The following is a 72,089-nucleotide window of genomic DNA, read 5'->3' as shown; positions in this document are numbered from 1 at the left end:
ATTAACTATGCCAATGTTTATTATACTCTGGCTAGTGACTCAACTGAAAATTCGCAATGGGCAGGTATCATCTCAGAGGCTCAGCCATTGACCCAGCCCTGGAGTTATGAAAGTTTCCATTAAAAGTGTCCAAAAAGTTATTTGGACCTTCTTAGTTTTGTGCTTTGTATCACTGTTATTGAAGAAGAAAGTTAATGGGGAGAGCCTGGACTAGCATTGCATTATATTCCAAACTTGTATTTTTATTTATTTGTTGGCTCAAAAAGAAAATCGATCTGTGTTAAGAGATTCAGGGATTTGAGCTGGGTAGCAATTTTAGCATGACTCATAACGCTTCACAAGATTAGCTGGCCCAGAAGTTGTGCTTCTGTGGAACCATGAAGTACTTGGGCTTGAGGTATATCTGGAAGAGAAATCATTTTGACAGAAGAGCTCATAACAGTCCAGCTCATGCCTTTTGGTAATGGCAGTGGAAAGAATCATCAGTATTGATCATCTCAAAGCCTTGTAGCCTGAGCTCTTACACAATGCCATGTCACCTTCAGCTCTTCTTTGCTGTGGAAATTCTGGATAAGCACAGAAGTACGGGCGAATACAGAAGTGAAGATGAAAGCAGGGGAATATCCAGCTGTCCACAGAGCATCAGGATGTGATTGTCCTGTATGTAAATTTGGGAACCACAGTTTAGCATTTGATACTCTGGAAGTGGAGTGCTTAGAATGGGCACATCTTAGCATTTTCCAGAAAGTTATATATCTTGAGAAATATTCATGATGTTTCTCACCAATTTTGTGATGTTTAAGGGAAATTAATTTTACTGTAAGCAGTTTTGCACATTTGTGCAGTCACGTTATAACTTTCATGCATAGAGATACATAATATGAAACTGGATAAAAATATCATGTGATGTTTGCAGCTGAAGTTTCCAGAATTTATCTGCATTTTAATGGACTAATCTGGTTTCCTTAATTCAAAAGAACAGCCTCCCTAGATACAAGCTCACCTTATAATTTATCTGAAGGAAAGATGATTAGCCTTTATTTGCAGTTGTTTCTCTTGACTTGTGAAGTCTACTGCAGTGAAACTTGTTTTTTTATTGTGCCAGGAAGGAGTAAGTACCAAACGAGATGCTACTTTTACTACTTTGCTGCTGGCAGGTGCCCTGCTCTACTTCTGGACCAACTGCCCTGCCATTTTCCTTATACCTGCATGAGTGACTTGTCTTCCTTCATCCTCCCTGTCTTACCCCTCTCCTCCTGGAGAGAATTCTGCCTTTGCAGTTCAAGTGCTGTGGCGCTGAGCACAGGAGCTGAGAGCAGGAAGGTTTTTCTTGCTGCACTTCATCTGTGGCCTGACAAGCACCTGGATGATGGAGGCAAAGTAGCAAAGGTAGCAGCTGCAGGAAGAAAATACAGGAGCTGGAACACAGGGAGAAGAAAGGAGAGGTAGTGAAAAAGAGACAGTGGTAGAGGCTTAACCTTTTTCATACTGGAACAGAAGATGAAGAATAAAAGTCTAATCAGTGAGGGAGACTCCTGCTATAACCACGGAGTTTGACACAGAATTCCACAATTTCACTACTGCTCCACAGCCCAAATAATAGCTCTGAGCCCCAGTTGTTTCTTGAGTATTGTCTGGGATTGATCACTGCTGAGCACGAAAGTCTGCTACTGCTGGGAAATGCTTTGCTAGCTCAAGTGGCAATATCTGTGATGTGGCTCTATGTTGCCTAATCCTATTGTAATCCTATTGATGAACACTGTAGGGATCAACATGATGCCACATGTTGGAATGGCTATATTTTTTCCGGTGATTATTCCTTCCCTCCCCAGATATACAATTATACAAAACACACAATGTCAAATAAATGGATAAAGTCTGTACTTATTTCAAGGGGAAAAGAGTATGTGATGATAATTCAAGCAAAGTGTAATGCTTAAGTGCAGAGAGGCTGAATTAAAGTTGCACAAGTTTTCTGCCTTTTCCTTAAATTAATCTGATGCAGTATAATTGCCTGAAAATAACTAAAAGCTCAGCTGTGAGCTTCTGTACATCCTGGAAGAAATGCCTATACATCAGTCTTCACAGAAAAACACTGACGGCAAAATGCCAGCAATAATTGCATGAAGTACAAAGTAAACTTATTTCATCATCAAGAGAAAATTATAGATTATCATCTATACTTGTTTCTCCCTCTGTTTTCCTGCACCCCCTGCACTCCAATGTATCTGTACATCTTATCTGTGGGTGTGGTACATTTCCTACCGCAGGAAAATTTCTTGAGGGTTTGGTGTCATGTGGCACAATAGTACCTTCTCCTCCTGCTGGGCTGGTGTGAATCATACCTGTAGGTTTGGAGTACAGAACTGCAGAATTCCCAGCCCCTCTAACACACAAGCCCAGCTTAAAGAGTCAAAATTTACTATTGGCAGAATGAGCTGAGCACCATCATCACTAAGCACTCAGATTTGAAATTACATTGATACTTTACTTGTGAGTTTTGATTTTTTTTTTTTCTCCCTTCCCCTCCAACATGAAGAAATCACTTTTATTTTAAATGCCATTTTTTTTACACGTGGAGATAAGCAGAGGCCAGCAGTTCTTCAGACATCATCTGCCGGTAGGGCAGCTGCTACACAAACTGATATCCTAAAACAGGTTAAATGGCAATTGGGAGGCTTTTTATGAGTGTCGCATCTAATGCCTTGTCTCTTTCAGTTTTGTCTTGTCAGGACTCTGATGTGAGTTATAATTAAAAGCTGCACAGATATCTAAATAAGAAAGTAGGGTTTGCATTGGCTGGAAGCTGACAAGGTTTAAGTAATCACCTGCAGTTGAACTGAGACTCGGATGGGAAGTAGGAAGTGCTGTGCTCAAGCTTCCTGTATAAATAAATGCAGCTTTCCCACAGCTACTGCATACAAGCTGTGACGTGCTTGTGCTTTTAAGATATAAAGGCAGCGTGCGCTTAATAGCAGGGAGGGGGTGATTTATCAGAGTGGCAAAAGGGGCTGGGAGGCAAGTCCTGCTGCAGTCCTAAAAAGCGTGCAGTTGTCAGACACCTGCAGAAGGGGAAGGGCGTGTGAGAGCAATCTGACTCGGCTCCTGGTTGCCAGCTTCAGGGGTTTGTGACATCGGGGTTCTCTGGAACGCTGGAGTCTGAGTGCAGCTACAGGGAAGTCACACAGCTGGCAGGGAATGCTACTCTCCTTTCAAGGTATGTTGGAATACAGCTTTCCGTCTGTTTTTGTTTTATTTTTTTTCCTTAAAAGCAAATGATACTCTGAAAACAACAGAAAGCCAGCATTTACTTCTAATGGAAGAAAGTAGAAATGGCTTAGTTAAAAAAGAAGGTAAGAACTAGAATGATTAAAGAGCTAAAATAAATGCTATTTGTGGTTTGGCTAAAACTGAACTGTGTGGTGCTTAGAGCTGAGGCAAAAGGAAATCTTGGAGCCCCGACTGTTAAGGGCACAGAAAATTAAATAGACACCAAGTGCTTCCCAAAAGGGTGAAATTACTTTTGCCAGTGTAACTTTTAAAGAAATGTCTTTGTGAAGTGTTTGAAAATGCTGCAATATTAGGACATATCTGTGTGGAAAACACTTGTTAAGATGGCATACTTTCAGTCATATATCTCTTTTAGTTTAAATACATGAACTCTGTTTGTACTGCAAACACATCTGATTAAGCTGGAGGGAGCCTGAGTTTAAAATGCAGAGATTTCCTCCTGGTTTAAAGACATTTCTTCTGCCACGGTCTTCTACAGCTGGTATCAGGAAGGAAAAATATTCTGATCTGTATTGTAAGTGTTAATGTACACCTCTAATCTGTTCAGGGTTTAGGGTTATGTGGTTTATGTAAGCACACACTAAATATACAATGCATTTGTTTTCTAGTTTGGAATTTTAATTCTTTTACACTATAAATAGAAAATTGCATTTACTGATATGTTTGCTCTGCTTTCTCAGTACAAAGCTGCTTTGGTAATGAAGATGTTTCAGTCTGGTTTATTATAAAGTTCTGTATTTTCTGTAATACAAAGGCACTCTTCTTTCTAACTGTTTATGGCAGTATCAAATGTCTTCCTTCAGAGAGCACTGTAAGAACTAAAACATTTAGGATGACTGTAGTTAATGAAGCCTTGCAAGGTGACTTCCCATCCTCTTGGTAAATAGACACTGAATGCTTTTAAGAAGTAAATTTTAGCTGAGATACAGGCTGTGACTGAAATACCCCAATGCAACTTTCCAACTGACCGTGAGCAGGGACAGCAACATGATATGTTTGGCTACCCTCAGCCTGAAGGGCAAGTGGTGTCAGTTAAGGGCAAGCCCTGGGTTTAAGATACCAGTATTTTTGGAAACAGAAGGTTCAAAATCCTGTCCTTAAATATTTTTTGAAACAAATATACTGGCCTGATTCTTGTCCTGTTTAGACCTTGTTGGTGCTTGAATGTGAGTGGGTGTGTGGGTTGTTGTCATAGCATGAAAGTGGCTGAAACTCTTTGCTCAGTGAACATAAGCTATGTTGGAAAAAATACAGCACATTGATAAGGGAATGGCTGGAATTATGCTGCTGAAAGTAATGATTTAGATTATGGATTGAGAAGCCTGTCTGCAGCGTCTCTAAAGCTGTGGTAAAGTGGGACTTATTCCTTCAGAATAAACTAGAGCTATTCCAGAGCCAAGCCAGACTCCTTTTCTCCCATGCATCTTACTGTCTGATGGGGGTATTTAATGCAAAGTGCTATCTGCTCATACAAGGATGCAGAAACCTTCCTATACTTCATGTAAGCATAGCATTTGGCAACCTGGTAGTTTCTGTTCCCCATGCTGAACTAAATCTTGCATGCTCCTCACTGATAGTCATGTTCTTCTTTCCCACAGATGGTGACATTTTGGTGATTTTGTTTGTGTGGTGGTATACCCTGGAGAAAAGTTAATTATATAAATAGCAAATAATATGGAGTTGTTTCTCTCTAGCTAGGTTCTTGGATTACAGTGTATTCTCTAAATGCTTCATAAACTTTGTAGAAATAAACAGCATGGAAGTGGTTATCTGGCCTTTCACTTCTGGTGGAAGAGGAAAGTATGTACTTGTCCTTATTATCATCTTGCATTTAAAATGCAACTGTGAGAAAGACCAAGTCACTTTACAGCAAAACAAGCAACGCTAATACTTAACCTCGTTCCCAGTTCATTAGTGTGCCTCTGATAATATCTGTGATATGAGTCTGAGCCTTGTGCCTGCAATCCACCCTGTCCAGACCCTTCAGTGACTTTTAGTGTGGACACCCAGTGGAGTGTATTGCTTTGATGTGTAGCTTAAAAAATCTGCTATAAATTTGCTGTCCCTCTTCTTGAGTGGGGAGTTTTCTTGAATGTGTCTGAAACTACACAGTGCCTATAGATTGTATGTATTAGATCCATAAATCTCTCCTGGGCTAGTAGAACTGTGACATCTGAGACCATAGTTACAGCTCTGGGCCCATGGATGTGAGAAGCACATGTGAACAAAATCCTGTGGCAGGCTGCCAGTGCCACTGTGAACTGAGGACATCGGACCTCCTTGCACATACCAAAGCAGATATTGCTCTCAGCTTCATGAGGCTGAATATGGTTCTGGATCTGTCCTCTTCCTCTCCGTGCTCACTGGGAGGTGGGTACAGTCACCACCTCTGGCTTCCCTGTGCCAAAGCCCAGCCCCATGTAATGCACTTCACAAATTCTCTTCATTACCCAACAGCTAGGAATAACCTTGCATTCATTCCATCTCAGAATTAATCTTCTTTTTGTTTGTGAAGGGGAACATTGGACAAAACAAAAAAGAACAGATCCAGAGGGAAAGATGACAGTGATACTAAGTTCAGCCTCCAGCATTTTGTATTTCTGCTGAAGCACAGCTGAGCTCCAGTGCTATACTCTGAGCCTTCTTGCTTGACAGAGAGAAGTACAGGTCTGAGGGCCATTGTACACTGCAAATTTACCCAGTCTTGGACAAATATTTACAGAGATACTTGTGCCAAATAACTTTGTGCTGATCAGTAAGAAAATAGTGTTCAGTAATCTCTCTGTGTCCCTTGTAAATGGTTTCGGCTCAGTGGGAACTGAGTGGGAATTAGATTCATAAAGTAGATCATTGCTAGCAGAGACTTAAACACTCATAAAAAAGTAGATAGTATCTCAAATTGCAAGGGATCTCATCCTTCACTTCCTACTGAAGTGGGACTTTTCCAACTCCTTGTCTTCTAGGGAGGAGCAGAGGTGCTGAATGGAAATTTCTAGGCTTGAGAGCATGACTAGGTTAACTGCATTGTAAACACACTTTTTGTAATAAAAGATGTAGCTATATAAAACACATCTTGTTGATGCAGTTTCCTAGATCTCTTTGTATGTGTTGACACTTGAGGAACACGTATGTCGCTGTGTCCATTTCTGGTTCCTCTTATTCTATTTTAGTAAAGAAAAAATACTGTGGGTTGCCCAAGAGCTGGGTGTTTTTTACTGTATTTCTAGGGGAATCTGCTCAGCCTCCAGGGGAAAATCCATAATCTGTAATGAGAAATGCCACCTGATGCTTTGAACGTCCTTGGTGCCTGCAAGTACGTTTTTGACTTCAGTAGAATTTGAGGTACTTGGCTATGGGATCTACAAACATCCATGTGCTGTGTGTTTCCAAGTGAGTCAGTATCTCTGGAGTCCTAAAGCTGGCCAGCCCCAGGCACGGCGCTTTGGGACACATGAATCTGTCTTCTGTGACAGAATGGTTAACCTCCCTCAAGTAAGGCAGTCTCAGACAAGGGACTGTTTGTAAAAATAATGTTTATATAAAATCTAATGAGAAATTCTTTACCTATCTGACAGACTTCAAGACTGTAAATAAGGGCAACTGCATGAGTCAGAGTGGGACTATTGTGTGGCTCCAGAACTGGGACTTGATAAGGTATATTTTTTGGTCTTGGTTTGGAGCTGTTACCAGTGAAGATGGTGAAGTCAAGACGTGCTGTTCATGAAAACTATAGCCAGTGTATTATTGTGGAATATTGTCCAGCTTGCATGTGGGGGTTCCTACATGCTAGAACACATCCCCTGCATGGGGTTTCTTCCTATGCATTGGAGCTTGTTGTAGACACGACCATCATGGGGAGTTGTTCTACATGCTTCTTCTCTGAAAGAGAGATGAGAGATGCCAGTTAGGAGGCCGAGTACAGAATTACTTTTTACTAGAAGGAAAAAATACCATTTTACTGCCATGGTCATGTTTCTCTCTTTTAGATGATGATGTCAGTATTTGTGTCTCTTGCAAGCTTTTCTGCCTTTTGCATTGCTGTAATAATGAGGAGAGGAGGGAAGATATAAGATGTGAGTCATTACTCAAAGACTGTATGCTGTCTGCTTGGAAGCTTTGATATTCATGTTTGGTTATACAGACTATTGTATCTTCAGACTGCAAAGGAGTAAATGTGCAGAATTGAAAACTTGTATGTGCTCTGTATATTTGCAAAGGAAAACCATTGCAACAGAAGAGCTGTATCTCTGTGTTCAGGGACTGATATGGGTCCTTCACATTCCAGGATTAAGTAGAAGCTGTTACGTACAGGCTGACACCGGGTATGTCTGAGAAGTATTGATAGATAGGAAAGCTCATGTGTTCTGCCTGTGCTTAATTTTGGAAGCTTTCTGATGGGTGAAGGTGGGGACATGGTGAAGGAAAACAAACTGGTCTTCCCCCCGCTTTAAAAAGTAAGGTTACATGGATATAGTCATTGAGGAGAACTAGTTGGTCCTATGGGCTATTTACCATTGCACTCGCTTGAAGCTTTTTCACAGCAGTGGGCACTCAGCTAACCACTGACCTTGGAACCCTTCCCAATAGGGATTGCCCATTATATGGCTAAGATAACACCCAAGGGGCCAGCAATAACTTGCTTGCTGAAGTTTTGCACAATGGAGAGAATGCAGATTTGCACTCTCCTGACATTCTCACAGTTGTACTGATGGGTTCAGTGGTGGGGAATATCCATCACAGTCTCCAGAGAGGATTTGTGGGAAAGGCAATCATGCCCTTTGCCTGGTGTGGCATGAAACAGACACGCACGCACATGTGTGTATATATATATATGTATGTATAAAATTTAGCTGATACTACTTTAACGGCATGTGTTTTTTGGATTGGTCAATGTTTTTATTGCAAATACCCAAGCAGTGTACATGACTTGACCGGTTTCAACCCTCTTGTTGACTTTTAGCTTCCCACATTTTGGGAGGATGGGCCAACAAATGAAGGAAGCATGCAATTGTGGGGAGAGGAGTAGAGAAGGAGTTGAAAATTCTTGCCATAGCTCCTTTTCCTAATTCCCTAACAATTAGGACAAAATGCCCATTTGAGGGGCATTAGTTTCCATAGTCATAATTGAAAGACCAGCTAGCAGAAAGATATCTTTAGAGAGGTTTCTGTAAGATTGTCACCATATAGTGTAATAAGTCTATGAGTTCCTTGAGTACTGTGTTCTACATACTAATTTCTGAGTGTTTGAGAGGTGGGGCAGCTTCTTTCAACTTAGTTGCTTCTCTTTGTACACATAAGCAAGTCCATTTGAGCCATTGAAGACGATCCCATTGGCAGGGCTTCGACTTCATAGCTAAGATTGTGTAGAGGCTAGACAGTTCTCAACAGATACTAAGGCTCTTGAGGCTGCAATCTTGTATGTTTACAGGTTGCTGTTCTCCTTTGAAATTATTTTTGTAATGAAGGTTGAAATTTGGAATTGAAGTGAGGGAATGATGAATGCAAACTTCTAACTGCATTTGATGTACACTTCTGGTTTATTTTATGTCTTGTGGTAGCATCTGAATTTCTAAGTTGCACTGAGCTCCTGAGAAACTATGTTCTCTGTGCTTGACACTGTACAGGCAAAAATCTTCCTGTGAGTACTTAGAGCCTGGAACACAGAGACAGAAAGTGGATGTGCAGAGTCAGGTGGGAGAGGGCAGGGTAGCAATGAGACTACATTGTGTTGCATGATAGACAGTGTCATCAACTGAGCTGCTGCAAAGCTTTTTGTCTCAAGTTTAAGGGAATGTTGTATTTGTCTTCCATAGTTAATAAGATGCAGAGCAAAATAGATTATGCTCTGTTAAAATATTATTTATAAAAGTGGGAATATATAGGTGACTTTAAAATACATAGTTGTAAAAGTTAGTCAAGAGCATAAGACTAATTTTAGTTGAAGATGTTATTGTTATTCCAGCATAGTTTGCAAGTCCTGTTCAGCATAATGTATGTGAAGTCTATCAGAGGTTAGAGATGCCCTATATTCACACCCTGATTGATGGAGCAGGCACCACGGGGCTCCTCCGTGCTGGGGCAACAGGCAATGTGGAAGGAATCGCCTGCAGCAGAATTCCCCACAGGAGATGACTTCCAGCATGCTGGGCTTATTGTTCTTCCCAGGCACGGGCTGGAAAAGAGGGAGAGCAAAAACAGATTTTAAGACGATAAGCAGAGAGAAGCTCAGTCAGAAGATTGTTGCTGGAGTTTGCTTCACTTCTTCACCTCTGTAGATGTGGCCAGAGCTGGAACTCGTTCAGTGCTCTGTCTTCTCTTCATCTCTGCAGCTGACCTTGGTAGGGCTTATTGAGGAACTGGCAGAGGAGTGGTTTAGGGACATACTCCAACTAGTTTAATAACCAGTCATGGGAAGCAGTACTGGTTACTTCAGTAAATGCACGTGTTTGGTTTCAAAACAACCTGCTTGTGTCCAGGTCCAAACCTCTGCTATTGCTTCTTAGTGACTGTATTGTTTCTTCTCAAACCCCAGTATAGTCAGTAGCTATTCATGTTGTTTTCTTAATGGAAAAAGCCTATATGAGTGATAGTACTTTCCCCAAGGTCTAATCTTCAGATTGGACCTTCAGTCTTCGATTTATTGAATGCCATTGTATTAATATCTAAGACTTGAAAGTTACCACAGGGTAGTGTTTGTCCTCCAACTGTCTTAAGTCCTTGAGAGGCATTTGCATCAAGGGCAGTTTTCAATGGTTTACCTGTTTTATCTTTGTTATCTTGAACAGCATGTTTCTTCTATAATAATGGGCGGCATATTTAACTGTAGGATTTGATAGGGATAGATTAAAACATTATGCTTATTAGTTTTATCCACCGAGCAGTTATACAAAAATTGTTATAAAAGGAAAATGAGCTTTTTATTAATGTAAATCCAAAGTTGTGCAAGAGTGCTGTTCAATACTTGAAGTGAACAAAGATTGTAGGACCATAATCTTGAAAGTTTGCAGTTTTCTTGACCTGACAAGGTGAATTGACAGAGATGTTAAAGGTATCATCTTATTGCAAGCACTGAAAGAAACATTTCTTTGATCATCCGTTCTAAAAATAAATACCTAAATAGGTGTTATTGTTGGTGTGTTTTGTTTTGTTTTGTTTCCAAGACATGGTGTTCAGTTATTTTTTTTAGTATATGGTGTTTTTGCAGAATTCAGCGGAGGATCAGTTTCTTTGTTTTCAGTCAGCTGAGTTGTTCTTTGGCTTCTGGCAAACTCTGCACCCTTCCCTTGGCCCTAAAAGTTTCTTGCTGTCATTGTCAAGGCCTGGCTTTGTGTCACGTCTCCACTTGCCTTGACCTGCTTGCCTTGCACTCAGGACACTGCTAGCTCCAGACACAGCTTTGGCTGCTCTGAAAAAAAGAGCCATCTCCAGGCAGAGGTGCCTGACAGCCCAGTTAGTTTCTTCTTAGAAGAAGCGTACGTAATAGGAACAAAAAGTTGGTCCCTCTATCAAAATAAAGTTCCATTGCTTTCACTTTAACAATGCATGTTTACAAGTATATTTTAAAAATCCTTGATGTTAGAACAGGCCAATGTCACAAATATCTTCTGAGAAGGCCCTATCTAAACTGTAAACATTCCAGCTCAAGGAGTTAACGTATCCCAAGGTTTTGTTATCCATTTAACAAAAATAAACATTTTTTCTGTGTCAAAGGCAAATCGTTACATCTGACTTCCTATTCCTGTTTCAGCTGAGACAGCTTGCCAAGTTGTCAACCCATTTGACCTCCCAAAAGCTCAATTCCTTTTTACTTACCATGCTACAGTTACCAAAAGCCTTCATGTGGTCAGAAAGGAAGACCTATCATTTGCTTTTGTCATTAATGTCATGAAGAGTGTGTTTTTATTTAATAATGGTATATTAGCTGTTGTGAACAGGAAGTTAAAAGTAAAGTGCACCAAGCTAGTTTGGGTGGAAATTCCGTGTAGCTTAAGATTGACAGATATTGCAGAGTGTCATTAGGAATAGGGGTTGTTATTTAGATAAGCTTTAGAGTCTAACCCTACTCGGGTAGCCAATACTTAGAATTCCACATTGTATAATTTTGGTGTTTCAATGTGTTTTGGAAATTTCTGGAAATGTTTGATGCCAAAATACACAAATTCTTTCGTCCAGCTTCCATTTGCCTGTTTCATTGTGTTTTGTGCTGATCAAATTTCTTTAGCTCTGTGACTGCCAGGGTGAACATAAAACTTGAGGGGAATCCTGCTACTGATGACCTGCAGGACCAGATGTGTGACCATAGCCTGCTGCCTGTGGCTGGCACCAACACACTGCCCAGGAGTAGTAAGTTTGATATAAGTTGGGTACACCTGGGTTGTCTGAAACTTGATGCCCACAGGCCTGCCCAGGACTCATATCCAGTAGGTCTGGTGCAGGGAGCTATAGTTTTCCAGCCTGACAGTATAGACAGAGCTGTATCCTGAACTTTGATATGTACTGGTTCAACCGCAGTTCCAGCAGAACTGTGATGGGTGAAGGTGGTGGCTTCTGTGATATGATGGTCTGACCTCATTCCACGCAGAAGGGCTGGCTCCTGTCCTCATGGATTCGATAAATATTGCCATTGTGGCTCCTGTCAGTATTTAAAAGAGGCAAAGACCATGTTTTGAGTGTGCATTTCAGTTTAGTAACAGGCTGCATTACTTATTTTTCAGTTTTTATATTTTTATCTTTAAATGATCGGAAAGTGCCTTTCCTAGCAGCCTGTCAGCTGGAAGTAGCAGCATTTATTTCACCATTAGCTGTTAGATTCCCATTTCTTTGGCTCCCCAGGGTTTTAGGAATGGAAGGGGGAAAAGCCCATTTTCCGCCCCTTGCTTATTCTAAAGCAGTATTGCAAGGAAAAGTAAAGGATTCCCACAACTGCAAAGAGTCAGATCTGTTTTGGACAAAAAAAAGTGATTTGTTATATTCAGTTAATATCCGTCATCTTCTTGCAAAAAACCTGTCTGAGGACATATTAATAAGGGCAGTTAGAAGTTCCTGCGAAGAACTGTTCTAAAATTTCAGTTGTTCATACCTCACAGTATTACAGTAGAGATGCAGTGTTACCCAACAAGTGTGCCTTCAAAGACTTGTGGAATATGGTGATTTACATGTGCTCCAGTGACATTTTGATTTATTAGAATGATTTGAAATTATCGGGTGCATGTGAGAGTTGGGAAGCTGTTCAATGTGTGTTTTAGGCATTCTGAAGTGCTGGTACAAAAATGCCTAGGAGGAAGCTGGATTATATTCTTAATTAATGTAGTCTGTCCCTTATGATTTTTTTTTTTTTTTAAGAGGCTTCCCACATCATACATTCCTTTCAAACTATTTGATGTATTTATTTTTTGGTTGCTACCATGAAATGAAAATACTACATACAGCCACTGCTGCTTGAACAGCAGCTCAAGGGCTCTTTTGCTCTTTTATTTATTTTTTTTTTCCCATTCCAATGAAAACAAGTGAGAGAAATTGCCTTTGGTGTGTTCTCATGTACCAGACAGCACGTTTACTTAGGCTGCTTGTTCTTTAAACAAGTTTTCTTAAAATAAAAATTTTATAGTGCAGAAAGCTGTCATGAAATATTATGCATCTGACTTTTCTTAAGCCCTGCTTAAGGAGAACGGATACTCAAATACTTTTATTCTCTCTAATGCTTGGGCTTGGTATCATAGTATGGTAATCCAGAAATGGGGTTTCCTTGTACATGCGTGTGATCAAGTAATTGACTTGCCGTATTAAAGCACATATGTAATGTAATTCCAAATGAATTAAAAATTATTTAAAATTAGACCTATTCATTAATCTAGTTCCTTTGTGGTTTTTTTTGACACTACAGTTTCAGAAAACCTAAGTACTTGTTTAACTTGTTAATAATGTCATTGCAATAAAGCAAAATGTCCAGGCTTTGATACACAGGAACACTTAAACATATGATTAAATGTCCTTCTTGAAGATGAAGGCTTTCCTGAATTGGAGCTTCAATCATATGTTTTACATCCTTACTAAATCACTGCTTGATAAGTAGTGCTGTGTGGACTAGATAGGTAGCTCTGTGTAGGCAGTGCATATCAAAAGGAGAAATTAACGCATTGTGGTTTAGTGGTCAGTCCATTAGAGCACAGAAGTACTAGTATGCTTGATTCAGACTAATTCTTTGTGCAGAGCTGTTAGGATGAAAAAAGCTGCCTTAGAAATGACTTTTGCATAACGTTGTCTGGAGAGAGCTGGTACAGTTAAGGACTTGTAACCAAAACTGGTAATGATGGGGTTTTGCTGAAGTTGATAGAAATGTGATTTTTCTGACAGCTGTCTTCACATATCCTATTTTTATAGCTCAGTTTAGATCTTCTGTGATCTGACCCCATTGTCTTAGTACCACTCTGTTATATTTTTAAATATTTTTATAATTATTCTTTTCCTCCAAGGGTCTCCTTTTAGCATTGGTTTTGAACACTTGCATTTTTCAGGTAGTCTTCTTTTTCTATTTTATGTTTAGGGGGGGAACCTTAGTTACAGGAAACAACAGAATCCTGAGCTGAACAATGCCAAAAGTTTTTTTTTATGGCACTGAAGTCATTTCATAATGGGTGCAGTACTTAAAAAATCTCTAGGGCATGAGAGACAAGCTGACAGTGCTTGCAAATATTTCTTCAGGAAAATTCAGTGAATAGCTGGTACACTAAATAGGAGCTTAGCAGAGGTGTTGTGAATTCATTTTGATGATAAAATGGCTTTTGTAAAATGGGGAAGTGCTATGTTATGTGTTAGACCCACACGTGACCTTAAATCTAAGCCCACCCTCTTTATGGTCCCATCATGCCTGGGTGCTGGTTTGTGGCCACTTAGGGGGTGCGGGGCTGGAGGGAACTGCCAGGGCTGACCCTGCCCCATGGGATGGGGCTCAGGCACACGTCAGCCAGAGGGGAAAAATACATAAAAGCCCCCTTTTTTTTTTTCAATTAATATTTCCTGGAGCAATGTGTCTCATGGTTGTACATTTTTTTTTTTACTTCCTTTAAACGCCAAATTCAGCTAAAAGCATACAGCTCTACTAACTTCAGCAGAATTGCCTGTAAACAGAAGGCGTGAAGTAGCTTCTCCAAGAACTCCATTGTTGCTGTTGGATGCAGCATGTGAAGAATGAAAGGATGACTTATGGTGCTGAATATAATCCATTCATTCTCCTCCAGCTTCAGTGTATAAGACTTTCATGATTTTAGGTGATGTTTCTAAGTAGTGAAAGTCACATTCAGACACATTTTTTCAGCTAAGTACAGTGACTTGCTTGCAGGCACACAGACAATGTCCTTCTGATGTTGCAGCTTGGGAGACTGCCTGGTTTGTTTGCTCCATCACATATACAGAGTAACTTTTGTTCTTTGAGCCTGGTAATCTTGGTTTGAGGCACCTGGGCAGACTCAAGTGAGCCTTTGTGTGATGGTGACAAGGATGTTACCTTACAGTTCATGCTCACAGGGCAAGTTTCAGCCCTGGGTCGCATCAGTTTTTATCACCTCAGTGGAGCTGTGGTGGCTTGACCTTGGCTGGCTGCCAGTCACTCACCCAGCTGCACTTGCACTCCCACTTCAGGGAGTTAATAACTTTTACTTCAGGACACTAATATAAAGGTTTGCAACAAAGCCAGACACCAATGGCTGTGGTGTCAGGAGGCCCTGGGGGCAGACAAGTACTGTACTCCTTCCTCCAGTGCTTTTGTTGTGTTTTTCCTATTTTACTCAAAATCTCCACTGCTTTCGTGTTAGTGTTTCTGCTTGTACTTATCCCTCCCACCCCCCTGAGCCCTTTCCCTTTCTGCTGTGAGCATGCTCTTATGTTTACTTGCTTATGGATAGCGTTGAGGTATTGCAGTTCTATGCAGAAGCACGAAACCTTGTCACCTCCCAGAGGCAAAGCAAAATTGTCCAGAGGCAGATGATGAAGAAAATGGAGACATTGACAGGTCTGAGTGCTCAGCAAACTGTGATCCTGGTGACCGTGCAGTTGGAGCCCTCCTAGGACAGACCCACCCCATATAGCTCACTCACATTCATTGAGACTTTCTGGCCATGCCTTATCTTATGGCATCAACACTGTTCATGTCAGAGCCAGAAAAGGATGAGTCTTCCCAACGGTTCTTCTTCCTTATAAGCAGAGCAGCATACAATTTAAGGAAATACATCCCCTTTCCTGGAAATTCTGTACAATGTAAAAAGACTATGATCTGTGCATGTGCATGTATGTGGCTGATAAAAGTATGTAAAAAACTTGGATCTTTACAGTTGACTGCTTATGCTAACTGGGGCCAGTTTGACCTTTCCTTGCCACCAGTTTACACTGGTGCAGATATTATTATGTTTCTCCAACTTAGTGTCCCTGAGATATGTTTACCTTTTTTCCACAATGTCCCATGGAGCTTGTGTTGCTGTTGGGTCAAGGTTTTTGTGATACGTTTCTTGCATCATTTGGGATTCTATCCTAAATGGGTGATTTGTGTTTGTGAGCATGACAGCGAAGATCTTAGTGATTAGATATGTTATATATTTATATGAGGGTCCATTTATTTCAGGGACTTTCGATTTACTTTTACTTCAGGTCATTTTTATTAATATAACCAAATATGGAATGTTTTTTTCCTCTTTGTCCCTAACTCATTCTTCAGTGACTGGCTCTTCCCCTGCACAACACATCCATCCAAGGTGTTTTGTTTTCAACTTAAACTGTTGGCAACTAAATGGTAATTATAGTAGGAATTTTAATCCACTGTACAGAGAGCTAATGGATGTATAATTAACTAATGACAGTCTGTGGGACTGAGCTTAGCAAAGTGAAAGCCATAAAAATTTGAAGCAACTGAGGTGGAACTTCATGGATTCTCTGCAGCACATGGAAAAGTCAGTTATTAAAGTGGCGGAGATGGTTTGAGAGTTTGGGAGAGGACAGTGAGTCTTAAAGTAGTGGGAAAGAATAGAAGAAGGAGCAGGTGATAGAGCAGGAGGAAGACACATGTCTCTCTCTCCCCATTGTTTTCACCATCCCATCTGATTGGGAGTGAACCTCCTCTGCAAGCCTGATTTCTCTTCAGAGCCCAGTTGCCACTGGATGGGGCTACACTTTCCCATAGCCATTAACTCGCTCCTCTGCGTGCTTCCCTTGGCAGCAGTAGCAGAAGTTACAATTCCAGTGGGCAGTAACAGAGATCAGCTGGTTAGGTTGCTCTGGGAAAAGGAGCAGGCCAAGTAGGCCATGCACCCACTCTCTCTTTGACAGGCAGATTTTCAGGTACCAACAGGATGGCTTTGCCTGTGCCAGGCTGACCTGGAGGACCACTTATGAACAAGCTGGCCCCTTGGGGAACATGGAGGGAGTGCTGCTGCTGATAGCCATGGTGCCTTCTTCAGGGACTGTGCCAGAAATCTGCACAGCTTCCCCCGCAGCTCTGATCCTGTTCACTTCGTTTGCTGAACCCCACTGGGGTTAATGAGGCTGCAGTGAGCCGAACCAGCCTGGGCTGTCTGGGGGCTGGATCCTCTGGTCTGCCAGGTTTGCTTGGTGTTGCCTGCTGGAGATTTCCACAGGTTACTCTGCTGGTTTTAGGGAGAACTTCAGCCACACTCTGGCATCCTGGTGCGAGGGAAGGAGAAGAGCAGAGGGAACAAGGGGCAAAACTGAATTTAACCTACAAAGTCTTCAAGGACAAGGGAATATCATAATAAATCCCCACAGCCATCTCGCTGTGGTATCTGGTTGCTACTAGGGCAGACCGGTGTCTCAGGAGCCTACTATTCACTGTGGCAAACTCTCTTGTTGGCCCACCAAGTGCCAGATTTAGGCCATCTAAAATTAGCCCCTAGCCTTAAACCTCAGTCATACATCTGAATCTTTCTACTGCTGCCTTAATAAAAGCATCCAGGGTCACAGCCCTTTTGGTTATAAAAATAACACTGACTCTGGAAACAGCGGTATCCGTTTTATGTTCATTCCCACATCCTGAAATATTCCTACCTGTTCTTCTGTACATCTCTCCTCTTACTGTTGCTACCTTTCACTGTGTAAATGAAGAAATGGCAGATCTTTGCAGTGTGGGGGTAAGCAGCTTACCTGTACAGATGCAGCTGCTGTTGAACAGCATACCTGACCAGATGTGTTACAGTTCTCCTAAATACTGAGATAATGTCTAGTATGTAGTTTTAAATTACAGGTAGTTCTTGATCTGCTGTAGCATTTACAGTGACTCACTGTTTTTCCCCCACCTGTTGCAGTAATTACAGAAGAGCATTGCAGTCCCTGACTCAGAGGGAAGCTTTCTTCCAAGGCTTCTGGCTGTGCTGGGACTCCAGCTCTGCAGCTCTATGGAGCAAATTGTGGGGGGCATCATGGTAGCACGTGCGGACTATGCCAAGAATAATGCGGGCACAGCATATGTTTTGAACTAGCGATAGCAAGCCATTAAAGACAGAGTTTGCTTTGGATTCGTGGCCAGGAATTTGGTTGCCAGAATCTTGGCTGTGACTCTTGTGTCTCTAAAATGGAGTGTTTACAGGAAAGACACCCCAAGGGACACATCTGATGGCTTCTCTGTCAGGCTTGGCTAGGAAACTGTGATGTGTAAAAATTCAAAAGGGGTAAGTGTGCCCCCACCCCGATCTGTTGTGGTTTCATGGCTTTTGAAGAGAAAGAGTCTTCTTGCAGAGAACACGGGGCATGAGGCTCACGTGGGTCGGCTATGGGTCGGGTTGTGTGGTGGGATCTGTGGGGTGAAGTTTCACGTGGGCTGACCCCTTGAGCCCTATGACCACCATTGTTTCTTCCTCTGGGGAGGAATTCAGCAGGTACTACAAGCCAGCATGTGGTGTAGGCGCTGACTGGTTGCAGCTGGCCTGGCCGCTCTGGGAGCTGCAGAAGGGCAGCTGTGACGTGCTGCCAAATGTGACCTGACAGGCCTGCCATGAAGATGCTCAGGACTGTGGAGGAGGCAAGCAGGAGGAGACCAGTGGGCTGGAGTCTCATGTTTGCCTTGTGAGATGTCAGATCTGACAGGCACACAGAGAGATCTTGATCCTCTGTTGTTTTCGTGTTCATGCAGCCTCTGTTCGTGGTACAGCTTTTTAGATTTAGTAGAGCTGTGGTCTGACTTGGCGCCAGTGCAAGCAGCTGCGTGCAGTCAGCCACCAGGTCTCTGCTTGTAAGAAATGTGTTTGAAGGTCTTCTTGTCATCAGCTAAATGTATTCAGAAGCAGATCTGTGGAAGTTCAGTCAAGTTTCTTGGAAATAGGAATAGATTTTCCTGGGCCTTAGATGCTGCACCAAACCTCACTGTATATTTTGAAGTGAAGAAAATCTGCAAATTTGCTTTCTGTTGTTTTAGCTTAAGCATGAGGTTTGTTTTTCCCTTTTATTGTGCAAGAATAAGGGTCTTGAATTTTTTTTATGGTTATGGTGCAGTGTTTTCAAATGCTTAGGTCAGAAAACATTATATGTGAGCATGATCTTTCCATTTATTGCTTCTCAAAGGATAGAAATTTCTTCCCCAAGTGCTGCTGTGACAGAACATGTGGTGGAAACATGGCTGTTCTGCACATCTCCTTGTCAAAGTGCTAGTGCACTTAGTTCATTAACTACAAATGTCAGTTAGATGCCTAAGAGACCAATGAAATAAATAGAAGAGCTGGATGCCTGTGAGTGGGATGCACAAAAGCTACAGACCTGAGCAGGCAGCTCTCTGACGTAGTCAAGGGAATGCAAAAGGGATGACTGCATGTGGAATACTCTTACTTGCTTGGGTTTAAGCTCCAGCCCCATATGAAGTAGGGCATGCAATCTGAGGCCCTTTCCTGGGTTTAGATGCCTTTGCTACCTCTCTTGCAGTGGACTGCTAGCTCCCTATCTCATTGACAACTCACGAAGAAGGTGGAGTTCGTGGTACCCAACACTTATATTACAGGCTAATAGTTTGAAGTGCTTGCCTAGGAAGTGTGAATCTGTGCCTGCTGTCACCATGCACTGCCCAGGAGAGCTTCCTCGCCACCAGCCAGAGTGGAAAGTGGGAGTGGAGACACCCATTGAAACAGGGCAAGTACAATGAAGACCAAAAGATTCATAGAGATGGGAGAGGTATGACTCTGAAACTCATTCAAGAAGGCACAGTGATATATGTACATATGAACACAGTTTACTGTTTTAATTAAGAATTCATTGTCCCCAGTCAGATCCCTGTTTCTAGGACTTCGGTGAGGGCTCTGACCTCTACTGTTGCATATAACATAAGTAACGTGAAGTTTTTTGTTTGTTAGTTTCTTTTTAATATGTTGATAAGTGGCCCGACTGGGGTGCTTTGTGCCAGCAAGGTGAATAGTCTCTGAGAACCCTGCTCATTTCAGGCCATTTGGGGAGGTGGGCTCTCATGCACCTTCTTCGTGAATTTTGAATGGCCTGAAGTGTGAGACTGGCACCACAATGCCAAAGCGGTACTTTTGGGTGTGTAGGTGCTTTTAATGGATCTGAGATGTAAATTCTCAGATCAATGAGAAGTAACTTCCTGGCTTGTGGGATGTTTCAGCTGTTGATTTCTCTTTTCAGGCTGACTGAACCATTAATGAGCAAATGGGCTCTGCTGGGAAGGCTTGTCCTTACACCATGACTGCTGACGAGTCAGAAACTGGAGAGTTAGCTCTGGAGCCCCTGCTCACTTGCAAGCTATGTCTCTGTGACTATTCCATGGATCAGATGACCACTCTTCAGGAATGCAGCTGCATCTTTTGTGCATCGGTAAGATCTAGCAGTGCATTTACATTACAGGAGTGCGATCATGGGAGACAGACAGATCTGCAAGATGGGGTTGCTTTTCCTGTACAAGAAGCTTATGTTATCCCTGCTGATAGAGGATGCTTTCCTGAAAGAACATTTGGTGTTAGTCTATCTTGCCTTATTTAAGACTTCTCTGTCATTCTGTTTTTGATAATTCCTGACTCTAACAGACGTTCCCACAGCAAATAATAACAAATCCCAGTAGTAAAAGGAAAAAAGATGCATTTTAAGACTGTCAGACAACATACACAGTCTATGTGCAATCTCAGTATTTATTTTTTTCCTGAAGCAAAATCAGGAAACGTCATAGGATAGCGCTGAGGTTTTGTTTCCATGTTATCATTGTCTGAGTACTCTAGAGACCTTTTAAGTCTTTTATGTAATTTTTAAGGGCAGTCAGAAAACCTAAACAAAAATTAACCTTGACCTATTGAACCTTTTGCATCTGCAGTCTGTGCTGCAGAGATGTTGCCCAGGTCATACATTACCTATATCTGTCAAGTGAGGACTTTCTGTCCTGCAAGTTCAGATCAAATAAAGCTGGTGGAAGTGATAAAGGTGGAGGTTGAGTGAGGTGATAAAAGCTCTACAGATATTAGTAGTCTTCTGGTCTCTTTGTCAGCATGGGAAAATAGACCCAGTTTCTCTGGCGATAGTGACTTTGATATATCTCACTAATGGATTTTTGGAAACAGGTCAGAAGCCACTGGAGGGATGTTATTTTTTTTTTTTTTTAACTCCAGATTAAATGTACTTTTTTTTTTTTTTTTAAACAACAAATTGTGGTTAAGCATCAAGCAAGTACATGTAAGTTTTGCCCTTAATTGTTTGAACTTGTGGAAGAAATCTGATTTGTGAAGCCAGCTTGAGTGAGAGTATATTCACTTACTCTGAATTCAGGGTAGCTTAAATGGGATAAGAATCTAGCTGTGTGTTTAAAGAAACTAGGGTAAGATTGATTAATATGTATTTTCAGTCCAGATTCATGAAGTTTGTTTTCCATACCAACTTCCACAAAACATTTCTGTATTGGAGTTTGTAACAAAAGTTTTAAGAGAACATACATAACAGGTAGGTATGAAGGTATTGCTTTAAGTTACAAACATTTGGAGAAGTCAGTATCTTTACAGTGTTCCCACTTTTCTACAAGAATTCAGTGACTATGATTTATTATCATTAATGACACATTAACTTCAGTGTTAGCTGGGCAGAGTAACCCTTTCACCCTTGGGGAAGGGAGGACTGCTGAGGACTCTGCCAGGCAGAGCTGGGCTCTCCACTCCTCCAGGGCACTGGCCAAAGGGAGAGCTTGGTGATGGCCGGGGATGTTGCTGTCCCTGCCTATCCCCTGTTGGTGCTGCAGCTGCAACACCATAGATACACCCCTTACCTGGCTGGTGGTGGGAAGAGCATCTGCTCTGAGCTTTGCTATCCAGTGCTGTGGAGAGCACAGTCAGTGTTGTTTGGCATCTTTTCAAACTTTGCTGACTTTGTCTAAACCAAGTGCCAGCCATGGGTAAGTGCTGAATGCAGCTGGGAGAAGCCTTCAGACATGCTCTATTTATTTCAGTGGGTGTAATATGTCTTGATTGTGCTAATTCTCCATGTCTACCCTATGTCTTGCTCTTATTGCCTGTGTCTGAACACCCTCCCGATGGAGGTATCTGGGCTGATGCAACAGAGACACGTACATCTTCCAACCTATATTGAAAGGCACTCTGTAAACTTCTAACCTGCCTATATGTCTTGAATCCAGAGAAGTATTTGGGGGGCCATATGAGTTGGGTAGCCTCTGACAAGCAGCATCAGAAGCACCTTGCCTCAGGGTGCCTTGTTGCTGGGGTTTGCATGGGGGTTTGCTTGGGGCACGGCCTGCAGCAGCTGCACTGCTGTGCAGTGTTCTAAATTTCCTCCCACCAGTGCCAGGCCTTAAGTCAGATACTGGGGTAAGAATGTCAATTGTGAGCTATGGGATTTAGCCCGTATCAGTTTTTCAGCTAGCAGTGCTTTCAGCTTATACCTTATTCTTATTTTCTTTCACTAAAGTTAACTATATAGATCCAAGAGTAGTAGTAAATTTGAAATAGAGCAGGGGTAGACATGGACACAATAGGATCTGCTCTACTTTATTTTTTTGTTCTATTTACATGTGTGAGGTCTTTTTTTCTTTTCTAATTGTAATGATGATTCTGCATCTATATTTTTTTATATCTCCTTTTCACTTGTAGCCTGTAAATTCAAGGAATTTATGAGTTAGAGTTGTGTACAGCTATTTTTTCAGCTTAGAAACTCTTATTAAACATTATACCTCATAAAAACTGTATTCTAGCCAAAGTAAGTAAACCTTTAAGAAGGTATATGTTTGCGTTTTGGTGGAATGTTGCTGGTAAGACAGGAGTATTTCAAATAGCTATGAACATTTTTGCTCTCTCTGTTCAGAGAAATAAAAAAAGCAGATGGCTTGCAGAACACACTTGCCATCTTACTTGGTAGCCCAGTCAGGTCTGAAGTGGCATCAGCTTTGTATTTCTCAACACTTGTTGCACTTGGTGTAAGACTCCACTGAAATGTGAGATAAAGCACACATTTACACATCCCAAGAATTTGGAAATGGTTATAGTGTACCTGATGGCTTGGTTTCATTGTCTTTGGACTAGATTAATTTTGAATGAAAGACTAGTCTCTGAAAGGGGTTGGGCAGGGATGTGATGTATATTTTATCAGCAAAAGTTTTAGAGGATCATTTCCTATACCTATAAAAACTTTGCAGAGTGTCATGCTGTGGTGCACACTCTTAAATATATATATTCAGCAATATATGTATTGCTTAAGCTGCATGGTTTTATGCTAGATGCTCCATTCCCAAAAGGAGAGGGGGTCTCAGCTTTTCCTGTTATTGCTTATCTTGTTTTTTGTCTTGCCAGTCACCATTCTTGGATATTTGGTGGGATGTCCTTCCTACCTGCAGTCCCTTGTACTTACCTTATGTTGAAATTTGTTTTTCCTTGGATACACTCATGTGCAACTATACAGATTTTTGCTTCTGTGGTGGTCACATGGCTCATGTATGTATGTAAAATAATTATACACTGTGTCTCGCTACACCATCACAGTGATACAAAATACAGTATTTTAGTACGCTTATTTCTGGGTCCAAAGCAAACTAATAAACATCCTGACTGATACGCTTACAAAATTATATTTTGAATAGTACACTTAGTTCTAGTCAGTTTTCCTACATGTTTGTATCCTTTGATCTTCTCCTTCCTCCCCCTGATAGCTCCAGGGGTGCCTCACTTGGGCAGGACTCAGGAGCACTTGGCTGGGGTAGTGCCAGCAAGGGACGGGCTGACGCCCCTGCTTTGCCTTTGGAGGGGGCACTGGGTGTTGCTCAGGCTTTGGTGCTCATTAGGCTGGCTGGAAAGTATACATCTTGGAGATTCCTACCTTTTCCAAACCTGGCTGAAGCTGGGAAAACAGCTGGGAGAGATGATGAGCAATGCAATTGCAGGCACCTCGCTTCCTCATGCTGGAAGTACCCCCGTAGCTGGCACAGCATAAATTCCCCTTTGAAAGCAGCAGTGAGGAGTTTGGGATGAGCAGTAACACTGGAAGTACCAAGGGCCCTATGGAAGCCTGGGTGTGAGTCTGTAGCCTGTAAGCAGATGTGGAGGTGAGGTTTGACCTGTTGTGGTGGGATTGTCTTGGTGGCAGTGATGACAGAAGGGAACCAGTGCAGTGCTGTTAATGGAAAATGTGGGTTTGGGGTGTCAGTAAAAAAGAGCCAGTGTCAGCTTCTTCCCTACATGCCAACTCTGTTTGGTTTTGTCTTTCCTCTTTCCCCCCCGACTCCTAAGCATCTCAGCGTCCTGATGAGAGCCAGGTGAGCAATAAATGACATTACTGCTATTTGTGTCAAGCAGCAGCTTATATCCATCTTCTGTGATGTTTACTGGAACAGGGTTCAAGATGCCTGAGACAACACGTAGCAAACTCAGAAAACAGAAGATACTTTCATGTATTTGCGTCTGTGTTGTCAGCACATGTTTATGCAGAACTAGCATGATTCACCCATCTTTTTTTCCAAGCAAATTCGTTGTTTGGTCTTCTACTTCTGAGGAGTGTGTGTGGTAACTGAGTTACAAAACGTGCAAAACAAATATGATCCACCTGTTTGTTGTTTTGGTGCACACAGTGCAGTGCAAATGAGATTAAACTTCATGCAACCTTAAAAGGAGACATCAGTGTGCAGTGTTAAATAGAAGTACAGGTAGCTTCTGTGCAGTCTTTGCTATTCTACAAGTAGAAGGTGACCCAAAGGTGTTTGAGAGAACAGGATTTTCTGTGCTAGCTGTGTGTGGCAGCAAGGCCAGTGCTAGACATGGGTGAAAAAGGCTCTTTTGCTGCTGGTGACAGCCTGGCACCCTGGCTAGGCAGGGCCCTGGGAGGCTGCAGCCTCTGAGAGAGGGGCTTACATGCTGCTGCCAACTACTTTTGCTAAAAGGGAAAGGGAAACCCTTCTAGAAATAGGAATTTCTCTGTTGCACTTAATCAGCAGGACACTCTAAGGCTCCTCTGCTTTCCTTAATCTTTTTAAGAGCAGCTGTGCATTACCCTGCCTCCTCCAGGTAGCTAAATATTGACATTTTGTCCTTAGTGGTATAAAGCCTCAGATCGTTTGTGCAGGAGACCACTGGAGAACCAGAGATAAACTGATGTGAAGGATCAGCATCAGCAAAAAGCATGGGCAGAAAAACTTGACAGCAGAGGAGACCAAGTAGATCAAAGGCAAGGAGGAGGCAGATGACAAAGAGTGTGGGATGCCCGCTAAATAGAGCAAATGTACACGAATACTCCAGTAAAAGGCTACTTAGTCAAACTTGCGAGTAAGGGAAAATTTGGATTTGCCTTCACCTAGCGAACACTGGGTTTTAGTATTCCTTCTGTTTCTTTGTGCTAACTTTCAAGAAGGGGTTTGGTCCCCTTTTCTTCCTCATCTTTCCCCCATCCTAGGAGACAACTGCATGTACTCACTGCTGCACAAGAACGGTACCTTCTTCTCTTCCTAAATAGACCTTGTGCTGCAATGCCCCACTTACTTTATATAAAGCTCACCTCAGGTTGTTTTGTGCTTCCACCCACAGGTAGCAAGCTGTCAAGTTTTGACATTATGGATTCTTTTTTTTTCCCAGCTTGGCATTTGAAACATTTAAGAATAGCTTTGTTTTAAGGTTCTAAAAAATAAAATTCCCACGCGTGCTAATACTGGCACTGAACACATAGCACTTTTATAGTAATTTAAATGGTTTAAGAACTTCTTGCTTTCATTTCTGTGCAGACTCTCACCAAAGGCAGAGTTAGTAGGGGTACCAAAATAGCAAAAATGTACCCATTGCCTTTTGATGAATGCTACTACTCAAGAAGAGGGGCTAGATGCTTCTGAAGTCAACAGAGGTGGCAGCATCTGGGTGGTGGCCAAGGGAAGACAGGTGAGGAAGAAGGAACTGTCATGTTCAATGACAGCATTGCATCAGTGAAGTTGGTGTTATCTCCATTTAACAAATGAAGAAACAGATCTAAGTTGTCAGCACCTTGGAGAACCACAGTGATTTATCCAGCGTGTGACATAAGCCTCAGGGTCATGTCTGTTTTGTAGCTGTTCGTAAGGCCAGGTTTCGCCTGACAGATTTATTTGCAAGACAAAAATATTTGCAGCTCATTTGGTTTTGGGAAGGATGAGTTTCTCTGGTCCCGTTCTTGGATCCTTTTCTGTTTAGTGGTGCCACTTCATGGCATCAATTAACAGGAACCTATGCTGACTTTTATTAATAGGAAAGGCTGCCAAGATGTGGCAAATTGTGTGTAAATTGGTTTTAGACTGTGTATCTGAGCAGAGTCTAGCACTATTGGTGGTAGATCTTTTGAGACAAAGCTGATGACGATATATTGCTCAGATATATTTGAAAGATCCCCTAAAAATGTCTTTTGGAGCTGTGGGTGGTTGTTATATTGTGGTCCACTGTCATGTTTGCTTGGTGTTTTCACTTGTTCATGATGAAATAAAATGCTTGTCAGTGATGTTATTCCTCACCTCTGCTGACCCACAAGATGACCATATGCCATTTGAGGTTAAAGGGGCATTTTTTTCACTTTCTTTCAAGCATCTTTCTCAATAAGGCTCTAATGTGGCCTGATCTTCTATCCATTTGAAAGCAATTTCATTTACCACTGCATCTGGTCCCTAGCAGTCAAAGTATAGATTGAGCAATGCAAATGCGTGTTTCATTGGACTTTTGTTTTTCACTTTAAGCCATGCCTATCATAAATTTATCTCTAACGAATTTATAAATGTCTGTTTCTGTGGTCTACTTTTTAAAAAATGTCTCTAATTGGAAAAGCCTCACATCTTTTGTCCAAGTGAAGAGCCGATGCCTCCAAGCTAATTGCCGATAGACTTCATTCATCTAGTTCCAAGACCTGTTGAGAGATACATGAGAGATTCCAGGAGTTTAGTTACTACACATTGAAAGCAACTGGCCCATTTTAGAAACTGAACATGCAGAAGTACAGATGTCATGATAATTATGAACATATTACTGAAAGTTATGTAGAACTGTCATAAACACTATGTGTATTGCTTTGTATTTTGTTTTGGGGGTTTGTGTATATTTAATTGAGTTCACAACTGATTAAACGCAGAGTAGATCAAGTGGTTAAATTTAGAGTTCTGACAAGCTGTCTCACCGCAGTCAATAATGCAACATATTCCACATATTCCATGTAGAACTACGTCACTACAAGGCTACTTTGTCTTGTATATGCACTGAATAACAGAAAACACTTAAACTGTAAGAAACAAATGAAAGCTATGTCTTTTTGAATAAAAAGTACATAAACACTGCCTAGAACTGAAACAAAAACTAAATGCCTATCTATGATCTCTTTTCAATCATAAGATGCTCTGGAATGCCAAATGAAAAGTTTTTTCTTTCCATTTACAGTCTTTTTTTTTTTTCTTTCATCTCCCCTGAAATCTTGAGTTTGAAAAAAAAGGCTAAAAAAATCCCAAACTATTACCGTTTTGAGGACAAATCTGGAAGAGAGATTTAACATTTTAAATCAGTTTTGTGGATTTGAAGATGGAAACCTGAGGTTTTCTTAATTTTTCTGGAATTGAAATGATCTTCAGGTTATACATTAGTAGGAAAGACCTTCCTCGTTTGGCAGGATACCTTCAATCGTTTCTTACGTTTTCATATTTAATGTAGATCATGCGCTAGTAGTGGTTAAGAAATACTGTAAATCTGTTTTTTCCCCTTTCTGCAATACAATTAAACACAAATACCCTTAATTATTCTGTATCAACTGCTGCACAGTGTTTAGCGGCATTATCTGTCCAGCCCTTTCTGTTTCTTTCTTCTTCCTAGCCATCCTTCCACCTTTCTTAATAAAACTATCTGTTCAATTTTGTCATGTCGCACATGTGGTTTGTTTTTATGCTTTCGTATCCAAACTAATGAGGCTGCATTTTGGGAGCTGCAGAGCTGCATGCAGATGGGAGATGAGCAAGGTAATGAAACATGTCAAGGTACTTGGAAAAAGCAATGTGTAGGAATCATCGAGATTCAATTTTTTGTCTTTGTTACAGAGGTTATCTGAAAATGGCTTTGAATAGAAACATAAGATTTCACAGTGAGAGGGGATATAGTGCCTTTGTCACATCATTACCTAGCAACATAATACTCAAATTGTACTTTGAACTCGTTCTTATGTTAAAATGCAGAACTGTTATGGTCCCTTTGCAGATTATATACATCGCCAAACAGACTTTTGTTTTTTTTGGTGACTACATTGAAAATCTCCTCCATACAATAGGCTTTGAGGGGGAAATAAAAGTTGACAGCTGCATGTAGAGAAAGTGTTGAAATGAAGAATCCATGAATAACCTGAACAGAATTTTCTATTCCTGTGGCTCACAGCTGACCATATAAAACACTTTTGAAGCTTAGAAGAAGTGTTTATTACAGAAGAATGAATTTTTTATATTATTAGTTTGTGCATTGCTGGATTTGGCTTTTCAGTGCTTTTTAAAAGATTAATCCTTCATGTTACAGCATACACTTTCAACAGAGCCTTAGCTCCAGGAGAGGAATGTGTACTTGCAGCACATATAAATATTTGCCTAAATTGTAAACTTTCTTACAAGTCCTGCAAGATTAAAAATAAATGCATTCATGTTGCATGTACTGTGATAATTTGATCCAGGTACGTAAGAGACCTTCACTTACTAAATACTCATGAGTAGCATTTTGTGAAGTAGATAAATGGATACTGACCTTATTTTCTTAAATAGAGGAAAGTGATGGCCTGAAAGACAAAAATGGTGTAAGAGGAAAAAAATTCTTGCCCCTAAATGCTTAGACAGCAAATTATTCTCAGGCAGAGAAAAAAAATAATTGTGGTACTGTTTCCATTGAAGTTGACAATACTCCAGCAGGAGCAAAATGTGCTTGGCAAAGTCAGATCAGCACCAAAACCTTCCGTTAGTTGTACTGGGTTTTACGGGTGGAATTACATTACCACATTTGAACTGATCCCTCACGCTTGATTGTGTCAGGATTTTGTTATGTATCCCAGAACACAGATATGTACATGGTATAGTTGCTCAGTGGGGAAAATCTGAATAAACTGAACATAACTGATTAGGGTATACTTGCAGGTATGGAAGTTATAACCCAGTCCTTGGGTTGATGTCTACCATTAATTTGAGAGGTGAATGTAATGGAGCAAAGCCTCCAGTTTCATCTGTGGTCAGCACGATTGAAACCTGTTCAGCAAGACCTCAGTAAATTTTTAGTCTGTTGCCTAAACCATTCTGCTTTGATTATGTGACACATTTGTGGAGACTTCGCTGTGCTGGTAGGAAGGCCACTGCTGATTACTTGGTCTGGCCATGGAGAGTAAGAGGATTGTATGACTGTCTTTGTAAACCACAGCTCCTGTGGTGTGGCCTCTCCAGCCACTGACCGCTCTCCCAGCTTGTAAGTCACTGCACTGTGGGGAATTGGTGGGGAGTGTAGCCTGAGAGTGTTGAGACCTGGTGATTTCTTGGATGTCAAGATTAAGATCCTTTCAAGGAACTCTAATACCACAGAAGGCTGAGTATCTTGATTGTACCTTTGCTTTGTAGAGCAATTAAGTAGCATATGTAGTGTGTGCTGTGCAGTTTTCATAGCTGAAATACTGCTGGTTTTTGTAGCAAAACCACACAGAAAGTCTTAGCATTTTATGTCTGTATAATCTATTTTCCATAGTGTGGGAGGACATAACTGCTGAGAAGATCAGTTGTGATTCATTATATAGACATTTGAATCCTCTTTTCATCACATTTGCAGCTTGTATATCTTTTCAGATACTTTTATTTGCCACTTTTCAAGTAAATAGCTAAATTAGTAGCTGATCTGTGAATAATAGTAAACCCCCTCTAAAAACAGCCTTACTGTTAAAGTGAAGGCATATTTTAAAATTTTAGTGATTTTCCACTGTTTATTTTTTGCTAACTTGTGAAAAAGGGAACAAGAAGCTCATCTCTTCATTCATGTACAGGTTTAGGTGAAAAGCTTAATCCTTCAGTGGTCAGCATTAAATGCTTCCTTCAAGTTTCCCAGCACCTAAGTCCTGTCATCAGCTTCTTGAATTGCACCCACAGCACCATCCCATCATTTTTCCATAAAACATTTGAAGATAAGTGCAGACCTGTGCTTCTAAAAGCACAGCACCCTCTAAAAGTATCACAGAAAGCTCCAGTTGCTCACTTATCCTCACCGACAACCAAGCAGTGAGCTAGAAGAGAATGAGAATCTAGATGCATTAGGAATCCTCAGAAATCTATGTTCTCCTGACTTGGTACCTCTAATGATTGAGGTACTGATCATTGCCTATTGAAACTGATTGTAAAATCAATACTGTGGATCAAAGCTCCTTAAGAGCTTTATGCACATCCTCGCACGGAAGAGTAATTGTCAGTGTTCTGAGCTTCTGTCCTGAAAGTCTAAATTAAGAGCAAGCCTCTGGGCTGCTGCTAGGCCTGCAGTAGCCTCTCAGGCTTTGTCCTCCTTGTGTAACCAGCTGACCTGAGCTACCCCCAGAATACATATCCACTCTACCATCCTGTCAAAACAAATTACTAAATATCTGGCAGCACCACAGAGGAGACAGAAGGCAGGATCTTAGCAAAAGGTTGCTCTCCCATGCTTGCTGAAGAATTAAGGCAAACTTAAATGCTTTGGCAAGAGGGAAACATTCTCCCTTCCCCAAATGCTGCCCTGAGACTTGATCAGAAAGTAATCAGGTCTCCAGTGAGGAGAGGGAGTGAGATGTAAGGAGGGTGTACTGGAGCATCACTCGCATATCTAAGAAGTTCACCCAACACGCTGCACCATGTGCAGGCTTTGGGGAAGGGACTTGGAGCTCAGAATTTCCTGTTTGCACCATTCATGGTGGAGGCTAGGTACAGGCACAAACCAGGGAGGAAATTTGTGCAGGGAGTGAGCACTTAGGATATCCTGAGTTGGAAGGGACCCACAAGAATCATTGAGTCCAGCTCCTGACTTGATACCCCATTTCCCCTGTGATATGGTCTGAAGTGTGTGAGTAATGCCAGGTGCTTAATGAACGTGGGGCTGCAGGAGCAGGTCACCCAGTCTCCATCTGCATCAGGAACAGCTCTGGGAGTCAACCTGGGCACTTGGCTTTCCCTGTGCCACTCACTGCTAATGCCCAGAGCGTGGTGGCAGCTCTGGTGTCTCTAGGGTAGCTGTTCCCAGGCTCCACCATGGTTATGTACCTGCTTCTGCCTGCTGCTCTGTGGAGGAGCTGCCTGTGCTAGTGGGGGGGATTCAATCCAGTGGTTAAACTGGTCTTTTATAAGTGCTGTGCCTAGATGCCTTTGGGACAGCTGGGCGAGGAGGTGGGACAGGGCACTGAGGCTGCTTGAATAATAAAAGAATAGCTCCTGATTAAATCTGGGCTGATGTTCCTTAGGGAGCTAATACTGCCTTCAGTTACTGACATGATTTCTTTTTTGCTCATCACCTGCATCTCCCTCACTTCTCACTTACTGTTTGCACTAGCAATTCATGACAGCCTGCTCCGCTGCTTTCTTAGAGGGGTGTGTGCTGGATCTGAATCCATTAGTTCTTGATGAGCTAGATATTTAAAGCTTACCATTTAGGTTATACTCCTGCATTCTTCTAAATGAATACACTCCAAATATATACAAATCAAAAGTAAGATTGTTTAAAATGCCACTAAGTTAAGCTGATTCTGCTTGCTTGAACTAATATCTCCATATAGTTCATCAGAACTAACCAAAATGTGTGGACATGGATGTTTCAGGAGAGAGAGATAATAAAGAAACCTCATTTCCATTTTTTAGAGTCCTAATTATCTTGACATTTAAGAGGGTACCAGCTTTCCAATAAAAATACAAATGAGGAAATTTCTTTAATGAGAGCACAATATGCAAGGCCTTCTCAGAACTGTCCAAACTAATGCAGACTTGAATGTCAAATGCCTGTAAATACTGGAAAAATGGTTTGTGAAGAGTCATGGAGATTTACCAGAGCTGATACTCTGAAAGGCTGTGATTTCCCCGTAACCTACCTAGTAGCTTTTGAACTCGGTGCCTGTCCTGACAGTTGTCAGAGAGACAGAGGTAACAAAGACCTTGTGCTTTGGCATATTTCTTGAAAACTGACAGGGCAATAAGGGAAGAAGCCAGCAGTCCTGAGGAGGAGGAGAGTTATCATGTGGGCATAAAATAGAAATTTGTAGGGAACAAAGCTGCATTAGTCCTGCTGCTTGTAAAATATTTTGGTTTTCATTTACAATGAACTGTGCAAGCTGAGAGCAAGATCTGCCAGAAATTAATGTTTTGTTATTTTCTTAATGGTGATTTACAATTTACTGTATGCTCTGCCATTGCTTTGAGGAGACTTGATTGTTTTGTTTGATTTAGAAGTAAGCTCAGTTACTTATTACCTGTGCAGTTTGGGGATACAATTCAGGCACTACTCTTTGGTCCTTTGCACCAGTTTTATGCCATGATTTTGTTAAAGAGTCCATAGTATATATTAAAAAGACAAGCTGAGTATATTTGAAACTTGCAAAGCAAATAAAATGTGGGGAGGACAGAGGGCTTAATTCTTTTAGCTTGGAGGTGGAAGGCCTGCCTTTTTTGTGTAATGAAATAATTTGGAAACATTCATAAGAAGGCCTCCATACTGGAAATGGTCTTTGAACAGCTCAGTAGAGTAGACTCTGATGGTAAATCATGGTAAACCATGGAAATTGCCTGATCTCTGTGGGGCATTGAGGGAGGAGCGAAAGAACTGATAGCTACACATATTCTAGGAAAGATCATAACTTCCTAACCAGGTTATACACCCCCTTCCCTTTTTATGGAGCTAAAACACTAGTCTCTTTCTTGTAAATGAGGTCTCCTACAATGGAGGCTGCTAGCTGAGAGTCTGACCTAAGAACACAGGAGGAAAGACCAAAGAGCGAACCCTGTTTAATTAGAGTGAAAGATACACCCCCTCTTAAATCTTCCAATCCCAGTTCAGTAGAGTGTAGGGGTTATTAGCACTGAAAGGTCTGACTCAGTGACTTGGGTAAACGCGATGCTTAGCAGATGAAGTCATGTATAATTAATTCTTCTTTATTGCATTCTTTCCAATGTAATGACTTGTAGCGTTCATGCTTGTAATAATTGATGTTTTCTGTATGCAGGAGCTTCAAGACAGCCAATTAAAGCAGTGGAGGTAGTAGCTGTTCAGCATCTCTAGCATCTGTGTATTACCAGTATGTGGGCTATAACTTTTTTTTTTTCTTTTCTTTACTTGTTTCTAGTGCCTAAAACAGTATGTGCAGCTGGCAATTCAAGAAGGTTGTGGGTCTCCTGTCACGTGTCCAGACATGGCATGCTTGAACCATGGGAACCTACAAGAAGCAGAGGTATCAACACTTTATTTTATTTATTTATTTATTTAAATATAATCCCCCCAAACTTCTCTATCTACATAAGAAATATGATCATACACTTTTTTCTCCCTTTGATTACCTTTAATGAGCTTTTGGCAAGAAGCCTGACTGACAAGAGGAACTCGAAACAAACAGGTGTTTTTCAAGAGTTTTGCTCCTTTTCACCTCCCTCTGTGCCTTGAGGAAAGGCTTACTTGGCATCCAGACAACCTCTGAATTACCCATGCAGGTGACTTAACTAGGATATTCTGTATGTCAGAGCTGCTGAACCTCCATTAGTACTGTCAGTTAAATCAGATTTGATTTAACTGCAAACACTGAAATTCTTGTACCTCTCTTAACTCAAGAGCAAGAACTCAAACTGATAGTACACAAGGCCAGGATTTCTTTGTGCATGTTTATGTTGGGCTGCAACAACCAATTTGCAGCCCAATATAAACATGCAAGACTCTATGTAGTTATATGGAAAGCAAGGTATATGCACAGCACTGGTGGAACTAGGTTTTAAGAGATATGAGAAGTGTCTTCATTCCCAAAGCAGAGATGGGAGAGCTTAGGTGCTAAATGAGGGTTAGGCAGAGCTGTTTGCACGTCTGGCATGTGCACAATCTCCCAGCGTAACTGGAACGTTCAGTTTGAAAGTTAGAGGTGGAGAAACCAGAGGGAAAACATGCTCCTCAGACCTTCTTGCACTGCTTGGGACAACAGGGCTCAAGGGGGCTGTAGATGGCTCCTGCCATTTTGCCAGGTGGCCTCCAAGCAATGCTCAAGTAGCCTCCTGCCTGACTTAGGGCTGGTGTAAAGTTTCTGAGTTGGGCTTAGCGCCAAACCTGTGACACAGGGAGGAGCTGTTGGCAGTGTGGCTGGAACCCTCATCGGTGCCAGCTGTTCTGTACATCTAGAAGGCTGTGGAAAACTGCTGGCAAACCGGATGTTGCCCTGTGGCTATTCTTGCTGGCTTGCTTTGTGAGGCAGGTAGGCCCCTGCTGGGCCTGGGAACATGAACAGGGAAATAAGAAAAAAAAAAGGCAGGAAAAAAGGTGGCTAAGGGATTTTGGCTAGTTTTGTGCATTCTCTCTGCATTTGTTTGCAGGGTAATATCAAGGAGAATCAGATCTCCATCCGTGAACTGAACTTATCTGCCAGGTTCCCTTGAGCCCTACGTATAAAGGTGACATAACTGTGGCAGAAGTATATAATCCTATTCAAATGCAATCAGTGGCAATGCAATTCCCAATACCAAAAATGCCTTTTTCTCCAGAAAAATTCAGGATCTTCTCTCCAGCATGCATTTGAAATGCTGTGCTTAGCTGAATCAGGGTCTGGTTTTGGCTAAATCCAGATATGTGGAAAGTAGCCAGCTGTTTCACTTGCTCCTTTCTTCTGCATAGATACAGAGAGGACATAGCAATGTCCGTCCCACCTGTTGCACCAGATTGGAAGCAAGAATGCATTTTTTTAAAGAAACTTAACAAATCGTAGGAAGAATTCTGCTCTGTTAAGGTGGGGTTATAATGCTATAGGAATAATGGAGATATATTTCCCCTCAGTAAAGCAGGAGGATGCTCCAGGGCATGTATTAATGGACCATTAACTTAATCCTTGGGTGCTTTTTGGGCTAAAGGCAGAATGACTAAACAGTTCAAATGTGCATTAGTGTCCTGTGGATGAATGAATGTTCTGATGCTCCCTTTTGGCGATGCACTTGAAGTGCAGACCTTCCGCTTGAAAAGCAAACAGTCCCCCAACCTAGTTAAAATGGACTGCTTATGTATTTTACCAGACACCTAGTTCTTTAAGGAAGAAAACCCACCAAAACCCCAGGAACAATAGAAAGAACAGTTTGTTAAGAATCCGGAAGATTATTATGTAAGCTACAGATTATGTATGAGCTCTCTCTGTTCTTTTTTCTTCTCTATAAAGACAGTTCCATGTGAAAATGTGGCCTTTAAAAGCTGTTATTTAAAAGCCAGAACCTTATTCACGTGGTAGAGGATGTGCTTAAATATGGCTATTGTTTGACATGAAAATACTATTTAGAATTACAGTTTGTTCACTATAAGCTCTAGAACTCCTGGTTTAAAAGTATGAGCCTTCTTACCTCTGGAAGGGCTGGATGTTTGGTCTCTGACTTCTGTCAGGAAAAGGTTCCTCACCAGTACAGTGCCATGAGCATGACATGTTGTCTATATCAGGGGGGAAAAAAACAATCTTTTTTTCCCCCTATGTTAGCATCAGGGTTTTGAAAAAGTGTGTTTTTCATGTTTTGTCCATTCCAGACTCTGCTGTGACTGACATTCACCAAATACCGTTATAGTTTGGAGAAAAAATAGCAGTTGAAACTGTCTTTCTCTTGAACATGGTGTTAAATTGGTTCCTATACTTTGGGCTAAATTGTGTCTAATTATGTTAGCTAACACGGTTGTTTTGTTTGCTTTTTAAATGCCTTTTGCCCTAGCCTGCACAAGGGGGATAAGGTGAACTTAGGCATAATTTGAAGTGAAAGAAAGCCTTTCCATTGCCTTCAGCGCATTTTGGATTGAGCTCTCTTCATTAAGGAAACTGCACAATTAATAACAAAGCTTAGAAGCAATTCATAACACATTATAGCTATGAAACTTCCTCTACTTCCCTTTCTCAAGGTCCTTATTCAAGGTGTGTAACATTTCTTCAGTGCTTTCCAGTAACCTGTTTTTCTTCATTGTGAATTAAGTCTGTTTTATCTTCTTGGTAAAATTCTTCAGAGTTTCTCTTTTTTGGTACTAAATTATGAGAGCCTTTTCATAGCTCTTGCCTTGAGTCTCAGACACTTCTCATATTGCTTTCAGGGGTGAAGAGGGGAAAAAAACTGTGGTTAACATTTTAAACAGGGAATAGAATTTCTTCCTGTATGTCTCATGAAGAAATGAGCAAGTGTGACTAATGGGAATGTATCTCTGAAACAACTGAATGTTTTATCAGTGTCTGGGAAGTAAACTGCTTATTCATGGACTATAGGAGATGTTGGGAGTTAAGGCTTGACTTTTGGTGAGCTAGAAGACTCTGTCTCACTGGACCTCAGAAGAAAATGTTCCAGGTTTTCATTCTTAAAAAAGTTAAAATGAAAAGTCATTTGAACTAGAAAATTGTAGTTTTCAGTACATTGAAAACATGTTTTCTGAAACCCCTGTGTTTGGTTGTTTTTTATTTTTACATTGACAAAATCTAGTTGAAACTCCTACGTTCCTCAGCAGGTTTTTTTGTTTTGTTTTGTTTTGATAAATAGTGCATTCAAACAGACAAACTTGTTCCACTGGAGTGCATAAAATCAAGTGCAATCCTGGGTCATATCTTGTCCTGTTGCATCAATATAGCAGCTGCTTGTAATATAGCTGGTTTTAACTAGAAGTAAATGGGTGTTGGTGGTGGGAAGGCAATGGTTTTGGCTACAGACTCTGTTTCAAATAGCTGGCTACATGCACAAAAAAAGGAAATTTTAAAAGCAATCTCGTTAAACAAAATGTTTGTCCTTTCAAGCTCTAATAGTACAATAAACAAGGATGATTCAGATTCGTTCCTGGAAGGAGAAGGTAGAAGGAACATCATATGTTAATGCAGTTCACTTTAACCATGCAGACTTCTTCTGTCTAGAATTTTCCCATCTCTCTTTGGAATTTGCTCCATTGATTTAATTGGACTAGTTAATATCCCTAATCTAAATAAGGGGTAATTTATTATAGTTTGAAATGGTTTTACTTGGTGCAAATCCAGTCACCAGTGTAAGCTGTGAATCAGAGTAAGTCTCAACTGCATAAAGGGTTTTCTAATGCAGTACTCATTTGGGTACTGTCTAGGGGATTGTGCTTTGCTATTTCTGAGTCATGTACTGTTTTGAAGATCATAATGTTGATGCCAGCAATCTATTTATATATAATCTGTGCAGCAGGCAGTAAAGGAGATACTGATTTGGGCTTTTCTGTTGCCTCTTAAGTCTGGCAGGGAGATCTAACCCTTTGCACGCAGTGCAAATTCTTATTGCCCCTCTGTCTGTGTAAATCTATAGTCTACACCAGTGCCAAACTGACAGAGGGTTGTCAGCGCTTTACGTAGTGGTGCTGAAATGGGACAGTGACCCAGATCTTAGAATTCTTAATTGCGTTATATTCCATACATAGCTGAACAAAAATCCCATTGGGAGTCGGTTTAAAATAAGAGTTTTATTTTTAATTTCAAAATTGGTTTACATTTTGCTAGAGGCGATTGAAATGGTAAAATGAGGAGGAAGGAGAAAGAATGTTGCAGGCCAACCTATCTTTTTCAGGGTAAAAATTAAAATTTTTGTTCTTATTTACTCATTTTAAATAAATCAAAGGGGAGCCAATGAGAGAGTCTTAATGTTGTTTTTATTTGTCACTAAATAAGAGAAGAGCTCCTTAATGGAGAAAATGAGTAATCTAATATTTCATGACGACTCTAGTGAGCATGGTAGCTGATGAAGAAAGGTGTGGGTGTAATTTCTAACAATAAAGAGATTGAAACCTCATACCCCTTTCAAAAGCAAACCACAGCCCAAGTTAAAACTGTTTTGCACTCCTTGCAAAACTAGACAGTGCCTCGATGAGTGGGACTTAAGCAGAGGTGGGGAGTGCAGCCCTTTGCAAGCCAGTTGCTGCTGCCAGTGCAGGATCATAGAATCATAGAACAGTTTGGGTTGGAAGGGACCTTCAAAGATCATCTAGCGCAACCTCTCTGCAATGAGCAGGGACATCTTCAACTAGACCCGGTTGCTCCGAGCCCCCTCCAGGATCTACCCTTGCTGCATGTCTGCGAAAGTACAGAAAGGGAGAAGCACTTGTCCTGGTGAACTTCCCTCCCTTGGCATTATTGAGGTTTGATTCATATGGGTGTGAAAGGAAGTAAGATCTATTCAGTTTTCTTGATTGCCTCCTTGCACCTCCCTTGAAAGCCAAAGAATAGGTGGAGCCATGATTTTCACTTTCCACCGTGGTAGCCAGTGTTTAAAAACAGAGGAGTTGTTCTCCCTTGGTTCCTGGTTACTGCGCTGGCCAGATTACAAGAAACAGTCTGCCCCTGTGTAAACTGAACCCAATTATTTCAAAACCTTTCATTTTCCTTCCTTTGCTTTTTGTTCTCATGTAGTAACAGCACCCCTAGTTATTGTACCATGTTGGGCAGTCTTTTTGAACACTTGGCAAGGATCCAGCTGGAGCCTTTTGTGGCAGTGAGCCTTCAAAATTTTGCTATTTTCCCGTGGATATTTTTACTTCAGGTGAAAGTTGCTGTTCTTAGTGAGAGCTCTTAAGTGTTCTTGTGCTCCATGACAAGAGTACGGTGACTCCAGATATGTATAGAAAACTAGAAAACTTATTTCAACTCCCAATATTTTGATAAGTCTTAAACAAACATATTTGCAGGAGAGGAGAGTCCTTGCCTCTCATTTTCTTCATAGGCTTTTATTGTAATGTTAACCCAATATTAATTTAAAAAAGCCCACAAACTTGTCCTGTTGCATTTCTCGCTGCATTGAATAATATCATAGCCTAAACTAGGAAACATCTAATTTGTGATGTGCTCGTGGTCTTTCTCTTTTGGCCCTTTGCCATCTGCCAGGTTGCTGCTTTGCTTCCTCCCCAGGTCTCCATCCTCCGTCCAGACCAGGGATGTGTGTGGTTGTACAGGAGAGAAGGTGTTTGGGGTGGACTCCTGAGTGGGGCTGGAGAAGTTTTCTGAAGATTAATATTTAGGTTCTGATGCTAAGTGGGAGGAGATAAACGTCTAATCCCTTTACCATGCGTACAGCTGTCCTTCTTGATTAAGTGTAAATGAGATTAGGAGTTCACTGAGGAAAGGATTTTCTGATTTTTGAGGGAGATGTGATACTCACGTTTTGTTTTCCTCAGCTGAGTTTGCACATACGACACCTGATGTGTCACGGAATTCAGGCAGCAGCACATTGTACATTCCCTTCCTCGGGCTTAAAGGTACTTAAGTTTGTGAGGGTCTTTGGCTCAGCACCTCTCAGGTCGGCTTCCACGTGGGTGCTATGAGGAGCTGGTCTTTCAAAGCCTGAAGAAGAGGCTGCGTAGGAAGAAGAGTGGTTGCTGAGTGAAACCAGTGGGGAAGGCTGGTGTGGTAAGATCAGGTTTTTCAACAGGAGAAAGAGAAGCTGTCAGCACTGACTCTGCTTCCTATTGAAATCTGCAATAAAACTCTTAACTCTGCTCACACCATAATAAAAAAGTCTGATTTTTATTACATGGGGAATTCTGGGCTCAATAGAACTGCCCTTGGAAAACTGTTTGTTAAAAGCAAGAACAAGGCCAGAAAGACCCCAGACAAGAATTCGCTCAAGTGGCTTGACACCCTCTATTTTAATTTAGCTGTATTGAAGTAAAATTTAAAGTAGTTGCCAATGCTCACTCAGCTAGAGAAAGGCAGATGACTCTTTTTGTGTTCCAAACTCTGTTTAGATTTGGAGCTGCCCTGGAGGGGAGTGGACAGTACTGAAGTGATGTGTCTTGTGGGTTTTACATAGCTTTGTTGGTTGGTTTCATTCTTTGCTGAAGCTGCTGAACTTCACTGTTTTTTTTACCCTAAGTTATTATTTGTTTTCCAAGAGTGTTTTCAGCTGACTTCTGATGAACAGGTGAAAAGTTTTCCAGGAAGCTCTCTGTGGCTTACAATCATATTAATGTAATATTTTTTAGCCATGCAAATACTTTCATATTAAAAATAGCTTACACCCTGGATTCAGAGACTGAATGAGAACAGTACTTTGACGCAGGGCAGACTTACTAGATTAAGAATATGCTTTGTAAAGGTTTGTTGGTGTTTCTCATTTTGAGATTAAATCCTTTGATTTCTTCAACTGTAAGTCTTTTAAGCATCTTTGAACACTTAAATATCAACATCAGTTGGATTACTTTTTGCGTGACATTAGTTTAGGTCAAATAAATGATCCAAATATCTTATTCAAAATGCGATTTCAATTCCAACTGATTTGAGATCTTAATAATTTCATATTTTATAATATACAAATTGATATATTATTTTTTCCATCTACAAAAGAAAATGTATTCACAGCATGATATTGAATATATATATTGACTTTTTTTGTCTTTGGATTTCCTCTCACAATTATGTGTCACACAACCCAGAAGGACAGCAAGGGCCAGTGTCCACTTCACTGAGGGCAAAATGTTGTCTTTTACAGTAATCTGTAGGACTGTGGTGAGATACTGGATGTGAGAGTTGAGAGCCCTTCACTTTGAAGCTGTCAGTTCTACACAGTCTCAGAGTCCTTCAGATGACCAAGTCTTGTATTATTATTAGTCTAGGTTTATTTTCAGTAAAAGAGAGACATTTTCAGTGCTGGTACAATATAACAAATGGATCAAATAACAAGAATGCTCTCAGATTCTGAGTCCAACAAACATGTGGCTCCTGAAGTGTCTGAAGTTTCTTTTGAACCACCCCCCCCCCGCCCCTTACCCTATATGCAGGTTTTCTTGTCAGTTTTAAATAGAGTACTTGTTTTTCTTACATAGACTGTTAATTGGAGATTAGAGCATTTAGCCTTTTAGGCTGCTTGTTTAATTATGGTTGTGTGCAAAATCTATCAGCAAAGCCTGTTTGTCTGTGCCAACTAAATTTGTTAGCTTCAGTCCATTTCCCAGTGGACTGGTGTGTGTCTAAGGCAAATTCCAACATCAATGGCATTGACTGTCTTGGCCAAAAATCCACAAAGTGAATACAAATTGGAAACGAGACTAGCTTTTAGGTTCCTGAGAGCTAAGTGACTGCTGCCATTAAGACTGAGAGACATGAATGAGAAACCATTCATTTGAGCTGTATTCTGAACACAATGTGCATGAACACAGTGCTGCAGTCTTCAAGGCTGGCAAGTTGTCACCCTTCATTACATTAAACCAGTGTGAAGTAACACTGAGAAGCCTGAAGTAAATACAGAACCCACAGAGAAGGCTTTCCTAGGTATGGTAGGAAAGATGTGAGCTGAACTACTGGGCTGTGTGGCTGAAATAGGAGAGGTCAAGAACTACTTTAGATTTTAGAGAAGGAAGTCAAAGTACAGAGGAACACGGTGGTGAAAGCAAGCAGGAAGTAAAGGTGCATGTGAGAGCCAGCTCAGGAGAGTAGGCATGTAGAACAGGGTACTTACTCATTTTTTTCAGGTCTGTGTTTCTAATGCTTTTTCTGTGTGTTTGTTTCTCATTTCAGATTGCCTGTTTGGTGCCTGTTGACCAGTTTGAGCTATACAAGAGGCTGAAATTTGAACGAGGTACAAACCTTTTGGTTTCTATTACCTTCCTTTTTAAAGCATCAGTGGGGGCAGCAGTATTACATACTACAAAGACAAAGCCTGTTGGATGAGTTAAGGAAGAGACTGAGACGATGTCTTTGTTTTGAAATAGTTTAAGAGCAACCAGTAGGTCTGACTGTGCTCCACAGACATATTTGAAATTATTTCAGTGGAGCAGAGTCAATGGAGTGACATCTTACTGAAATACCATGCTTTTACTCATGCTTGTAGGCAACACTCTCAGATTGTGTGCCTGAGGCTCCATCGTTTTTCCCACAGCATGCTCATTGTGTGTCCTTGAGGTGGCAGTCATACTGGTAGAACTAGACAAGGTGCTAGAGGCTGGTACAGGGCCCACACTGTCCTTTCATACATCCATAGACATCTTCAGAACTTCCGGGGGAGACAGACCCTGTGATGTGATGGGTATTTTTGCAAACATCCCTGCAAGAGAGCTTTTCTTATGTGGAAGCCTCATGTGTGTTCATCTAGTACAACTGATCTTTTCCCTGAGGGATAATTGGACCCCTCATTGCTGGATAAAGCCTATTAGTAAGGAAGTTTGAAACTGAAGGTCTTGCTGAGGCCAAGCTTTCCTATTCCAGAATTCAGCCTTCAGCTTCAGGAGGTGGTTCCTTGCCAAGGCTGATGAAGAAACTTGCTAGTCAGAAAGATGAGGTCCCACACTGGTTTTAAAGACTGAGACCAACTTGAAAGTCTCAGTTGGAAGTTGCAGCAATTTTCGAAGAACTGATTGTGGTAGCTAGCAGGGTAGTGTATCTGGGGCTGATTTGCCTTGACTCTGCCTGTTTTCAAACTTTCCTTGAAAGATTGTATTAGTGTTATTTCTATGCATGTATGCTTACATGCAGGTGGATTGGGAATGTGTGTGAAAATGCAGAGGCTCATAAATGTTAGGCACAGTAATGCACTTGAAAAGATGGTCAGATAGAAGAATATTTGTGTTTTTACAGGATTTTCTCTGGCATGAGTCACGATGAATGACCATGAAGTACAGAATCTGCAGAATGAGTATACCGAAGTATGCCCCATAGTTCATGGGCAGATGCAGAGTGTAGCCAAGATTTTCAGGCACTCAGGCCAAAAAAGAAAGAAAATCCCAAACTGTGCTTTCATTTTTTATTTCTCTCTTCTGTTTTACCTTCTTCTCATTTACCCTTATTTCCTTAGGAAGTCCCTCTAGTTTATAAGTCTCTTGTCTACAGTTCTAAACAGTGGAAATCAGAGCTTGTTAAATCATCATATTAAAGGGTTAAGAAAGAGACATGTTCTTGCAATATGTTATGCAAAACTTTTTTTTTTTTTTTTTTTTTGACAGAAGACTGTGAAACTAATGATTTCCTGGTATCTCTTCCTCAATAACTAGCCAAAGCTGAACTCTTGAACTTTTGTGCAGCTCCATTACCTTTTTTTTTTTTACTGCCTCCAACACACAAAATCCTGAAACTTGTCTATTTTTAAATCCTCCTTCCCTTTTCTTTCTTGCCTACATCTGACAAATCCTGTTCCACCTCCACTGCCTCTCCTCATCATGTTTCTAAGATCTGTCCTTTCTCCTTTATGATAAGTAAAACTGACATCCGAGTAACAGGCTTAAACGTAACCTTTTTGCCTTCCCTATTGTCCCCAGCTGTAAATCCAGCTTACTGATGCCTGGGAACAACAATTCCTGCTAATTAAAGCTGACCTGGACACCAGCACTAATTGCAACCTCAGCCAAGTCCTTTTGCCTATCTTGGATTTAGTGTTGCTTCCAAGGCTGACCTTTTTGGACTGATCAGTTCAACTTGGCTTATTAGCTTCTGCTGGCCTGAAGTTCTATTTGTAGAATCATAGAATAGTTTGGGTTGGAAGGGACCTTCAAAGGCCATCGAGTCTAACCCCCCTGCAATGAGCAGGGACATCTTCAGCTAGATCAGGTTGCTCAGAGCCCTGTCCAGCCTGGCCTGGAATGTTTCCAGGGAAGGGGCATCTACCACCTCTCTGGGCAACCTGGTCCAGTTTTTTACCACTCTCATTGTAAAAAATTTATTCATCATGTCTAGCTTGAATCTCTCCTCCTTTCATTTAAAAGAATTATGCCTTGTCCTATTACAACAGGCCCTGCTAAAAAGTCTGTTGCCATCTTTCTTATAGGCCCCTTTAAATACTTTATTCTGATGAGACGGGGGCTCTTTGCTTCAGCACCCACTTTGCTTTACTAGAAATGCTACAAATAAATGACCAGTTTATTGGGTAATTTGAAATGCTTGCTCTTGTTCTGCAGTCTTTGCTTACCAGCCTTTGAGTGACTGGTAAATCCAATGCTTCTCACACTTCCACATGTTTTCCATCGTGAGATGAATTTTGAGAAAAATTTTGAAGATCTAAAGAAGGACTTATACATCTAAAAGCTATTTTCTCCATCCCCCATCTGTACTAGCTATTTTAATAAAGTAGATTTACTCTCCATTTTCTTATTTTTTAAAAAAATGGACAAATAATATTAGGTGAAAATGTGGTGAGAACTGGTTGGCATACAACTGTATATCTATTGAAACTTGCTTAGTTTAATAAGGAATGCACTGAAAATATGCTATTCTCTGGTGTTTTTTGTGTTCTTAGAATGCAAATGTTTTCAGGATTAAAACCAAGCTTTCTTACATATCTCTAACTTCTCTGCATCCCGTCAGGACCAAACCACAGAGCTTCTGTGCAACGTATTTTAATAAAAGAAACAGGAATTGCTCTATGTGTGTTTAGGATGGGGTTGATGTAGTCATCAGAAGTAATGAGATAGAGGAATAGGATGTGGTTACGACATATGCATTATATTTCTATTTCTGTGACAATTACCCAATAGGCCAAGTGGTGGATGACGAGAACCTCAATTTTATGCCTGACCAAAAAGTAGTCCATTTTAAAAGGAGGTGTTCCTAATATTCTGTGGAAGGCATAAGCTCATCCTTTCAGTGAGCACCTCTCCTGAGCCAGAAATTCTCCTTTCTTCAGGGTGCTGCATTCTCCAGATTTCTCTCGCACATCTCACCTCCTTCCTCATGTGTTTTGTGAGAACTGGCCAGATCCCTGCCCAGTACCAGCACTGTTGGGGAAGACTTTTCTCCTGAGACTGGAGTGAATGTGGCTGAATGGGCTGGGGGGAAGCAGGGGAAAGGCTTGGGGGACAAATGGCCCTCACCAAAAGGTGGAGAAGCTTGTCAGAGCAATATGGTAGCCTCTTTCCTTTTTTTGGCTGCTCCTTTTTAGTTATTTTTTCGTTTTGCTTGTAGTCCACGGTAAACCAAACAGTATGAGACAGCATGGATTGCAAAACACCACCTGTAGGTTCTTTGTAAAATGAAGGAAGTGGAAGAGGAGGGAGTTTAATCTCATGCATTACATCTTGATGCAACAAATTTGTAAAAATTGGTAAGATCTACACCCCAACTCCCCTCCTCTCAATGATGTCAAAACCAGACATTTTGTCTTTTATCCAAAAACAGGACAGGAGAATGTAGGTTTCCAAAGCTGAGTATGTTAAGCAGCTACCTGTAGGAATTGCACTTTATCTCATTTCAACTACTGTTTATCAACAGAAATCATACAGAACCTACTGTGTGAAGACTTAAATGCAGTAGCCAGTACCAGGCCATGGTCTTTCCAAGTTCCAAGTTTCTTTTAAGAGACACTGAGGGAAGTTACAGAAATAAAAAATTCTCAAGCAGGACACTACTTTTAAAAAGTACATGAAAATGTGAAATGGCTCGTACTGCCCATCCATGTTGCTCTCTTCTACCCACAAATGAAGCTGCAAGCTATTTTGTTCTGGCTTTCTTTCGGTAGAAAGCTAAATGTTGGGGTTTTTTTTTTGTTTGGGAGGGCAAAGTAAGCATATGTAAGAGAATAAGAGGAAAGAAGGCAACTAGATTTCATGAGATGGCTGGAGGCAGATGGTACAAGTGGGACTATCTAAACTAGAGATGACAGTCTTTGCCATGGATTTAGAAATTGTCCAAATCTCTCAGAGCATCCTGACACAGACTTAAAAATTACCTGTAGTCAGAGCATTGTGAACGTGTGTGTCCTGCAGCCAGCAGAGAGGATGGACATCCTTATGTGGTTCCTCACTGTAAGTGTCCTGGAGAAATGGGTAGGAGAGATGGCTTTAAAGAAACTGGAAGTTTTCAAAATCAACAGGGAGGTTTGATATACTGGAAAAGACCTGAACTTCTAGTGCACATTAGGTTATGAAGTTTGTGGGGTGTCCTCCCCAGATGTTTTGTGCACATGTATCTAAATGCCTGAGAGCTTGGGGCAAAGTTTTACTTCTTTGAACACGTTTCTAGTTGTACAGTTTTTAGTGTCTGGATATCTGGACACTGAACTGATATCACTGTTTTTCCTGCTGTCTGGAGCATCTGCTAGATTTCCCTCCACCAGCCCCCTTCACTGTGGGCTACCAGGAACCTCCTGCAGAGGAGCAGTGCAGGGTGTGAATAGGAAGAAGTGCCTTGAACTGTTTCAGCAAAATTTGTCAGAGAACTTATGTCTGGAGCCCTTGTGCAGCGTTTTGTTTTGAGTGGGACAATATTTTATCTACTGGAGGTACAGAAAAACTTTGTAATGGCTTTTGAAACCTCACAGTCAGGGATTTGCACCTGTTTCAGAGACATCCCCTCCATTTATTTATTTTCAGTGGTGGTACCAGAGAGCTCTCGGCGAAGGAGGAGATGCAGGTAGGTCCTGCAGGCACAACAACCTTTTTCCAGGGAGGGGTGTTTGGTTGCACCTCATGGACTTCAGCAGTAGAAAGTGCACATGCAATGGAGCACCCCGAACAGTGAACGTTTCAGCTGGGTTTCTGTTGCAAGCCCAAAGTCCTTGAATAAAGGCTGGGGAGTGAGAGGAAGAATCAACATTTGTCATTCACTGCCATGTGGTGATGTCTGTAACTCAATATCCCCACCCTGAACCTTGCCTTGACTATTGTTGTAATCCGATTCCTTACAAATATTGATGTTACAGAAGTTCCTTTTCCCTAGATTTCCTGTAGCAGAAACTCAAGCATGGATTACAGAAATTATTCTTAAATAAATAGTTTATTTTCAAAGTACAGCATAGAGCAGCTTGAGCTGGGTGCCTTCTGAAGAGGGACCCTCAGCAGAAAAAAACTTGCACAATTACACCCCCACAATCCAAGCCCCCACCCCCTACATGTCGCTCTGGGCCAACTGCAAAATTAGAGTCTGATGTCTCCCCGTTCTTCACTGGATCTCTTCATTTTAATCAAGCAGTCTGTCAGTCAAAGTCCTGACGTCCAGTTTCTATTTTCCACCTGCAGATGGAGAAAAATAAGTTTTCGGCAATATACAAAATGTTCTTCTGTTTCTCATCTTCTATTACACATCGTTCTGTTCCTTTGCTTATCTCCAGGGATGCAGTTTCCCTTATCTTCTGGCTTGAAGACTCTGAGGCCTTTTTTACTTAATGAAGCAGAAAGTTCAAAGGTTCACAGCTTGCAGAAGTTACGCTGAGTAAACTTTCTTTTTCTAAGCGAATTCTATAGAAGCTTCTAAACAACTTCTATATGAAGCAGCATGCCAGTAAGCTAAGGTAGTCTATTCCCTAACAAGTGATCATATAATAAAGTGAGTATTAATTGGAGTTTGTAGATAGAAGGGAGAAAGTAGGTCACAGAAAGTGACTTGATGTTAATTTAATGAGGGTCCTTCTGCTATTTACAGTAAAGACACTGCATGGCCTGAACACGTGAAAGACATGGAACGGTCTCGTGTCACAAAATACATGTGCTTCTCAGCAAGCAGCAGTTACATTAGTCTTTTGTACCTCCCTAGAAAGGCAAAGAATGCGTGTCAAGTCATGTATTGCCAGTTTTGCGATGCTGCTGTTGCATATGCCCAAGCAGAGCCCAACTGCAGACCTGCCTGAGGAAGAGGAGGAGGCTTGAATGCCCATGGGTGTGGGTGCAGATGGCTTCAGCTTCCCCACCCACACGCAGAACTGGGTCTTGTTTACCTCAACACATGCAGATGAAATGAGAAGGAGGTTGCATAAATGGTTTTGTTTCTCTCTCTGTCACATTTCAGAAGTCCACTTGGACTCCCGGAGGACGTGGTGCCCTGCAGCCGACTGCCAAACGGTATGCCATGTTCCACCCAGCGAGTCGGGAGCACCAGTGCCGGTGGAGTGCCCAGTTTGCCATGTGACGTTCTGCTCCTCTTGCAAGGAGGCCTGGCACCCCCAGCGTCCATGCCAGGACATCCTGACTTCTCCTGTACCAACTGAGCAGGGGTAAGAGGGGAAGCCACAGAGGCCATGCAGCCTTTTGTTTCTTTTGATCATGAGGTGCTAGCTGTGTGCTTCACATCAGTTCCATGGAATGACTTCCTTCTAGGTTCTTAGGTGCATCTCTGAGACTGTTCCTTTCCCTTGGTGTTTCCTAACTATAATTCCAGTCTAATTATTATTTTAAATGATAAATTTATTTTTTAACACTTTATATGATTTGTATAAGGTGGTAGGTTTGGACACGAGGAAAAGGTTATTCACTGAGAGGGCAGTTGGTCACTGGAACAAGCTCCCCAGAAAAATGGTCACAGCACCAAACCTGTTCAGAGTTCAGGGACTGTCTGGACAATGCTCTTAGTCATGCAGTTTAGTTTCAGATAGTCCTGCAGGGAGTTTGACTAGATGAACCTTATGGGTCCCTTCTAACTTCAGATATTCTATGATTCTATGATTCTATACTTACGAAGTTTGGGTTGCCCTCCCAGGGCTTTGAATCTGCCTGAAGGTTCTGTTTGCATGATAAAACGATGACTCGTGTCCAGATAAAAAAAATCCACCACACTAGTATTCCAGTATCAGAACTTGGCTTGTACTGTGATTAAGAAATCAGCCTTGCTTGATGTTTACAGAATCTCTGCCTGCCTGAATCTTAACTCTTACACAGAGTGGGTGTAAAATGTCCCATTTGGTGTGAGAAATCTGACTTAGGCTCATTTTACATAGGTGTAAACAACCTACAGATAAGCTTACGTAAGTCATTAATCTTCAAAAAGAAAACACTTTTGTGTTTAAATTATATGTCTGTGGCCATCCATCTTTGTTTTCAGAATCAGATTATGTTCAGTCATGTGCATGCAATAAATGAAAGACTTACTTAAAATTTAAGCATTCTGCTTGCTAGACACTGCATCGATAGAAGTTGCCAAAGAGATCTCATTGCAATTTTTCTTCTCCAGGTTTGATCTTTGGCTTTAGTGGCGTTTAAGGCTATTTTGCTCAGGCAGGAAACAGTGCTGTAAATTGCATAATCCAGCCGTGTTAAATGAGTTGTGCAAACTGTCTTACAAAGTGCGAAACTTTAATGCTATAGGTGATGCATTTGTGGATGTAGTGAGTGTTGGTTTTATGGAGCATAAAAGACCATGGGGTTGGAGTTTCACTTTCACGTAATATAAATAATCTTACACTTAGTAGTGACTATACTTCAGTGTATTGTACTGAGTATAAGCTTCACACATTGAGTGCATTAAGACAACAACATTAGATGCTCTGGAAAATAAGCACAGTACACATTAGGTAGTGGAGCTGAATATCAACAGTAATTACATTCACATTTCACTTTAATATTTCCCTTCTTTTCTAGATCACTTATTGGAAGGGAGACAGAGGCGCCAGTTAAGCAATGTCCAGTTTGCCGGATTTATATTGAGCGAAACGAGGGCTGTGCTCAGATGATGTGCAAGAACTGCAAGCACACATTTTGCTGGTACTGTCTACAGAACTTGGATGTAAGTGCTGCAGGAAAAAACAGCTAGAAAAAGGGTAATGAGGTTGGGGTTAGTCTAAGGCCCTGTACAAGCTCTCCACCAACTCATTGATAACCTAATATATGTATTGGCTCAGTTCAGCTTCTAACTTCATTTTTTCTTCTCATTCATCCACTGCTTTTATTTATATCAACACTATTTTTCTATACAGGGTTATAGCCACTTCTGTGCATCCCATGCTAGTTCTTTGAGGGAAGTGGGACAGACTGGTTACTTTCTGGAGAATCATTCCAGCACTACCTTTCTCTGATTCCCTCTTCTAGTGCAGTAAAAATAGTTTGGTTGAGAGACAGGAAATGTTTTCCACCTGCTCCAGCTGCAAGGGTTGCCGCCTGTTCAAAGAATGGTCTGGTACAGGACGAGAGGGGCTGTTTCAAGGATGGATGCGTTAAGAGCGCGTATGGACTAGGTCTCCTTTACTAATCCATCTCTAGTGTCGTGTGTGATGAAGACTGGTTTATAGGCTCAAAGGTAAAAATGTTGGATTATGAACTTAGATTATGAAGTGCAGGTTGCTGGTTACTTCTCAAGTGATACCAACTAGTCTCAACTCGTATGGATTTAAAGCTTTCTAGCAGGATTAAGAGTATGGAAGGTAATGTGCTCATGTATTTGACAGCTTCTCTTTTTGGCACAGTCATCAGTACCAACTGTGGAAGTGTGAAAAAGACTTTACCAGCCCTGAAAATAAATTTTTGTATGCTGCATGGCTTTTCCTCTCTTTTGTACTCCCCAGCCAGCAAACACTGAGATTTCTTTGTTCTTCGTCCTTCCTTTTCTCAGCATGCTAAACAGGTTTTGCTTAGTGTTATGTCCCATTTCTCTGTGTGTGTGTGAGCATGGCTTTTCAACATGAGTCTTAGGGCTTGCCTCAGAGTATGTACAGTACACAATGATTGCTTATGGCTATGCTGAGCTGGAAGGCTGTCAGATTCTCACAGGCTCTGCACACATGCCCTTTCCAAGTTTTTGTCAGTTCAAAGGAGAAAATAAAAAAGGAACTGTAGTTGTGTGATTCAAATCTAACTTTTCTAAATGTGCAGGGTTACAGGAGCTCTGGGTGTAGATGAAGGTAATACTTGCAGAGCCAAAGAGCAGGGCTGAAACATGAAATGGGAGGCAGAGTCAAACTACAGCGCAGCTGGCTATGGGAGGGTAATGCAGGGCACTAGCCACCTTCTGAAGATAAAACGGATAATTTAACAAGTATTGCTGGGAAAATAGAAAGGAAACAGGGGTTTCCCAATTTTAAAATTTTTATGTTTAGCCTAGGAAGCAAAATACTGTAATATAAAGTGTAGGGACAGCAGAACAGAAGCTGGAAGTACTTTAGAAAGATGATCCCTCAGATTCCTAGCTCTCAGAAATATCTATGATTACAGGCCCCTTTATCATCACCAAATTACAGATTAGGTATTTGTGCAATAGGTGCAATGCATATGCTTATGCTTTTTAAAAGTGAGGGAGGAAAGAAGCTAAACAATAGCACAGGTCCCAAACACATCACACTTTCCGAAACTGCAAGAAATTTATCTAGATAATTATTGGAAGATGAGTGAACTTGTCTTCCAGCAGCTGGTAGATCTAAAGCAGTATCAAGAAAGTTTTATTTCCAGTCCAGCCTTGAACCTCTCCCCACAGTACTGGAACCTGCCCTTACAGCTTCTTTTGTTTTTCAGAAAGATATCTTCTTAAGACATTACGACAGAGGCCCTTGCAGAAACAAGCTGGGCCACTCGCGGGCTTCGGTGATGTGGAACAGAACGCAGGTGTGTTCCTAATCAGCTGAACAGAGCTCTCACACATGCATGAAGCAAAGAGATTTTACCCTTCAGTGGAGGACTAAGATGATTATTTTCATGTTTTCATCTGTTTTTTGTGACCTATGCTGTGCTTATCCATGCACACATTTTATTTTCCACATGAGCTAAATACATATTTTTCACCACCATGTCTTTCAGGTTGTGGGGATCCTCGTTGGACTAGGTATCATAGCATTGGTGACCTCTCCCTTGCTGCTCGTGGCATCTCCATGTATCATCTGCTGCGTTTGCAAATCTTGCCGAAGCAAAAAGAAGAAACATAGCCCACCAACGACCTAAAACTCTATGTCTGTTTGAGCCTCCGCCTACACAGCATACGTGTGTGAGAAAGCACAATGGTTGTATTTTGGTGCCGTATCTACTAAACAATACTCTCTTTTTTGCCAATTCTTGGGATAAGTGCCTATTCTTTACAGGCTACTCTATCAAATCCCAGTGTGAAAAAAACCTAGATACTTGTGCAGTACATATGGTATAGGTTTTTTGCTTTCTAAAAGGAAAACAGGACACCATTCAGTAGTTCTTGCCCCTACATATGAGCCACATTTTGACTGGTAGAACTTTACCATCTTCCATCAGCTTCATGTGACTTGATCCTGCAGTATTACTCTGCCTTTGCAGACCAAGTCATTACCGTCATGCTTTCTTGTTGGTTCTTAGTGACATTCAGATTTCTCAGAAAGTTTTTGGTATTTTGTAAAAGAGGGAGAAGAAAAAGTTTGATTAAGTTCTTGGCCTGCTAGCTTGTGTCCCGTTCAAGGTAACAAACTGTTAAGAAAATATGTTTGACAGTTTCCTGCCAATTGGCTGCCATGGGGTTTCTTTCACTGTTGAAATCAATTTTATTTATACTGTTGATCTCAATTACAGAAGTAAAAATAACTAAAACAAGACTCTTTTTTGAGAGGCTGGACTGCTTTGAGAAAGCTGGTATTATTTCAGATCAAATGTGACATATCTACCTTGAACTGTTAGGAGTATGCATTTTTCCTTCCCATTGGGCATGCCTTTTCTCAGTAACATGGGTGTAGCAAACTCATTCTGAAGCTAATATTTTAAGAAAGGCCATGATACGGTTCCTATTCTGTGCATAACATTGGGATCTTGGTTGTGTGTTTATATAGTGGCCGTATTGGTGTGGATATACAGAGTACCTTTGCATAATTTATCTTCTAGGCAATCAGTATATTTTTTTTTTAGCAGTTTACATGAAGTAGGAGCAAGAACCCTGTTACAAGGTTACTCAGACCAGGCTAAGCCAAACCCTCCTTTAAAACCTTGTGGACCCGCTGAAGTGAATACTTGAGAAATGCTGGGCAAATGTAAGCTACATCCATTGGTGGGTATTTCTTCTGTCCTGCTCAAGGTTAAACTCAGTTACCGGTAATTTTTAGTTACTCTAAATCTGAAAGGCTGTCATTTAACGAACCCTTCATTTTAATTTGATGCCTCACCATCAAACTGATTCAGACCCTGGTACCAGTTACACCTTTAGACGTTCACTGCAACCTCACTGAAGAGCTGGAGTTATTCCAGGCTGACTGAGGAGTAGCTGAGATCAGACTCTGCTGCTCCCCAGAGTTTATTTCATTAATTCCTTAATGGCTGGTGGTCCTCACAACCCTGCCTGGTGGCGGCTTTTGTTCTGGACTCCCGTTTGTGCATTTTATATCTGTGGGAATTGATATGAGTTTGCACTATGTAATTCCTTGTAATTCCAACCCCTTTTGGTAAGGGTTGCAGGGTTTAAATGAGATGCTCAGCCTGAGCCTTGTGTCAGGCTCACCCTCCTCCCTGCACACAGCATGAAGCACCTGAAAAGAGCTTCAAGAAGCATCTTTGTGTTTGGTCGAGCCTCAGGAACTTTGCCTTATTGGCAGCTGCAAATGTGACCTTTTTTTTTTTTGGTTTAACTTCACTCTCTGGTTACTGTAACAGAAGTGGTAAATGTTCTTATTTTAAGAAAGTGTAGTCTGTTGAGCAGACTAGCAGGGACAAAGGCCTTAAATTATATTGTCTGGGTTACTTTTTAATCGATTGCTTTTATAAAAACTGTCTGACTTCGCTAGCAGTTGTGACTGGAGGGCAGGCAGTGCTCGCCAATGTGAAAAGCTATATTTATTCTCCATCCACAGCTTTGAAGGGAAGCAGAAGGGTAGTCAGTACGTTCTAAATAGAGAGTACAATGCAGGCAACTGCCATTTATAATAAATAGAGAATGTTTTCCGTATGTGTTTTCTTTAAAAGCAGTAATGGTAGTGCTTGGGGGGTACTCATGACAGATTAAAGTGTCCAGCCCTTGGCTTTGCACTATTTTTCTACCTACGTTTTTATGGCACTACTGTCATTTCCACTTTATTTATGAACTTGCAGTTGAAAGTCTTATTTAACAAAGCCTCAAGGGCAAAGATATAGAAGCTGTATAGTCTCTTTAACCATAACCAGCATAGCAATGTACCAATGTCCTCTGTATGTTGAAGTTTGTGGGCTTTTCATGTTTTATGGTCTTACCTACATCCAATGCACCTTCTGGTAGCCCAGTTTATTTCCTTTCCTCTTCCTTTTTCTCATCTTGTTTTTGCTAAAATGCCTAATGGAATGAAAGTGTCTCATTTTTTTTTCATTAATACTGCTGTGTTAATGAAACTGCCAAGTCCTTCCCTCGGTTAAAGAAATGCAGCTGATTGCAGTTGTCTTGCCCAGAATACACTAATGGACACACAGTCACAATTTGTATTGTAGAACAAATTTGTGCTTTTTTGGTTCTTTAAATGTTGTCTAAAGTTAATGCAGATATCTCCATAGAGCGGGAATTTGTTTAAATTATTTGAAGGATAGTGTTTTATAAAAGCATTGCACACGTGCATATAGCTGTAAAGTCCGTGAAAACCACCATAGTCAGTTTTTTTCTTGACTACTCAGTTTGAGCGCAAGGTAACTCCTTTCAGAGGCTTCTTCCTACAGCACAGGAGGAAGATAGGTGACACTTCCCATGTGCACCTCTTATTGCAGGTGCCAGTTTAGGTCCCTGGTGTGGGGCTAACAAAAGTGGTAGAAATTCAGTACTCGTGTTAACACAACTCAATAGGCAGAATGCCAGCCCAGGCATCTAAGGAGCCTGCGTGCAGGTTGGTAGCAGTGGGCCAGGCTTTAGCTGGGGATCTTTACACAAAATCACAGTAAGGAGAGGATGAGCTAAAGGCACACCTTCCTTTGGTCCTGTAAATGCAACAAATTGACCAAGAAAGGAGCTCTGGAAATACGTTAGCACTTAAAGTAGAAGTCTTACAAAGATTATTTTCTTTAAAGGCTGTGGCCAGTACACCCTGTATCCTGGCTTTTCATTGCATGGGGATACTTGAGCATGTGCATTAAGTAGACCCTGTCATGGCCAGCAGCTGAGGACATGCTAATTCTGCCGAGTAGAGCTGTACCTGTGCTGAAGTGCTGGGAGCGGTAGGGCCCTGTTGCCTTGTTCTTCAGAAGGCATCTATTTTGCACCAACAGGTCATGCTCACAGAGTTTCCAGAGAACCGTTTGAGCGGGAACCTTTTTAGAGTAATGGGTTTTGGTGTTGTTTGGGATGCTCGTTTTGTTATGTTTTTACTTGATAGAAAGAAATAGATAAATTAAAGTCACTTTATAAGGGATTTATTGCAAGAATGACAAATATTACTAACAGAAGTCACGGAGAAAGAAAGAAAAACAGGGCTCCAACTACTTGTGACTCTTCTAAGTCACTGTAGCTGTAAATCCATGCTCTTGGATTCCATCTGTGTGATGTGGTGCATGTTAGTACAAGGCTTCTCTGCTCTTGCCATCCCTCTCCTTTCCCCTGTGGCAGATGGCTCCTGTGCGGATGCCACCCAGGAGAGAGCTCAGGGCAGGGTCCTGCGCCAGAGCTGGGGTCTATCCTGGCTCCATCACCAATTTACCCTGGGGCCCTTAGCCACTGAGAGAGACCTTGGGGTTTTTAGGCTGGTTATGTTACATTGATAGTGTCCACAGGCTCCCCACTTGGAGAATGGAAGTTGTTACTATTCTGTTCCCTCTGAACCAGGGGCATTCAGCCCTTCTGAAGAGTAGACTCTAGATATTTATAGATTAGATCCTAAAATGAGAGACCCATGCTAGAAACTGGGATTTCTACTGCAACTGACCACATATCTCTGTGGCCACATATCTCACTGTAAGTTCATGGCAGTCACCAGAGCTGTGTCAAACACAGCTGAGGATCCCATGAGCATCTCATTCATGTCCTTGTGTTAAAATGAGGATGGTCATACCTGCTCCCAAAACCGCCTGTTAATAAAAAGAAAGTTACTTCCCTGCAGTATTTATTCTAGAACTATATGAGATGATCAATGCTGCCATTTAGTAATTGATGGTTTATTAATTGTGCATGAGGTTACTTACCCTGAAGAAGGGCATGAAGAGTAACAGTAATTTTTGTTTCTACAGTGCTTTAATGATGCTAAATGCTATGTACTGTTGTCTGTCCAGTAACATAGCATGAAGTCCAAGGATAAGTTTAAAATGTGCATAATTTTTACTTGAATGAAGAGAAACTGGATATAACCTTCATATTCACTTGAAGATATACAAGTAGACAGAAATCAACTGCATTTCCACAATGGGACAATGAAATCAAGTTTTGGCTGCTCTTTTCTCTGGCAGCACAGAGGGTGGTTATGCTGTCATGCCTGCCACTTTAAAAATTTGAAATCTGTTTTGCACTGTAATCTCCTTCCCCCACTCACTCTCATCTTTCTCAAACTCATTCCTTTTATGATTGTATTTTTCATCCTCTATATCAGGTCAAAGATTCTTAGGGAAAAATTAGTAAATTTCTTTGTATGAGGATAAAAATCTACCAACGGTTTTCTCCCAAGTTTTAATAAGAAATTTGATGCTGAGATAAATGACTGAAGATAGAGATTCCAGACTTAGCTTGTTCAGAAAAACTCGTTTGGACCTAAGAAGTTGCCTTGAAAGACCTAAGTGAAGACTGCTTCATTAGAGCTCTTAGATAAAGGAGCCCTACAGCTTTTTGAGCTTCACAGGAGCTGGAAATGTGCTTGGGAAAAAAAATCTACATTCTATATACTTTTTTTTTATTATATAAATCAAAAAAGCTTCTCTTGTATGGCTTCATATTTTACGGATTCCTACCTCCTGGAGGCTTTCTAGGGTATACTTATACAGTAAGATAATTTAAAAAATACATTAAAATAGTTGAACAGAGTGTGCTAGTTTTAAAACAGTTGTAAGACATCTCTCACACATGAGAGCGTAGGATCAGACCCTGATTTATGTGGCTGACAATAAAGATATGAAAATTTACCTCTCCTGGAATAGCAAGAGTTGATTCCTCTGCAATGTGCTGGAAGGTGAACTTACTGCTAAGGTTCTGGAAAACTGCAATCTAATTTTTATTTGTCCTCTAGTTAGTGAAGTTATGAAGTGAGAGCTGAATGGTTTTGCTGAACAGGTAACCCAGAGGTCAGTTTTGTGTCACTACAGTTAAGTTACTCAGAACCAATGTGTTTTTATAATTTATACAATTAATCTATAATTTATAATGATTAATTATAAAATATTAATTTTGAAGAATCATTGCATTTTATCATGTAATAGATTTCAGTTCCATTCATACTGGAAACCTTTTCCCTTCTGCTTCCTGTGGAACAGGTCGTGGTGTTCCTGGCAAGGTTAATTCCTATGATTTGGTGTAGTCCACAATAAATGTTTACTGCACTTTTTAGTTACATCAGAGGTTTTGTTATGATCCCTCAAGTTAGTTCCTTGAATCAAGCAAATTTTCTAGCAATGAATTTTATTGACCATCACAAATTTGGGCTACACAAGATGATACTGGTTGACAAGCTTTTTAGAGGACACGACCTCATTCTTTCCCCTTCTGCCCAAGAGGCTTTCTCTTTTCTTGGCTGAAAATGAGGGACTTCAGTCATTTGTTTGTGCCTTCTGGATGTCCAAACAGAAGCAGCAGCTTCTTACACTACATGTGTAGCGTGGAGCTGGTGCTGTACTGCAGCCATGATGCCCCCAGGCCGTCTCACTGTGCACCAGCCAGAGTTCTATCAAGGGCCCTATCTCAAGCTGGCCCTGTCCCCAGCTACCCGCACCCTCCAAGAGTCCCCAAATTCCACAGTGAATCTCTGTTCTTTTACTTTTCCAGTCTCTGCTGCTGGACTGTTTCAGTTTCAAAGAAACCTCAGTTCAGACTGGTTACTTGGAGCTTGGTGTGTCTAAGCACTCACTTTGCCTAACGAACAAGTCTTGTGAATGAAGAAAAGGAGAACTGCTAGCTACCATGCTGACGGTGGTGTCAAGGGGCTCCAAGGGTCACCTTCTGAGAACTCTCTAACTGCCCCAGAATTGCATATTTTTTAAAAAAGTAGTGTATGTTTAAATACCAGTCTGATTGGAAGAGTCTGAGTCTGACAGCAGGGTGCATTTCTGAACGGCAGTTGGGAACTCTTGTCCTGCCCTCCCTGAGTTGGGTTCTCGCCTCTGTCCCTTGCAAACAGAGGCACTAGGTTTAGCCCGGGGAGACCTTATTGCAGCCTTTCAGTACTTAGAATGGACCTATAAGAAAGATGTGGACAGACTTTTTAGCAGGTCTTGTTGTGATATGACAAGGGGTAATGGTTTTAAACTAAAGGAGAGGAGATTCAGGCTAGACATGAGGAAGAAATGTTTTACAATGAGGGTTGTAGAACACTAGCCCAGGTTGCCCAGAGAGGTGGTAGATGCCCCATCCCTGGAAACATTCATGGCCAGGCTGAATGGGGCTCTGAGCAACCTGATCTAGTTGAAGATGTCCCTGCTCATGGCAGGGAGTTGGACCAGATGACCTTCAAAGTTCCCTTCCTACCCAAACTATGCTATGATTCTCTGATTGGCAGCATTCTCACCTCTTCTCAATGTAAGGTCTCCTGGGTAGACCAATGCTACTGTCGGATGCATTTGTTTGAAATAAAGCCTTGGCTTGTGAGGAGTAGGAGAGGAGGCACCGCCTTGCTGTGCAGGGTAAATGATACAGCAAGGGGTTGCTTTGTCTCGGACAGAGGAATCACATTCCTCTCCACAGGGTCAGCTGTTCTTCGGGGCAGTTTGCCTCCTGCACTGCGGCACACGGGTAAATTCTGCCCCAGCATCTAGATGTTGTTTCCCTGGTACCTGTTTAGGCTTACATTTTGTTTATCTGGGTTTTGTTTTTATTTTCCTCCAGGTAATAACATTTTCTTCACCATTTTTCTCCTGGTGAAGGGCAAAAGGGTTTGATCTTTGTAAGATTTGTTAAAATATTTTTGTGTTTGTAAGAGGAAAGCTGACACATATAAAGAAATAAATGCTTTTGTAAATTTTTTGTTGTATGATTCAGCATTTAAACGTTTTACAGATGCAATTTTTGCACTCTCTCTGCATATATGCATAAAATATATTTATTTTCCGTCTTCAAGGTTTACTTTGGGGTTTTTTTTTCTTCTAATGTAAAATGCAGTATGTGCAACATTAAAAAAATAGTGAAAGATGTCTTATTTTGTTGTCGTTCTTAACTGCCTTTAAAAAGATTAACATAAAAAACTTATGGGAAGAATTCAAGCACATCTGGGGTGTTTAATGGGAAACTTGAGGGTAAAAGAGCATAGAGGAGATGGGATCAGAATCTTGACTCTTAATTACTTTCTCAAAAGTAAATGACATTAAAATCCTTTTAAAGAGAGTGGGGCAGGCTCTGAGTTAGCTCCTGCGTGCTGCTGCAGGGAATGCAGACACCACAGCCGTGTTGTTTGCTGTCTGCAGCTGGGGTATGTGAATCTATAAATCTATAAAACTATAAATCTCCCTTGCAACATCTGGTAGAGACCACGACCTGGGGTGTAGCAACCCAGAGGAGCTGCAGCTACACCAGGCTGTGGGTGGGAGTTCACAGGAGGCTGCAAGAAGACACTTGCTGCTTCAGAGACCCCTTTCTCTTCCTTTGCTCCCTTAGCCCTGCCTCTGTCCTTGCAGCAGGATCAGGACTCCTGCTCTGTGTTTCTAAAGGGCACGATGAAACACTTAACACTGCCATGTCATGTAACTTCAGATATACATGCTCCTCCATTTTCTCACACCCCTACGTCCTGCAGTGCTTATGAGGGACAATCACAGCCATGTTTTTGAGCATCACATACTAAGGTGATGTTTACTATTAAATATTTCCAGCTTAGCTACAATTACTCAGCATCTGAAGTCAGGATTTTCCACTTGGTGACAAATCCTTGAAAACCCAGCATGCCATCTGTAGGGCTTTGCATTTCGATAGATTACCTGAAAGGTCTTGAGAGTTTGGCCTCTGAGGACGTGTTTTCAGCATGAGGGTTGAGGAGAATGTCACCGGTGTCACCTACAGCTCAAAATTTTGGTCAGGCCCGTACATTTTTTCTTCCTTCACCAGTTTGGTCAAATTTCGCACTAATGTTATTCCACTGAAACACAGTTGTTTTATTTATTTACTTTGTGTGTGTGTGTGTGGCCAAGGCCACACAGGTCTTGTTCTGTGGATGTGCAACAAAGCAGTAGCAACGCATCAGTCCACACAATAGCACAGGTGACGTATTGCAGCAGACCAAACGTTTCCAGCACGGCACCTTCTCTTCAGAGGATCTTGCTGGTTACTGAGGCACCAGCTTGGCAGTGGAAATGTGTCAATTCTGTCAAACTCATGATGGACACCAGCTGCTGGCAGCCAACGTGACTGGTTCCCTGCCAGCCTACCAGCTGCCAGTGGTGGGCAAACTGCCCAGCTCCCCTCCTGGTAGACAAGTGAACTGCTGTCTCCTCACCTGGCAACTTTGAAAAAAACCCCAACAAATATTTTCCAAGAAAAGAAATTGACAGTTCTGATATTTCTCTCCAGTTTTTACAATTCCTGATCGGACAAACCTGAGCAATTTACAGCAGAGCAGAAAGTCCAGAGGCCCCGTGACTCCTGCATGGTCACATCTTCCATGCACACTTGTTCTTCGGCAGAAATAGGAACTAATTACCGCATTCAATTCACTCTCTTCATGCGTGTGGAGAACTGGTGCTTGCCACTATTGCTGCCAACCCAAACATCTTCTGTACAGTTTAAAGTAAAAGGCTTTGAACTTTATTTTATCGCAGCTTCAACGTGCAATTTTTCCCCCATTTCCTGTACTTGTCATGAAAACTAGTGTTCTTCAGTAGTCTTCTATTTCAGGGCTATTTGTAACCAAATCCCTGGATTTTTAAACTCCACATGTTCTTCGGGGTTACAAAAGACATTGTTTACTTCTTAACTTGTGTGTGTATAGCAGCCATCTGCCCACACATGCCCACACCCCCTTATGCATGGGGGTGAGTGTTCCTTTAACCACCACCCTCAGCCTGATATAGTCTTCCAGTTTGACAAACATCACCCATGTCAACCTTGTGAAATACTTCCTCAGGTCTCTCAGCAAGCAAGTCAACATTTTTGCTCTGGGGTGGTGCCCACCCAATCATAATTCTGTCATCCCCCTCCTGGGGATGTTTCCTCCTTCTGTAGGTGTTGATGACCTCTGAGAAGGATTGCCCTTGCAAGTATATTTTCCAGCGGCCTTTGAGTCTGCATGGTGGCTCCTTTCTCTTTCAATCTCTTGAGCTCTTCAAATCTGAAAACTTTTTGTTTTGGAAACCAGAAATTGCTGAAAATTATAACAACACATCTTTCTTCAGAGCTTTCCAGGAATATCCCAGAATTAAAATAACTCAAACAAACAAAAAAACAAAACCACCCACAAATTCATAGTTTTCAGAGCAAACACTTCCTGGCTGGTTTGTTAATACTTACGCAGTAAGTGACATCTCTAGTCACTGTCACGCCGAGCCTCACAGGTATCTGACAGGCAAACTCAAGGCTGCAAACCTGTACTGTCCTATTCAACACACACACACACAAAAAGAAACCAAAGCCGACCCCAAACCTTTCTTGTTGTCCCTTTCCTAACCTAAGGCTTAGCAATGCTAGCAAGTGGAATGGGTACACTTTAAAATTCAGCAGGGATGCTGGAACAGCTGCTCAGTGGCAGAGCTTGTGAGCAACAGTCCAGTGTCCACACCTGCCTGAAGATACACTTGTGTTTTATCCAAAGAGAGAACCCTGCCTTCTCAAATGGAGGCTGCAGAAAGTTTGCCAGCAGGGTTAGAGTGAAGTCTCTGAGCAGAAGACCCCCAGTCTTTTTCCTTAGGACTACCATGTAGCAAAGAAAGAAAAATCTTTCCTGATTCTGACCTCTTATTAGCACAGTCCATTAGCAGGCACAGTTGGTAATTTGGCAGTCTTGCCTTCTTGAGATACATGCCAGTGTCAAAATGTCAGGCTTTGAGAAAGCCTGGCGGTCTGGCTAATTAGTGAGTAATTGAGTTTTCCTGGGTCTTGGCTAACAAATTGAATTTAAGCCCAGGTGAGTACATATGCATGTGGTAGTTTGTGTTGCTGTCTGGTGTGATGGGTGGGAGACTCCTGCTGCCTCCAGCAGCTGCTCCTGCAGTAGCAGCTCATCCTGGTACACCACAGCTACTGGGGAAGCTGCCTTGGGAGCTGTTGGATTTCTTCATGTGAGTGTGTCTGAGCATCCCATTGCTTCATTGGGTCTGAGATGGGGGCCTGTGGGTCATGGCTTGAGAGAAGGGTTCTGGGGAGTGTCTTGTGAAGGTGCCCAGAAGCAGCAGCCTAGAGACTAGAGGAGGTTGTCTGAGACCTTGAGGCTAGTGCAGCTGAATGTCTCTTGTGAAAGCTTTGGATTTTCTTAACTGTATCTATTCCTATTTTTCCTTCTCATTAATCTCCCTGGGAGCCCCAGGCAGAGGGGGCAGTGAGATATGGAGTACGAAAGGTCAAGGGAAGACTTGTGTTGATATTTGCTTTATTGAGACTGGAGCCTGACTAAACTCTCTCACTCTGCTTTCAGCACTGCCAGGAGAGGAGAATTACTCTGTTTTCTGGTATGTTTTATTCAGTTTTCCTTGCCTAATACTTAGCATGTTTAGCTGTTGCCTATGAGGGATGTTGCTCCTGATGGTCTTTTCAGCTGGAGAAGCCTTGCTGTGTGTCTGCTACCAAAGTGAGCTGAACTATGTAACGTTACAGTGCCAGTGGCAGTACAGTGAGATAGTGCAATTTTAAAACCATGATCAGAATGGAAACTTCTAGTTTTGCTCAGGCGAAGAACACCAACAACCAAAATTTGAAAGATGCTGGGGCCTCCAGCCTGTGTCACCCTTAAGTTTTGATACAAGCAGGGAAGCAGCACTCTGAGATGCCTCAGGGGCAATGGCTTAAAAGTGATAACAGGGGTGCTCTGGGCTGCAGCGGGACCTGACTCCCTCCCAGCTGAGTGAGGAAGGGCAGCAGAGGCTATAAGCTGTGGTGATCCAGAAACCAGTAGAATGCTTCTGGTAGTGGTGGTTGATGGGGTTTTACACTGACCTCTCCTGCCTCTGAGCTGTCTTCATGTGAACCTGAGCCTCCCTGGTTTGTGGTCTGAGGCACTTGGCTGTGGGAAGACTCTTGTAGGCAGGGTGGAGGCATGGGGTAGCTGTAGAAAAACTTTCTCCTCCCTTCTAGCAACTATATAATGGTTCATATGATAATGTGTCTTTTCTCTAATCTGGTGCTTCAATCTATATTGCTTGTAGCTTTTGGAGGAAAATATGTTCCTTAGTTAGCCGGAGATGTCCTGATTAAAGTTCACCTGGTAAATATGACTATCTTACTAATGCTAGCTGTGAAAATGAGTGTTTTTTTTTTTTTTTTTTAGGCTGAAGTGGGTCAGTAACTTCACTGATATCAGGTCTCTCATACAGACTTTGATCCCTGTGGGTTTTCTTTCTGCCTGTTCTCTCCAGACATGTGGCAGAGCTGTTCATTCTGTTAAAGACAGAAGTGCCTGTTTTGTAGCTAGGCTGCTTGGGCACAGGTGTGCAGCAGCGATGCTGAACTGGCCTGACAAGGACAGGTGAGGTGCCAGGGGCTCTTGTACCAGATACTTCAAGTATGGGGTGTCTAACTGGTATCTGAACTCTGGTAACTTCAACATCTTTTCTAGGCTTTTCTCCAACTGTGTCACTTTTTCCTGTTTCTACCCTGTTCTCCCTGTGCTTCCATATCAGCTGAAAACCTAATCTCTGCTTTGGGGACCAGGTTTTCTGTTGTGCATCTTTGGCAGGAGTGGCTGGGATGCTTTTGTTTGTGCCTGCCAGGAACAACCTGTTCAATTTGCAGATCAGGAGCAGTTATGCTGACCACAAAAAAAGAAAGTTTATGTTGTGTTTTGAGCCTGCTAACCCTGTGGAGTCAGAGAGGTGAACCCCTCTGCCAGCTTCGCAGGCAGTCTCTGAGCTCTGTGTGTGTGTCTGTGCACTCTGATGTGCTGGGAAGTGTGGTGAAGGTCAGTGGAGTGCCAAGGTCTGGCACAATGGGGACTGGCAAAGTGTCAGCTGAGGGAGAGATTCATATTAGCAGCACTTAAGGATTATTTGAATTTGGCATCTGGCACAGCCACTCCAGGGGACTGCTCTGCCTGGGCGCTAGTAGCAATGGTATGTGTGCCTCCTTAGCAGGGCCCTGCTGCTGCATGGGAGCTCAGCTGGAACATGTTCATCACTTGTCCAGAGCTCAGATAGGGGAATACCACAGCAAGATGAAAGGTGAGTTTTGTTATGAATTTGATCCTTCCGCTTCTCCACCTACAAGGTAAATTCTTTCAGCAAAGGCTTAATCACATCTAAATGACCCAGTAAAACTATCAGTGTGCTTAAAATCATATCACCTGAGAGAGAAACTGAGAACTGACTCCCTGCCCACTGGGGTGGAGGTTTGACAGGTCACCCAGCCCCTGACACACTGGATGCATGTGCCGATGCTCCTGTACCGCTGCTTTTACAGGGTGCTGTGCCCAGCCTCCAAGGTGCCCCAGCATCTGCAAGGAGCACCTACTGGACAGCCAGCTCCTTGCTGCTGGCACCCACCCTCCTTCCATGCTGCCCTGTTGGTGCATCCACACTGTTCCTGGGCCATATGTCATTCTCCTGGGCATGTCAGGACAGGAGTGATGGGGAGAGGTGACCCTGCTGAAAGCAGAGGAGAGGAAGGGCCTGAGACTCCAGAGGTGCTTGGGAAGATGCTTGAACACAAGGGGCACAAACACAGTTGTGGGAGCTTTTCCCAATGCCCTGGGCTCCAGCTGTGGACCTGAACAGGGCATGTGGAAGATGCTTCACAAGGAGCATGTTTATGTGGGGCTTGGAGGAGGAGGGATGTCTGGGGGCTAAGGGGGAAGCCTGGCTGCTGCTTGCCTCAGCATCTCTCCTGTCTTCCAGGTCTCTGTTCAGGGCTGTTTCCCAGCAGCTCCTGGTGGGGCAAGGTTGTTTCTTCAAGCCTATCCAAAATCCCCTAGAAACCCTAGAGAGGTGAATGTTGCAGAGAAAACACAAACACAACTACAGATAGGGGAAGAAAAAAGACACAGTCAAAGAAGGGAAAGGCAAATGCATGTGTAGAAAAAAAATTCATGGGAGTGATGTGCAAGACTGTTACTTTTATGTTGATTTTGATGAGATGACTCAGTTCAGCTGCCAGAGCTGAAACATATGGGATCCATAAAAATGATTCAAAGAAGAGAGCGTGTATGTAAACAACAGGGGGTATCTCAGAAAGAATCAAACGTGTTGTAGTTAATTAAAAGCCAAATCCTAATTCTAAGCTTCTTGTGGCTCATAATCCCCTGAGCATTTTTGTCACACTTCTCAGTTGTGGCTCAGGTTTGGATGGCTTCAGGCATGGGTCTGTGGCTGTGCTTAGTGTTACATGTCTATGTGTGTCCCACCACAGCCAGTCTGGCCTGTGCCGAGTTTATGCCTGTGTGGGACAGCAACTCTGCAGGAGCAGAGCCCTGCATGGTTGTGGGCAGGGAGGCTGCCAGGGTTGCACACTCACCTCCCTCCAAGAGCCTCATCTATTGGAGATGCCACTCAACGAGGTGGAGGGTGGTACCCCCCATCCTTCCCAAGCACCTTCTGTCTTCCTCCGGTCCTGTGCTGGTGTATTTTGGATGCTGCTGCTGCCTGGCTGGACCCAGCTTACAGTTACAAATCAAGGAAAGGCTAATGGTGGCTTTGCTCCATGAATGATAAATAACAAAGGATTGTTTTTCTGAACTCTTGAGTAGCTCCAGCAGACCCTGGACACTGGGCAGAGTAGGGGTGCACAGCAGTACATGTCCATGGGGGCTTCCCCAGCACAGGCTGTGGTGGTACCCTGTGGGGGGAGGTGTCAGTTTCTACTCCCAGCACAGACACCAGGGTACACTACTCTGTAGGGAGGTATGTCCATATCTTACCTCTTCCCCTGGACTTATTTGCATGGTAGCAGCAAAGTACTCTGTGACTCTCCTTCCATTCCTCTGGGAAGGCAAGTCCCTCTCAGCCCTGGGGTTTTGTGTCAGTCAGTGTCTGTAACTGTCATTATGTCACATGAAAAGGATTAGCACCAGTGGTGACCAGGACTACTTAAGGCCTTGGCAAAGGAGTTGTTACTGTAAACTTAATTATTCACAGGTTATGATTATACAATCATATAGAGCATCATTTTATATAATCATAATTATCTAGCTATTTATTCATATGCATATAGTGATCTCAGAACATCTGAGGTGACCGTTTTTTTCCCAGAAATAATTATGCTCCAACATATGTGAGACTAAAATATATGGCAGCCATCCAAGGCCTGGAAAGCCTATGGATGATAAGGCTCTGGGGCTATGAAGGACATAACTTTGTTGGCTGAAGATCAGGTTTCCCTCCTCCAACTCATTCTTTGAAAAGACTGAATGGTTTTGGCTGAAGTTGTGCCCTCTATCTCTTGTTACTGGATTTTGAACATCGAAAGGTTCCTATAAAGCCTGTTGGGACTGCTGATGGGACTCCTTTATATCCTATGGGCTGCCTCAAGCAGCATACATATTACAGCTTCCTTCCCAAGATTTGTTTTAAATAATGGATGCAAGTGTACTAAAAGGAAAGATACCATTTATTTTTAAACAGGGTTCAACTAGAAACCATTTGCTGTATTCTTTGCTGTATTCTTTGTGTTTAATTTATGTCTTGTGCTTTGGGAAAACAATGTGGGAAAGGATGTACAAGTCCAAGCTGGGAGAGAAAGGAAAAAGAAAAAACAAGTACTGTGTCAGATATAGGATTCTGCTACTTACTGTTGTGGTGCCCACAGTAAACCCATGAGTGCCACTTGATGTGTCAGCTGGTAGTAATGAGAGTCAAATGCAGATAGCCCAGAGGTGAAACACAACCTACTACCCTGCTTGCAGCCCCAAGGAGCATGTAACATAAGATTATAGAATCACATTGGTTGGAAGAGGCCCTCAAGACTGACTCCAGCTTAACTTAACACTGTCCCTAAGCCATGTCCCTCAGAACCTCATTTGCATGTCTTTTAAACACCTCCAGGGATGGTAACTCAACCACTTCCATGGGCAGCCTGTTCCAATGCCTGACAACCCTTTCTGTGATTAAACTTTTCCTAAAATTCAATTTGAACCTCCCCTGCTGCAACTTGAGGCCATTGCCTCTCATCCTGTCACTTGCTACTTGGGAGAAGAGACCTTCTACAAACTCCTTTCAGGTAGTTGTAGACAGTGATCAGGACTCCCCTCAGCCTCCTTTTCTCCAGGCTAAACAGCCCTAGTTCTCTCAACTGCTCCTCATGACTTGTGCTTCAGGCACCTCACCAGCTTTGTTGCTCTTCTCTGAAATCTCTCCAGCACCTCAATGTCTTTCCTGAGGTGAGGGGCTAAAAACTGAACACAGGATTCAATCTGAGGCTTCACCAGCACTGAGTGCAGTGGGACAATCACTCCTCTAGTCCTGCTGATCACACTATTCCTGATACAAACCAGGATGCTGTTGGCCTTTTTGGCCACCTGGGCACACTGCTGGCTCATGTTCAGCTGGCTGTCAGTCAACACCCCCAGATCTTTTTCCACTAGACAGCTTTCCAGCCACTCTTCCCTGAGCCTGTAGTGTTGCCTGGGATTGTTGTGACCCAAGTGCAGGACCCAGCACTTGGCCTTGTTGAGAGAAGCAGCAGTGCAGGATCAGCAGCTGCTCTGTGACTTTGTGCAGAGGGGAAAGTGAGTGTGGAAGGGAGAAGCAGAGCAAGAGGGCAAGAGTCATGAGTGTCACAGAGAGATTTGTCTTGTGCCTCTAAAGCATCTTTTTGTCTGTCATGCCCACCATCACAGTGTTTTTCCAGGTTGTGCTACATCATCTCTGCTCCCGGAAAGCGATGGAGCTGCCAGAAATGCTGTGGAGTAAGAGGTATTGATTGTTGGCTGTGATCCTTTCTTTAAAACTCCTGCCTACATCATGGTATGGAAGCAACTTGTAAAGGAGGGATTACATGGGTGGACAGACAAAATAGGGACCGGGAAGTAAAAGGTGGTTAATAATAATTGTCTGACTTAAAGGCAAGAAACTAATTTGGGACTGTAGCAAGCTGATTTCACAAAATGATTTAGGTATTTTTCCTTGAATGTTGGTCTCTGCTGGGAAATAGTTGGTGTGGGCACACTGACAGACTTTTTCTGCTCCTGTAAGAGTCAGAGGTGATTCTGGACTTTGGGGGTGGGTATTGAGTGTCTGAGAGGGAGCTCTCTAAGTGGTAGCTCAGGGAATGGCAGATGACAAACACTGTGGCATGTGTTACTCCATGGAGAACTGCATGTGTTGCTGTAGGCTTTAGAACTTATACCGAGGCTTCGGTGGGTGCAGCTTCCTTGAGCTGACCCTGCAGAGGGAGTTCCTGGCCACTGAACACCTTCTGCTGCATAAGACTTGTAGGCATCTGACTTGAGCATCCTTGTTGTGAGTCCTTGAAGGATCATAGGAAGCTGTGTTTGTCCTTGTGCCTCCCTGTTATCCTCTCCTGCTTCCCCCAAAACACTCATGAGTGGCCTCAAGGAAGGGTGAAGCGAGACATGGGACAGAGCCATGTGCCTGCTCCAGAAAGTAGGACACCCTCTCTAAGGTGTGGTCCCACCATGGTCATGCACTCAGCCACATCTGGGCCATGTCTGGAGGATGTCCACAGCAGCACAAGGGTCTTATGTGGGTTGCAGAGGGATTTGAAGTATGCTTGTGTATGGGCTTGCTGCCTGGCTAACAGGGCACCCTGTGGCCTCTGGCTTACTAAATGCCTGTTCCCCACATCTGGGAGGAGTGGGGCAGGAAGGAATTTGGCTGTGCAAGCCACCAAATGGTGTCCAGGTTGCTGTTCCCTGGCCTTTAGCAAGGGTTGGGGTAGAAGGGGGATGAACTAGTGAGGTTGGCCCAATGGGAATTCAGTTGCAGCAAGCTCCTCTTTGCTGTGATGGGAAGGTTAAATGCTGATTTGCAGCACAGCTGAAGGCAATTTCTGCTCCCCTCCCTGGCTGTACTACAGTGGGTGACTCCCTGGAGATAGAGGTAAATTCATCTGGTAGAAGTAGGTTACATTCTCCAAATGGTGCAACATATGACATGTCCAAACATGGTTTAAGTTGCTGGGGTGATGCAACTTCCCATTAACTTGGATCACAAGGGTTTTAATGTGGATTGCTGTACACTTCAGCTATGATGTGTGAGACTCTGTTGATCCCTTTTCACAGAAGTTAAACGATGTCCTTGAAATATTTCAGATGTTTCTCTTTATGGAAACTTTCACAACTACTTGCAGGAACAGAGCCTTTGCAACTCTGGAAATAACCAGGCTCTCCCTGTACTTAGGGCATCTCTGGGGACTTTGCTGGTTTCCGCTTTCAGCAGGCATGACACAAGGTAACAGCAAGGAGTAGGGTAAAGGTGGATTGTTCATGATCTTGCCCCTCTGCCAGACAGCTGCCTTCCTTGCAGGGCAGAGCATCAAACTAACACAGAGGCTTTGGCCAAGCACCATTTTAGAACCAAATCTGTGTGGGCACAGTGCTTTGGAGAAGCAGCCACCATGGCCAGGGCTGGAGACCTTCCCAGCAGCTGCTAAATGGAGCTGATGAAGGTGGCCTTTTAGAAAAATAATACCTCTTTATCTCTGGGTGGACATCAGAAAACTGAGTCACTGTTTTCCTGCTAAAAGCTTTCTTTTCTTCCTGGTATGGCCTCCAAAGGGTTTGGAAATGTCAATGACTCCCTTCTGCTGCCTGTGAGGGCTCCCTGGGTCTGTTGTTGGATGGTGTAGATAAGTTTTGAGTGGCTGAAGGTTGATTACTGCCAGCATACACAGTGCTAATATCAGTGGGGTTGTGCTGCAGTGAGTTGGATTGAATGCTAGGAAGAGATAAAATGGGTGAGGTCACAGCCTGTGAGGGAAATGGGGCTCTCTCTGAACAGGATCATCTGAAAATACCAGAGTGAGGGGTACAGCAGCAGATCAACTGAGGCTGAGTGAGCCATCAGGATCCCTAGAGTGGGCTTTGAAGGAGTAGCTTTACCAGAGAGTGGAGAAAGCAACCTAAATGAGGAAGGAGAAACACATCCAGATAGTATTAAAGAAATCCCTATTCTTAGTTTACTATATTCCCACCCTTCCCCCACATCAGTCCTTAGAAACCCAGTGAAGTGAAGGAAAGGACCTGGGCAATGTCAGCAAAGAAGTTATTGCAGTTGGCTGAGTCTGTGCAGCTTTAAGTTACAAAGTACAGGTTTGGCAAAATTACCTCTGAATATTTCAGCCTGTTGGCAGCACTGACAGCTCTCATGCTCACCACCTGCTGTAGGATTTGGACTCTAGAAAATGGCAGAGAGGTGCTGAAACTCCCCACTAACACACCACCCCAGCCCTGCCCAGGTGTGTATGGGCTGCAGAAAGCTGCTGGTGTGGATGCTGGTTCCTGCACCAGGCACCTGTGGCAGCGCAGGCTGCAGAGCGGAGATGAGATGCAGGGTTTCCTCAGATGTGGGCTGCTCTGGTGTAAGTGTCAGGAGTTGGGTGTTGGGGAGAGAAGACAGAAAAAGGGGGATGAGCACATAATGCTAAAGACATCCGATGTCAAAGGGGAATTGTAATTTGAGCTTTGTCTGTCCATCAGACCTTATTTCTCCTCAGGTGAGAGATGTTCGTATCTCCTACTGCTGGTAAGGGATTTTCAGGGTGGATATTATGGATGTGCACTGGGGGAATAACTGATCTGTGTGTTTCTGTCTACTCTGTGGCTGAATGCAGCGGGCATTTTAGGTCAGTGTTAGGAGGTGTGGGATCTCTTAGGAAGAGGCAGGCAGCTTACAGAAGTGTATACAGGTAGTATGTGCTTTATACGCTATGGCATGAACATAAGCACTGTGCTACTGTAGACCAAGGATTCACCTCAGTCCTGTCATGTCATCCTTACTTAAAGGACAAGCTTAAAAATGAAGCATGACAGATAATGCTGTACCCCAGTATGACTTCCTTCAGCTTCTCTCAGGCAGAGCTTGAAGGCCTGTAAAATATTATTTCAAGGCAGCCCATGGTTGTCATTGCTCTGAGAGGCTTCTGAAGGGTGCATGGTGTGGCAGGGGCTGCAAGGATGGGTGCCTGTGTGTTGGGATTAAAGCTGGGGAAAGCAAACCTGTGAGCAGCCTCATTGCTCCTGGCTCTTGTGCTAGGGTCTAGTTTAAGCCTGTTGTCATACATTCTAAACAGCTTACTCCTTATTGCCATTTCCACCCCTGGATAGGAGGTACTCAACATGTTGGTGAAGGTGGGATGTACAGGAAGGCCTGCTGCCCTGCAGTGACCCTCCTGCCCATTGAGAAGAGCTGTCATGGGCTGTCCTGTAGGGAGATGCTGCATAATGTGTGGCCTGACAGGTGACAAAGTGTCTGTACCCTAAACGAATACTGAAAACAGAGTGGAACAAAACAAACAGTTATGCTCTCTCCCCTTGCTTCCTGCCCCATCAGGCAGGTCAGGAGAGCATCTCTGTAGGTGTGTCAGGATGGAGGGATGAGCTAGAGGAGCAGGAGGCAAGTCTGTCATGCAAATCAGTACAGGTACGTAGAGGTAAGGTGGCAGTGGCTCTAATTGAAAACAAAGTAAAAGAGAGGCCTTTGGGCTGAAGAAATAAGTGTGTGGGAATACCCCCAGAAGGCTGCCCAAAGTTATCATTGGGACAAAACAGCCCCATTAAAGGGAAATAGATGGAGAAAGTGGGTCGTGGCTGGGGCTGAGGGGATACTGAAAGACTTTGGAAAGGGTCTGGGTTGGGGAGGCAATGCCAAGGAGAGACAGCTGGTAACTGAAGAAGGTTTGCGGAAAGCACAGCACAAAGTATGTTGCCTTCTTACTCTGAGTGTGTATGACCCCTGCTGTTTCTACAAAGAGTTTGAGAAAGCATCTACTGAAGAAATCAGAGGCTGACAGTGGAAAAATGCTCTGCAGGGGTATTTCCTGCTGGAGGTCCAGATTTGGGATGGGCTGGAGGCACAAGTGGCTGAAGGCTCTTCCAGCAGATCCCTCTCCACTACTTGGGTGTACAACACTCACTGTTTGGAAAGCAAGAAATTATGTGGGTCAGGGAAGATAAACAGGACAGAAAGAGTAACTTGTAAGTGTAAACAGCCCTCCAGGTAGTTGGAGAGGCAATATCTGCTTGTGTTGTGAAACCTGTGAACTTTTGAGCTCAATCTATTTGATTTTAGCATGTGTGAAGGATGCTATTGGGTTTACAAGGCTGCTAGAGTATGGCAGGCAGGAGGCTGTACCCCAAGGGACAGGTTTCTCCAGTAGAAGAGATTAATACCCCAGGCGGAGTCAGCTCCCAGCCCCGCGGGGCTGACATCCCGAAGGCAGAGACAGAGATG

The 72,089-nt window shown here is 42.3% G+C and overlaps 1 protein-coding gene across 1 annotated transcript; it reads left to right on the top strand.

Annotated features, from left to right (window-relative positions):
- Positions 1–19,938: 19,938 nt before the first annotated feature.
- RNF144B (ring finger protein 144B) lies at positions 19,939–51,464 on the top strand (the record flags this gene model as incomplete). Its single annotated transcript, XM_080340420.1, has 7 exons — positions 19,939–20,103; positions 33,055–33,159; positions 41,425–41,485; positions 47,614–47,818; positions 49,179–49,323; positions 51,042–51,131; positions 51,324–51,464. 7 exons carry the CDS (start codon positions 19,939–19,941, stop codon positions 51,462–51,464), a joined length of 912 nt encoding a protein of 303 aa, XP_080196546.1.
- Between the last annotated feature and the right edge of the window lie 20,625 nt (positions 51,465–72,089).

The sequence above is a fragment of the Nesoenas mayeri genome, assembly GCF_963082525.1.
Source record: "Nesoenas mayeri genome assembly, chromosome: 2".
In the NCBI taxonomy this organism is placed as follows: Eukaryota; Metazoa; Chordata; class Aves; order Columbiformes; family Columbidae; genus Nesoenas; species Nesoenas mayeri.
The sequence above is the reverse complement of the archived record's forward strand: the minus strand, read 5'-3'. Positions and strand labels throughout refer to the sequence as shown.